This window comes from Polyergus mexicanus, unplaced genomic scaffold, assembly GCF_030449975.1.
Source record: "Polyergus mexicanus isolate NDT 795.1 unplaced genomic scaffold, iyPolMexi1.0 SCAF_17, whole genome shotgun sequence".
Lineage (NCBI taxonomy): Eukaryota > Metazoa > Arthropoda > Insecta > Hymenoptera > Formicidae > Polyergus > Polyergus mexicanus.
Window position 1 is genome coordinate 4,544,071 of NW_027223337.1, and position 60,314 is coordinate 4,604,384.

At 31.6% G+C, this 60,314-nt stretch overlaps 6 protein-coding genes across 10 annotated transcripts; 4 read left to right on the forward strand and 2 right to left on the reverse strand.

Moving 5' to 3' along the window:
• The first annotated feature begins 2,232 nt into the window (after positions 1-2,232).
• On the forward strand, positions 2,233-10,123 carry LOC138940706 (wee1-like protein kinase). Of its 2 annotated transcripts, none has more exons than XM_070309828.1 (4): positions 2,233-2,819; positions 4,583-4,913; positions 5,568-6,456; positions 6,560-10,123. In XM_070309828.1, exons 1-4 carry the CDS (start codon positions 2,579-2,581, stop codon positions 6,842-6,844), a joined length of 1,746 nt encoding a protein of 581 aa, XP_070165929.1. In that variant the 5' UTR covers positions 2,233-2,578; the 3' UTR covers positions 6,845-10,123. The 2 variants fall into 2 exon arrangements, with proteins under 2 accessions (XP_070165929.1, XP_070165928.1); XM_070309827.1 differs by having other exon boundaries at positions 2,234-2,819; positions 5,565-6,456.
• Positions 10,124-12,182: 2,059 nt separating this feature from the next.
• LOC138940502 (sodium/bile acid cotransporter 7) lies at positions 12,183-15,171 on the forward strand. Of its 3 annotated transcripts, XM_070309467.1 has the most exons (7): positions 12,183-12,398; positions 12,761-13,163; positions 13,293-13,450; positions 13,595-13,821; positions 13,992-14,135; positions 14,354-14,600; positions 14,687-15,171. In XM_070309467.1, the coding sequence occupies exons 2-7, from the start codon at positions 13,078-13,080 to the stop codon at positions 14,929-14,931; spliced, it is 1,107 nt and encodes a 368-aa protein (XP_070165568.1). In that variant the 5' UTR covers positions 12,183-12,398; positions 12,761-13,077; the 3' UTR covers positions 14,932-15,171. The 3 variants fall into 3 exon arrangements, with proteins under 3 accessions (XP_070165568.1, XP_070165567.1, XP_070165569.1); XM_070309466.1 differs by having other exon boundaries at positions 12,183-13,163; XM_070309468.1 differs by lacking the exon at positions 12,761-13,163.
• A 407-nt stretch (positions 15,172-15,578) lies between these two features.
• On the reverse strand, positions 15,579-23,003 carry Swm (Zinc finger protein swm). Of its 2 annotated transcripts, none has more exons than XM_070309810.1 (10): positions 22,825-23,003; positions 21,747-21,865; positions 21,343-21,646; positions 21,012-21,176; positions 20,420-20,787; positions 19,969-20,214; positions 18,154-18,657; positions 17,276-18,063; positions 16,788-17,042; positions 15,579-16,414 (listed from the first exon to the last, which is right to left on the reverse strand). In XM_070309810.1, the coding sequence occupies exons 1-10, from the start codon at positions 22,881-22,883 to the stop codon at positions 16,328-16,330; spliced, it is 2,895 nt and encodes a 964-aa protein (XP_070165911.1). In that variant the 5' UTR covers positions 22,884-23,003; the 3' UTR covers positions 15,579-16,327. The 2 variants fall into 2 exon arrangements, with proteins under 2 accessions (XP_070165911.1, XP_070165910.1); XM_070309809.1 differs by having other exon boundaries at positions 18,154-18,669.
• Positions 23,004-23,969: 966 nt separating this feature from the next.
• Sgt1 (suppressor of G2 allele of skp1) lies at positions 23,970-26,403 on the forward strand. The gene is made up of 5 exons (XM_070309396.1): positions 23,970-24,132; positions 24,215-24,325; positions 24,675-24,876; positions 25,356-25,555; positions 25,982-26,403. The coding sequence occupies exons 1-5, from the start codon at positions 24,091-24,093 to the stop codon at positions 26,087-26,089; spliced, it is 663 nt and encodes a 220-aa protein (XP_070165497.1). The 5' UTR covers positions 23,970-24,090; the 3' UTR covers positions 26,090-26,403.
• A 115-nt stretch (positions 26,404-26,518) lies between these two features.
• LOC138940471 (mitochondrial potassium channel) lies at positions 26,519-28,458 on the reverse strand. The gene is made up of 2 exons (XM_070309395.1): positions 28,084-28,458; positions 26,519-27,555 (listed from the first exon to the last, which is right to left on the reverse strand). The coding sequence occupies exons 1-2, from the start codon at positions 28,249-28,251 to the stop codon at positions 26,758-26,760; spliced, it is 966 nt and encodes a 321-aa protein (XP_070165496.1). The 5' UTR covers positions 28,252-28,458; the 3' UTR covers positions 26,519-26,757.
• A 2,895-nt stretch (positions 28,459-31,353) lies between these two features.
• On the forward strand, positions 31,354-35,081 carry LOC138940497 (S1 RNA-binding domain-containing protein 1). Its single transcript, XM_070309460.1, has 3 exons — positions 31,354-31,676; positions 32,018-33,916; positions 34,145-35,081. The coding sequence occupies exons 2-3, from the start codon at positions 32,036-32,038 to the stop codon at positions 34,913-34,915; spliced, it is 2,652 nt and encodes an 883-aa protein (XP_070165561.1). The 5' UTR covers positions 31,354-31,676; positions 32,018-32,035; the 3' UTR covers positions 34,916-35,081.
• The last annotated feature ends 25,233 nt before the right edge of the window (positions 35,082-60,314 follow it).

Below are 60,314 nucleotides of genomic sequence, written 5' to 3' on the forward strand. Positions count from 1 at the left end.
GCAATATGGAGTAATTAAAGAGCGATCGTTTCATGCTGGATATAGTTGCAGAAAATTATTGGAAATATATTTTTGAGTAAAAATGATAAATTTTACGTTTTTTGTAAATATTTCAAAAACTATTAAGGGAGCAATTGTGGATTCTGACGGAGCAATTAAGGAGTATAAAAAAATATAATTGTTTTTAAGAAAATTATTTACACAATATATTTTTCAAAAGAAAATTTTTTTTTTTTTTTTTTTTTTGGCACTAATTGATTTGTCTCATTATTCTGTACATAAAAGTATTACGATAAGATTATCGAAAACTGAATATTTTACGAAATATTTTATTTTTTATATCAAAAAATACGTCATATATATTATAATATAAAATAACTCAAAAAGTACTTAATGAAAAAATACTTTATTATAGTGTTTTGGAAAGCTCTCGAGGTAAATTATAAGAATATGTAATGAAAAATAGAGGGTTCCATTTAAAAAATTTAAAGTGATTTTTATATGATCTTGACGATGCTATTCAAGATCATACTAATATTATTATATAATACGCCATTTCCTATATACAGCACAGAACATTGCAGCAACATTTGCAATATTGCCACAATGTTGCTACAATGTTGCAATGTTGCTGCAATGTTGTTACAACGTTCTCTGCTGTATGGGTTAGAGCTCTACAACTTTTACATGAAACATTTTTCACGAAAATGCGTTGTTTCCTCAAAAAAACTGCTGATACGGACGCTCTGTTGCACCCTGTATATATAATGACGCAAAATGATATTTCGATGATTTTCATACCCATACAGCACAGAACATTGCAGCAACATTGCAGCAATATTGCAACATTATAGCAACATTGCGGCAATGTTGCAATGTTGCTGCAATATTGCTGCAATGTTCTGTGTTGTATGAGTATATATTGCACATATACAGAAATAAAATGTATATTAAATATTGGTTTATGTATTATAGGGTTCATCTTCACAACGTATCTCTTACGTATTTCTGTTTCTACCAGAGAGAAAGAGATAGATAAATACAAAGAGAGAGAGAGAGAGAGAGAGAGAGAGAGAGAGAGAGAGAGAGAGAGAGAGAGAAGGGACGACAAAAGAGAGATATCTTCATCGCTCGACCCTGCCTTCGGCCTTTTTCGGCTCGCGCTCGCACTCGCATGCTGGCCAGATTGCAGCTGTTGGAAGAAAGTTCCTTACGCAGTGTAAAACACAAGAACGCGTTCTTTGTTCGGGAAAAGGAAAACGGCTCCCACGTGCGAACCGTATACGGGGTATATATCGGAGTACATATACCGTAAATACAATATATCCATCGTCGTATTCTTTTTTCTTACCTGGCAAAATTATTCGCCCATCGTAGCCACAGCCTTCGTCCGACTTGAGACAGACGAATGCAAAGAGATGAAATAGTCAGCGGCAGATGTTCGTTCTCGTCTTAAACACAGCTGCCGCGATATTGCACAAATATATATATACTTGTCATCGATGATATTCGGGAAATAATGGCTATTCCGCGTTTTTATCGCTATTATCCTGTATCAATAATCGATAAATCGTATTTAACATATTTAAAAATATTTATAGAGAATTAAAATATATACACGCACACACATTTCGTTAGCGATAAAATTATTATTAGTAGCGCATTATCGAGCAGATGATAACAAATCAGATTTTACTCTTTTACGAGATCCGGATTTAGTTTCGTCTCGTTTACAAAATAATATTTGCCTGAATATGTTTTTGTATATCCTTTATGCGCATTAGTTTTTATAAACAATATTTTATAAAAGTAATTTTAATAATAATATCACGTATTACAAAATATATATATATATATATATATATATATATATATAAAAACAAAGAAAATATTATTGCATGTCAAAACAAGTGCGTAGTAATATCTCAATATATAAGTATTGTCTTATATGAGTAAATACAATTTAAATACCAAATGCAATGAATTTTTCGACATTTTATTTGATGCACGTTGTGCATATTCGAGAAACAATCGACGGAGAGTTCAAGATGTAGTCTCGATATACATATTCGGAATAAATTGACTGTTAGAGAAACGAAGGAACGGAGAGAAAAATAATTTTTGTTTGTTTTTATTTTTTTATATTTTTTTTTCAATCTCGCCAGAATTTACGTGAAAGTGTGAATTTTCGAAATATACGCACACAATGTGCGGCCGGTAGCGGCGTTAGTAGGAGCAGATGACGGTAATCGCGATCATTGTGCGAGAGCACCGGAACCAATGGGCGCACGCGTTACAGCGGCAGTGGGCGGTCCGTTTTGTAAGCCGCGAGCGGATTGGTCGCCTTTGCCGTGCTCCGCCACCGGCTATACCATAACGAACCTGAGGAGCGTGTAGAATGATCGCAGTTTGAATGAATGCGGTCGCGTGATGAGATTCTGACAACGTGGTGAATCATCTTTATTTTTTCTTTCTTTCTTTCTTTCTTTTTTTTTTCGTCCTGCGACAATTTTTTTACGGTTAACGTTGCACCGCGCGAGACTTTTCACCCCTTCATCCGCGTGTGCGCGATTTCGCGATGATACCGCGCGTCGCGATGAAGGCCATGCAGAAGCTGCATTACGAGGCGTGCGACATGCAGAACGAGGAGCTGAGCTGGAGCTGCCGCGTTGACAATAACTCCGACTGCGACATCGGCAACACTTCCGCGGATGACTTTGGCACGCCGCCCCCGCTGCAGCCGCGGAAGCTCTTCGAGACGATGGATTGCATCGATGAGAGTCAGTCGACCAATAATAACAGGATTTCTCCTTCAGAAGGTTAGAATCGTTCCCCCTTTATGCTACTTCCTTAGCGTCCCTATTCCCCACGTCGAATGTTACCTTGTGCATCGTTGTCTGATATTTGTTTACAAATTAAATTTTTACGCGTCTTATGTGAAATTACGCTTTCTGTAATTTTAAGACTGAGAAATTGCAAATTTTTCCATACAACTCACATTCTCTATTTTAATAAAGAGAAAGAAAATAAAGAAGAAAAAAAATCCAAATAAATGAGCTAAAAACTTACACTTTCTATTCACTTCGCTTCAAAAGCATAAATTTGATTTTATTATCTACAACAAGGATTTTTTTCTTCGTATCGATTGTACAACAAATATTTCTTATCGAAATAGTCTTGTTGTTTTAAATATTGTAGCGTAGTGCATACGCATTTTGTTGTTGACGAAGAAGTTTTATTTGATCGTGATTTTAGATGATTTGATATTTTATATTCTCTTGTATATTTTTTACTTTATATATCTGTTTCAGCACATCTTCCGTTATTGATATTTCATATACATTTGTAACGCTTATTTGAATATATATATTTGTATAATAATATACGATAGGATCGCATTGTGTTCTATTGTGTTTGCAATATTTCTTAGAATCTATGCCAAAATATAAACATTTTGTGTTGATATCTATACGTACGTTATAAGTTTCAATGAACTTGTATTGCTGTAATGTTTTCCCGCGAATTACATCTACATTTTTGTCGCATTTATTTTTAATATAAATGACACAATTCGAGAAAAATTACAATCGATCCATTATGCTTGTTGGAATTTACTTACCAATTCATGATCTTTATATACATCAATATAAGATGTTTATATTTTGCATAGATTCTGAAGAACATTGCATATACAAAGACGTCATAACACTTAATGCATGGTGTAAAATAATTGATATCAGTATATTTTTAGACAATTTTTTTGCATCATACATTGTTCTTTTTTATAAGACTATTTTATAAAAAAAATTTATATATAAGCTTCTCTTTGTTCATAAATTATATTACATTATTACAATTATTTTTTAAATTAGGACTGTAACATCAGTAATTATAAAGCCTCTATGTACTGGTGATTACGCAATTATAAATATATAATGTTTTTTATTTAAAAAATGTATATATATATATTTATATTTATGTATTAATTTTAATATGGCTAACACACACACACATACACACACACAGAACAAAAATTTTCATTAATCATATTTAAATAATTATGCCTTTTTAAAAAAGGAGACAAGTAATTGATATCTATATATGGTATATCTGTATTTTGTTAAACAAAATTTTTGATATTCAATGTTGAATATTTGTATATCTTAATTTCTTAAAATATAAATATAATATACCTACAGATATATTATATTTTGTTATTGAATATGTATAATATACTTCTTGTATTATCTAACAAGCAAATTAGTTATTACGTTGCAAATTACATGCATACACACACATACAAAATAAATAATGTAAGTCATGTTATGAAAATATAATTGTATAATCTATATATTTTTATTAGATAGCTATTTTGATTCATTAAATTTTAAATTTATTTTACAGAATGTTATGTTCTACTCAAAAATTATCTTTCAAGCATATTATTTTTTTTCTTCATTGCTTCTTTTAACCATTTGTAAAATGATTACTTATAAGAAAATTATTTCCAATTTTTATTCAGTTATATATGAAACATTTTCATGACTTTGAAGACTTATCCTAGATAAATGTTTGATTATAGGTACTCCAGCCGTCAAGATTCCTGTCATCAGTCATAAAGATGATAATCCTGAGAAGACGTGTAGTCCACCTTACAAATGTGTTAGGGCCTTACGTTTATTTGATTCGCCTACTACTCCTAAAACTATGATAGAGAAGAATATAGTGATGCAGACTCCATTTCCATCTAAATGTACCAGACTTTTTTTCCTAGACAAACCTAGACCTTCTAAGATAAGTCCCAGTTACCAAAATAAGTCCGACAAACCTGTAGCAAATTTAAATCCATTTACACCTACTGGCATGTTAATAACAGCGAAGAAAAGAAGCAGATCCAAACGTAGTCTCAATGGGTAAGTATTGTGAATGTATATCTCGTTTTATTTTTAAATTTCCATGTTATATAATTTCTAATAAAATATATAAAGAATATTAACTGGGAATATAATAATCTAGATTACAAATTTCTATATTATTAAGCAGAGATTAAAGCTTGTATCAGATTACATATTGGCTAATGAAGATCGAAGATTAAAGATTAGAATTTGACTAATTAGAACAAAAGGAATTAAAATTTCTTTGTCCTGATTGGTCAAATTTCAAGTTTTAATCTTCAATCTCGATCTTCAATGTGTAATCTGATATAGGCTTTAGAGAACTATTTAGAGAAATCTTTTTGACTTTGTTATATAATAATCATTTATGTATTTCTTTATTAATCATTATATCTAACAACAAGGCAAAATTAAAAGAATACAATTATAAGAATTTGCATTTACTATTCACAGAAACGAATATTATGCCACCATATTATATATGATTATACATCTATGAAGATGAAATTTGAGATTTGAAAGTGAAAATTATTAAAAATTTTAAAATATATAAGTCTATTATAACTTTTGTTATAAAGAAAAATCAATTACGAATTTGTTAAAGTATCTCAAATAAATGAAAACATAATAACGCGTATATACATCACTTCTCTTTCTCTTTTTAAATAGTAGTAGTGGTAGCTCACCGGACATGCAAAAACCAAAGTTTGATCTCGCCGATTCTGAGGATTCGGACAACGAATACGAACACGCGACAAAACGCGTGGCACTGCAAGATTCAAATATATCGCGATACCACAAAGAATTCCACGAACTCGATTTGATCGGGAGCGGCTCGTTCGGCTCCGTATACAAGTGCATCAATCGGCTGGACGGCTGTACATATGCTGTCAAGAGGAGCCGGAAGCCGATCGCGGGTATTGTCAGTGAATCCAGCGCACTAAATGAAGTATATGCCCACGCCGTGCTCGGCAAGCATCAACACGTAGTCCGCTATTATTCCGCTTGGGCGGAGGACAGTCATATGATCATCCAGAACGAATACTGCAACGGCGGCAGTCTCGCGGACGCGATCACCAATCTTCAGAAAGAGAAAAAGCAGTTTAGCAAAGCGGAGATGCGTCAGTTGCTGCTACATGTGGCCGAGGGGCTAAAATACATACACAGTATGCAACTGGTGCATATGGATATCAAACCCGCGAATATATTCATCTCCAGGGAGGGAAAATTACCATCGAGCAATTATGATTCCACCGATGACGGTTTCGAGGAGGACGAAACTGTCGACGAGATCACATACAAGATTGGTGACCTCGGCCATGTCACTTCCATCAATAATCCACATGTGGAGGAGGGCGATTGCAGGTATCTGCCGTTGGAGGTCCTACAAGATGAATATAGTCATCTACCAAAGGCTGACATCTTCGCTTTAGGATTGACTGTTTATGAAGCGGGTGGCGCGGGACCCATGCCGAAGAACGGGCTTGAATGGCATAGATTGAGAGAAGGAAATGTACCAGATTTACCGCATTATGGTCGCGATCTCAACAGCTTATTGAAGGTACAATTTTATTTCTAAAGTTTTATAGATTTAACAAAGAGAATATAATTGTATTTTTTTTAAATATGTTTCATTGATGATTGTTGTTTTGCGTTATTTGCAGCTGATGACTCACCCCGATCCGCAGATGAGACCATCGGCAACTTGTTTGACACAGCACAGAGTTTTACTTCCGCTCGGGAATAAAACTAAAGCGCAATTGCGGAGGGAATTAAGTTTGGAGAAATTAAAAAATGAGATTTTAACTAAGCGATTAAAGGATGCGGCGATATTTCTGAAGAATATCGCGCCAAATGTCACTGATAATATCGACAAACAATTGCGATCGGTCACTATGCGACCTCGTGTCATAGGCAAAAAGATCAATCGTAGTAACAGCATTATATAGTGCTGTTATATTGTATAGTGCTATAACGGACAGCACTTGTATATAGCGGAAGAGTATCAATGCGTAGAGCTTCTACGTTGCTTAAGTGGTAAAAAATTTTCGCATGTAAAAAGCGAAAAATGCCGGCTTTGATTTTCGGTTCATCGTTATCGCACACTTGATACTTTTCTTCTCGCTCATACAATAATGTTAAACAAACGTCTATGATACCATCATATGTAGCTGTAGGTCGCAATCATCAGTGACATTCGAAAATGTCGCGTCGTCTAACCGTTTAGTTATAATCATGTTTATTATTGCGGTAGTTCCATTAGATTTCCTCATGGATGTCGCAGAAACGATATAAACTGTAGTCTTCTTCTCGGAATTGTAGTCGGTTGAATTTTAATTGATCGAAAGCAACTTTTTCTTTGCATATAAAAATGGTTTTATATTTTATAGATATATAGTGCATCAATTGTATACTATCAGCATGTACTTTCAGTATTCAGCATGTTTCAAAATTATATTTAATTTCATTTTGCATGTGCTCAGAGAAAAGAGAAAAAAAAGCGCCATTGGTTAAAACTTATTCTGGAAAAAAAAAAGCAATAATATCGACAAAAAGAGAGAGGGAGGGAGGGAGGGAGAAACATATTGCCTCTCGATATTATTGATTTTTTGTCTTGTATTGCCAAAAAATCTATCTATTCTTTATCTTTTTAAGATGTAACTTAAGCATATCTATAGCGCGAAATCTCAGGTTGACAAATATATTTTTCTATTATAACGTAACATTTTATACAATATGATGTTTATTGCTTAATAGTTAATTATCAATGCCTTTTATTATCATCATTTATAAATGATTGCATTATGACATTATTTAAACTATTATATTCTGATTGTATAAAAATTATAACATACAGAGAAAACCATTTCTACATTAATGCGATTCATAGTTTTCTATTACAAACAAAGACAATTAATTATAAAAAGTTATGTAAAACATATTTAGACTATTATTTGCTACTGTGCCGTTATACTTATGCTATAATAAAAAATTAATGTTCATTACTTTTATCAGCATTTCAAACGATATACAATAATTAACTATTTTTACTGATTGCGACTGCAAAATGATTTTATCAAATAATTTTGCTTGTATTTAATATTAATATTTGATTCCAAAACGGTATTATCTCTAATTCTGCTAATAATTCAGTAGAATAATAATTGGTTTATAAGATCACAAGCATGACATTTGATACTCCCTAGTATGACATTTCCATTAATAACAAAAAAATATAAAATTAGAAACTTAAATTTTACTTTGATACCATTTTATCATAAGCTTATTATCTTCCACAACATATACTCTCAAAAATTTGTATTTCTGGTCATATATTATACATTTTTAGAATAATCATTGATGTGTGTATGTGTGTATATACATACATCTATACACACGTGCATGTAACAATCTATGTTTGTTTCTTAATAATCTATGTTTGTCTAGTGTTATTAGCAGATAGGTGCTATAGTTATTACAAATAACAAAACAAAAAGATAAAATAAAAAAAATTGATTTTTTTAGTTTTTGACTGATACTTGTCACAAAATTTTTACAAGGTTTTTGAAATGTGCTGTGGCACACACATACAAATATTATTTACGTATAAATTATATTTTTCTAATTATGAATGGAAAATTAATCGTTTTTCTACATTCATTATATTTTTTACATGTCATATTTTGCGCATTTAACTCTTTCATTAAAGTCTTTATTCTCGTAATGAGAACACTCACAAATAATAGATATAACAAATATTTATGTTGCTCGAGTGATACATTGAAACTCATTTTGCAGAATTTCACGATTTCCCAAAGAAAATGTTACCCTTACAGTTTATTACAGATTGATTTGTAAACATTATTGTAAAATTTTACTTTGTCATTTGCTAAGTTGTGCTAAGATGTGCTGAAATGTTATTCTTTCTAATTTCTTTGGTATTAAGAAGAAATGCGACTTGTCGACTATTTCTGTCTCTTGCGAGCGAAAACGATTAATCATACAATTATATTATATATAATTAACTATACGGGAGACAATATCTTTTTAAGAATGGGTCCTTAAATCGGATATTTGTTAAGGATAATCGTCATTGTGCTAAGCACTGTAGATCAATATATAAGTTTTTGCTTTTTAATTGTAAAATTATAATAAGATAATAGTCTTTGCATCAATGTATCTTTTTCTTTCATATTCTTTATATGGATATTAATCGAAAATAAGCATTTATCACACTTTAAAATGTTTTTATAAAATGATGCAAATTAATAATATGATGAATATCGAATCAATTAATTGATTTAACAGTTTGATTGATCAAATTAATTGATGAGATAACACTAGTTAACATATTGAAATTTGTATTATTTTATACTTTATTATTTGTATTGGTATATTCTTACTGTAATATTTTGTATAATTCTGAATGTAAATTTATGTGAATTGTTTTATGCTCGCAAAAGATTTAAAAAAAAAGAAACCGATAAGTCGCGTATCGTAAATTCGCTTTATAAAATCTTGTGATTTTTACTGACTCTACTGAGCATAACATGCAAATCAATTTGTATTTTATACATTACTGATTATAATGAATAGATCTGTCCACATATTTTTGTATGAGATATCTCCCATTAGTTTGTAATACGTTTTTTGTTCTTTTTTTGACGTGATGACAAGATTCGCTGAATCTTGCGCTCATTTATCGCGCGCGCGCGCGCGCGAGTGTGATTAACACATGTGACAAGAAACTTTGTGAGAGTAATCGCATTTAGACATTTATAGTCTAATTTTGTGTCTAATTTTATAAGCTATTACAATTATTTAAAATAGTTATGTATAGCGTGTTATGTAAATTATGTATAGCATTATGTAAGTTATATATAGCATTATGTCATTTATGTATAACATTATGTAAGGATATGTGAATATCTTTCTAAACAAAACAGAAAGCAAGTGCCGAAATAGATACGTGTCAGCAATAGGGTGAACCTTAAACTATAGATATATGCTTGTTTACCATGCTTAAACGTAAATTGTTTGAAACATTTAATATCATTAATTATAAATTATATTATTTATATTATTTCTTTGGTCTTTTTGTGCGTATCAGGTTCACCCTGTGACCTCTGATCCCACAGGATGGGCATGCGTATAATACCTTTATAATTCTTATTATTGTTATTATTATTATGATAATAAACAGGCTGTTATACTTTCCACTCTTAAAATTTCTATCATATAATCACAAACCAAGGATAATACTTTGTACTTTCAGATAATCTAAATAGTTATTTGGATAGTTTCAAAAAGCATTGCTAAAAGTGCTATCTCGTATATAAATTAATGGAGTTAATTTGTAGAAATTTATATAAATGTCTAGAAGGCTTAGGGTGATTCATTTAATTTCAATAATATTACATTAGCATACCCTGACTTTTGAAAATAATTGTTAATATTATATGGTTTGCATTTTTTTGCTTGTTGAATTTTTTCATATTCTCTCTTTTTTTATCTTTGAATTTGAGATGTTATTTTAAAATTAATAAAAAAAAAGCATGTATTTTAAAGCTGCATACATCTGATATGAATTTAGGTGTATATTCTATTATAAAATAAGGAAAAAAATCTATTATTAAGAAATTCTTTTACAAAATATATTTTGTAATAACATGTACAATCGTGAAAAAGAATTCAGAATAAAGTCTTTCCAGTAAGACAAATATTTTACATATGTATATCGCTTATAAGATATCATATAATAAAATATATAAATTCTGATTGAGAGAGTTTCTTTCTCTATTAGAAAATCTATAAAAAATATCATTATATCTATAAAAATTTATAGATACATTAGATACAAAAAATGCATTTTGTAAGGCATAGCCTTTATCCTTCCTCAATACGGCGTTACACATAATAACTATTCTTGATAAAAAATTGATAAAAGAATATTTTTTTAAAATTAAGAAAGTTAAAGGATATTTATTTTTTATCTACAATTAAATTTAATATATATGTAATAATGTTTGAAATTAGATAATAATAAACGTTTTTCTAATTAATTAATCGCGTTAAAAAGCAGTGATATTATTTTTCAAAATTTTGTGCCAATTGTATAATTGGTCGAAACCATAGACATAGTATATCTAGACCGAACGTTTGCCTTTATTTAAGGAGTGGGAGTAAAGATGCACGTAGAAAAGGACATACTCTGTTTCGTGCCCTTGCGTTCTCTCTCGCTCGCACAGAGCAAAGCGCTGTCATGCTACGTGCGAGCGAGAGAGAACGCAAGGGCACGAAACAGAGTATGTCCTTTTTTACGCGTTTTATCTCTGCTCTCACTCCTCACACTCGGTCTAGATATACTATGTCTATATATAGGACTCTAGCTATAACTAGAGGGGGCGATGCGTGGCGCCGGGCGTAGAGTCGCAGGCTGGTAATCGAAAGATCCCAGGTTCGATTCCGCTCGGGTCCCATCCTCCCATATGACCCAAAAAGAGGTTTTCACACATTATCCTATATAATGCCTATATTGGTTTATCATATATTATCCTATCCAATACCTATATTAGTTTATCATATATTAACTTATCTAATACCTATACCTAGTTAATGGTGTATAGACAATTCCTTTCGGAAAGTCTCCCAGCCATATCAGAGAAGAAGAAAAAGAAGAAGCTATAGCTAGAGAGCCTCTAGAAGAGAAGAGGCGCCAACCATTTCGTGATTGGCTGACATAATATGTCTTCTTCTTCTTCTATGGCTGTTTGGGCATTAGGGAAGTCACCCATACACCATTGTTTCTCGTGACATAATATGTGCCGATTTGGTCATTGCGACGCCAATGCAGAGCAGATGGGATACCATGGGATACGAATTTTCGGACCGACGAATGTTTAAGGTTATATTACAAAATATAATGCGTAATATAACTCCAAACATTTGATATTTTCGGTTCGAGAATTCATATCCCATTTGCTCAACATTGACGTCGCAATGACCAAATATATTATGCCAGCCAATCACGAAAAGGCTGGTTGGGTTGGCGTCTCTCTCTCTCTCTCTCTCTCTCTCTCTCTCCTAGAGGCTTGTTACGTCACTACACGTGACGTCATCGGGCGCAATGGTACACCTTTAAGCCTATTGCACAATGCAAAGGAACAGGGAATAGAAATTATCCACCAATAGAAGCGGGAATAGATATTATTCCCTGTTTCTATTGGTGGATAATCTCTATTTCCTGTTTCTATTACCTGTACTTTTGTATTGTGCAATAGGCTTGTATATTTACATCATACGTACCCATGGAAATATTTCATGATATTTCATTGATAGAAAAGATTGTGGCTTGTGGCTCATAATAGACGATATTGTTTGGTGTAGCTTATTAAACGTGGGAGAAAAATGAGAAAGCTTTTAAATTAAAAGAGGAATAATAATTTAATTCTCTTGTGCGAATCCTGTAATACACACAATCAACTAATAATACTCTTCAACGTCGTAAATAATTTTTTGCATGTTATTAAATTTATATATGAAAATTCTTTTATAGAGAGAGAATAAAATCAAGTGTTTGTTTCTCGCATAGATTTACGATAGTGCCTGTCACAATATCTTCTATTCTATTTTGTCGTATAGATAGTAATACATGATATAGCACACATATGGGGAGGGAGATGCACGTGTAACAAAATGATATATAATATAGTTATTAAATAAATAATAATTTTGTACATAAAAAGATCTCTCTCTTATTCGATCAGCACCATTTCAATTCCTTAAATGTATTGCAGAAAAAGTACTCCTTATTTTACAAATATTTACATAATATTTCTCTTTATATTTGTTTATTACTTTTGCAGATATTTGCATAATGTTCTCGCATAGCACAATGAGATGATAGAGATGTGATAGATAGTTGCACAAAAGTTAACGCTTTTGCTCCTGGAGTTTATAATTTTCATAAAAAATTTTTTTATTTACAATGATTATTGATCATTTTCTTTCACCGTATATATTAATTTTCCTTTCTAGAATAAAATTTAAATAATTCAATATCACAGATGTCTATATTTGTTCAATATATATCTTTCAAAGTTTATACTGAAATTATTTCTAATCATTGCTAATAATTTAATTTAATTTTAGAACACATTTAAGCATATAAGTTTTATTTCTGATGAAATTTTTAGTTCAGATTTTTCATATAACAATATTTTATACATTTTGCTTCCAAAGATTTAGCTTTCACGCATGTTTCTTTAGGTAAGATTATCAATAATAATAACTATAATTAATAAACTTCTAAATATATGTACATTTTATAGGAGCAAATAATTTTTTTATGCTATAAAATGCTGTATAACAAAATTATATCCATTTTTTTTTATTCAGGTATATCCCGAAATATTTAAAAATGTATATAAAATCTACTCGTATTAATCTACAATCGAGAAGGAAAACTAATCTTCTCTATCGATATGGATACGTCCTATTAATGCTCGTATGCATGATATTTGCATCTATTCAACCACATATTGGTGGAACAAATGGTAATTAATTCTACAAAACAATATAATAAAGAAAAAGAAACATGTGTATACATTCAGGGGGAAAGAGCATTCATAAAATATTTTTACTTATATTAAAGAGTAACAGTATTTATTAATATTATAATATTGCATTTTTTATTACAGGTATAATCAATGGTAATTTTATCATTTACTATTTTGCTGTGCCTTTAACATATTTAGAAGCTGGATTATTATGCAATCCTAAATCTCTTTATTCAACATTAAGGGATGGCTATCTTTTGACATTTGTCATGACTTTCATATACATATTGATGCCTTTTTTAGCACGCATTGGGACATATCTGTTGACCTATGCAAAAGTTAATGTATGGTTACTCAAAGGAATGGAGGTGATTAATAGGAACATATTTGTAACTTATTAATTAATTCTTGTCAATACAATGTGTGTGCGTATGTGTATGGTGTGTGAACTGAATAGATATTATTATTGAATGACTATGTATGATACACAAATGTATTATAGCTGCAAATTTTATATAATTATTGTTATCTGTTTCAGGTGCTTTACTGCATGCCACCACCATTCAGTACAGGACTTGCTTTATGTCGTTTGGCACAAGCTGATTTGCCTACAAGTGTAATTATTACACTGGTATCATATTTTGGAGGACTATTTTTATCTCCTATTTTACTATATCTTATGGTAAATACTCTTATACATAGAGATATATTTCTTAAGTATTTTTAAATATCTTTTTCTCAGAGAGAATATACTATATTCAATATTTTATGTTATCATTTATATTTACTTGGTTTCGTATTTATATTTTGTCTTAGCTTAATATATATATTTCAAGTTAAATTAACAAGTTTATTTTTTAAGTAGCTATTCTAAAAAGTTATATAATTTTTCAATAACAGTTAGGAATGTTTACTCCACCACTGGTTGGGATCAACTTTAAGGAGACTATATACAGCACGCTTATTCCATTGGGCATGGGTATCATGCTACGATCATTTATTTTGAAAGATAAATATTTGAATATTAACACAGGGTGGTTTTCCCAAGGGTTATTGTTGACAATAGCGTACCACTGGTTTTGCGATGCTATTTTAGCAGACGCTTCATCATTACAAGCAGTAGATATACTGTTCTGTGTACTTATAAGTAAGTTATATTTACTTTGTATTTAATTTGCATATTTAAGAATAGATTTCTCGTCCTATATATTCAGCGGTATACGTCTTTTGAAGCATGTGTAGCTCAGCTCCTTCTTAGCAGTTTATGTTGGATCTTGTGCTCTCAATGGTTGCCGCGGAATATTTTGTTAGCCGCGCTATTCACCAGCACTCACAAATCCGTTGGTCTTGGTGGTTGGATTTTGCGAGGAGCGTACCATGGTTCAGCTCATGGACCAGCAGTGAATTTACCATTAACGATATTACCTGCTGCACAATTATTGTTAGGTAGTTTGTTAGCCAGTTGGTTAGCTCCATGAAAAAAAATCTAATGTGATATTATTTTGCGTCCATATTTTAATTTACAGAGATATTGGTTTATCTTCCAAGCTAGTCTCATATGTACTAGGATATTTTATATCCTAAAAATGATGTATAAAACAGCTCCTAAAAATTATTGCAAATAAATTTTAGAAATAATACATTTAAATAGATTGAGGCTATATATATATTATAATATATACATATATGAAAAGTTTACATTGTAAATAAACCTGGCAAAAAATAAAAAAAAATAAATTGCATAAATATTAAATTAATTATCAATACATTGTATTTATATAAAAGTTTTAAAGGATGTTAATTATATATACTAGGTAAATCTAAGGCAAAAAATTATTTTTACATTTCATCAAGTAATTTTATTCATTCATTAATGAATTATTTGGAATAATTATATTTTAGAACAAGCAATTTTTTTATTGAATATGAATATTTATATATATTATTTACATCGTTATTGTGTAATTTGATACTTACCTTGAAACTGGCTGGAATGTTTCATGTGTAAGAATTATATGTTATTGCTTTACAGTCTGGATTGAAAGAATTTATGTAAATGATGCGCGAAGTATCACATTGTATGATTTTCAGTAATCTAATTCATTGACATTTTTTAAAAAGAAACAATAAGAATGATACATTATACTTTGCATTATTACAAGAACCGTTTTAAATAGATACAATAGAGATAAAAGTCAATAGCCAATCGAATGAAGTGTGTCATGACTTATCATTGAGTAATACAATATAGTATAATCGCGAGTACCTATCGTACCTTCATATCGTACAAGTTACAAATATAGTTTACTCATTCTTCGAGTGAAAAAAACCTGAATATTCTCGAAATTACAAGCTCCTACTTATCCTAATGTTTATCTAACGAGCCTTTAAAACAACAAGAGTTAGGAAACGCACGGTTTGAGTTTCTACATATAGAAGAAGAGGACTTAAAAGTTAGAATAAGGTGTTTCTTATTTTCCCATATAAAACATAGCGATTTTATTCTACAAATGATGGGGATAAATTTCGATTATTACTCTTGTTTTGGAAAGTTCTGCAGTTTTTCTTTTTCTTTTTTTTTTCTCTATTCGTGACGCTCCATATTTAATATGGTACAATATCGTACCATTGTCGGTGCGCATGTATAGTATATTCAATAATATTAACAAATAGTATAACATTCATGATAACGCTGATGAGCACGACATAATCCGATTTCTTCGTGAAAATCATCATGGCAATGAATGCATCAAACGGCGGTGCAATGTAGGCGTAAGTGCCGGGACGCATACGGCCGGCCCGGATGATCACGCTGTCGTTATGTTTGACACCAAGCTCCTGTCACAAGCGGCTTCTATCCTGACGCTGACGCTGCTATCGCCGCCAACTACGCGACTCCCCATCCTCATCCTCCTCTTCTTCGTTCTCGTTTTCCTCTAGAAGTAGCGTCTCTACCGTACCCTGGAAAGGTAAATCTTGTTAATACTTACAGATTAGACTAGCACAAAATATTGAAGATATTCTTATTAGAAGAGAGATATTCCTATTCTTTATTACTATTATCACAGTCATTTGCATCAAATAAATCTTTCCTATATAAAAAATAATGCATGTTGCATTTTACATAATTTCGTATAAAGCTCAAAGAATAAACTTTCTGTCTATTAAATATATCTTCTTACGAAATCTAAATAGAAGTCGAAAAGTCTTTAATCAATGAAATCTAAAACAACTTGAATATATATATATCACAATTTTCTTAATAGTAATCCATATAAATAATATATAGATTATTAAAAAAATCGCAGTATATAAGTATTTTGTTAAAACTTACTTCCAAATCGATATCTTCGTCTGTGGCAGGAGCAGTCTGTTCAGAACGTGACGAGAGTTGTACAGATGTGTTTGAGTTACTAGTAGCTCCTCCACGATGCAAATGGTGACCGGACACCCAAGTTATTGACAACAATCTGTCTTGAAATGTGCGTCCTTTCACTAGGGCAACCTCAGCCTCTTTTCTCGATTTAAAATTGATCACGATCGAAGGAGTTGCATCGTCTACTATTTGATTCATTATTTCACCAAATTGCTAAAGCACAAGAGAAATTTGCAAAATTAATTGTATGTATCGCGCGCTTGAGACTAAAATATGTGAAGCTTTAGTTGCATATTTATAATTAATATACACATGTAAATATTGAATCTCTTTGTTTCTCATTTTTTGTTCAACAATTTTCGAGTGACAAAGTGATTATTGTATTGAAATGCTGTTACGTATAAATATATAATAATAATAATAATAATTATTACAATAAATCTTACTTGAAAATGCGCCAAAACCTCCGCCTTTTCCTCGGTTTCGTAACCGGAGACTAGAAGACTCGTTGGCCGATGATCTACCGAGACATGGGCAAAACTTCCTCTGCCACGGCCTCTGTAAGATAACGTGTGGGTCCCGCGCGTAACTCGATTAGAAGTTCTCGCGCCTCTACTGACAGTGGGGTTAGCGTTTAAACCCAACGCGGCCGCTTGAGCTCGAAGCTCATTTAATCTCTTTTGTAATTCGCCGGCATCTTGACCCTCTTGTTGCGCGGTCATTAAATCTAACTCAGCGTCCAGTATCTCCTTTTGAGTCTGTTCTCGAGATTTTACCTGCGACTTATTACCGATTTGACCGTTCGCAGCTAGGTCTTTGCGTATATTATCAATCGATTGCTGCATAGCCTTTATTGTTGGCATTATGGAATCTTTCTGTTCTGGATTCTTTTCGGCCTTGTCGATCAAGGCGCGCAACTCAATCAGATGCTTGTCTAATAACTCTTGTTTCCTTTTGCGTAAATCGGCGGTCAATTTGATTGCCTCCTTTCGCTTCTCTTCTTGCTTCTTCTTTAATGTTTCCTTCGCCGCTAACATCTCTTGCGTTTTCTTTATCGCGAGTACTTTGTCTTCTCGAGTAGGAACGACGACGACAGCTTTAGGCGAAGTTGGAACTAAGGTCTGCGTGACTTGTTCCTCGGTCGAACGACGCGTGGGAACATATTCGTTATCTTCAGCCTTTGCCGGTAATGTTACAGCGGCTCCTAATCTTTCTTTCACAGAAGGGCGGCATCCTAGAGATAACAAAGTTTATTACATATTACATCATATAGAGAATATTTATTTGTATTATATAGTAATAAAAACGTATAATCGTCTCTTACCTGGGGGCACATTTTCGATAGCTCCAGCAGCTGCGTTATTATTAACGTTATTGTGCCAAAATACTTTAATAAATCTATTATTCAATACAGCCTCTGTACTTCTGTAAGCGGCCTTTGCTTCAGATGGCAGCAGGAAAGTAACCAATGCTGCCTCAGGATCACCACCAAAATTAACTTGGATATTTACAATTTTACCAAATTTGGAAAAATGATTATTCAATTGAGTTATATTGTTCAAGGTTCGTGGAACCTTTTTCAGTTCGAGAGAACAATTGGCCGGGTTATGCACCACTCTCTGTTTCGGTCCCAGACGATTAAAATCAAACGATTGTTTACGTTTTAGCGGATTGCTTTGGGTATGAGTTATTTCTGACGAATTTGTATGGGGAATAACTGGTACACTGATCAGTTCTCTTTGTCCCCTACCATAAATCCCGGGTGCGGGTTGCGGGTGTCTACCCCACGGCATGCGTGGCTCCATGCTGGGCGCATCTGGATTATATTCTGCAAAAGCGTCTGACACATTTAACTTATTATATTTCAGAGAATATGGAATATTGCACTTGTTATAAACTATAATATTACAATACAAAATTGTAATGTAACTCTATGTATTCACTCTCTTTCTCATCTAATTTATTAAATATTTTACTTTATCGATATTCTAATTCTAGTTAGAATCATAAAATTTTATATAAACACAAACATCTTTCAATTTGAACAAAATTTCAAATTAATTATAATTGAAAATTGTCAATATAAAAATTTTTATGATGCCTCAGGGTATTCTCTCTCGTCATTATAACCGGCGGGACAATCAATATCTAAGAGTGTATACATATATAAACACAGGATTGGAAACGTTACTCTATAAAAGTAACGCGTTACCGTTACCGTTTTTTTTTTTGTAAAAAGTAACTCGTTACCGTTACTCGTTACTAATTTTAAAAAGTAACGCGTTACCGTTACCGTTACTTGGAAAGTAACAATTCGTTACTTTTTCGTTATGTTTTTGTTTTTTGTAATGCTAAAATAAGCTATTAGATTATAAAATTATTTAATAATCAATATTAAATGTAATAATCTATGTTATAATTAAAAACTCTAAATTAGTCTCTATATAGCAAGCGTTTTTTATATTAAACTTATTTAATGATTCTAATTTTTTATGTTAATATCTTTACTTTTTAATACACTTATCTTTATAGGAATTTAAATTGTAATTTACAAATTTCAAATTTGTCGAAAATTTTTATCAAACATTGTTTTTAAATATTGATAAGAGAAATATTGATATTATTAAGAGTATGTTCCAATATTCACTATCAGTAAAATCTATAATTTATATACGTTATTATAGATTTTTAGTACTGGTAGTGACTATCAGAATGCAGCTTATGATAGAAGGCTACTAAAATATTTTTCAAAAAATACATCTATTGAATAGATATAAGATAATAAAGAACCAAAAAATAACGAAGAGAAGTAACGGCTAATTCATTACCGTTACTGTAAAAATGTAACGACGTTACCGTTACCGTTACAAATAGAAAAAAGTAACGATCGTTACCGAAAAAAGATAACTGTAACGGTAACAACATTACAAGTAACGCGTTACTTCCCAACCCTGTATAAACAATACATATATTTAGACAATGTTTAGACTGCCAATATTGCAATACTGGCTAAACATTGTCATAATATGGTATATAATAAATAATTTTTTTTTCCAATTATTATTTTTGGGTCATTGTTTTACAACATTGCATTAAATAATTAAAATTATTATTTTAGATTTTATATAAAAATACATACCCATATTAGAATGATGATTTCTTAAGTGAGGTGGTGGTAAACTGGCAAGAGGAAGATGCGGTGGTGGTGGATTACCATTAGGACCCTGTGGTGGTTCTGGTACTGTAGCCACTGGGACTGTTCCTGGAGCTTGAGGGCCATGTGGTGCAAAAGTCAAAACTCCACTTAATCCCACATCTTCCAACACAACTGGGTCTGTCCCATGATCATAAGGACAAAGATCTCCTCTCATGCAATATCCTTTTTCTATATTAAAATATAAGAGAAATAACTGATTAACTCAAATATTATTTAAATATTATTTAAATATTATTATTAAAGCAAAATGAAATAATTGCAATTTAGTATTAGTCTTGTGATATCGAGAATAACTATTCTCGCTATCGGTTGAAGTGTTTAAAAGAGCGGCAATATGATTGCTTTCTATTTTTTAATGTGTCAACGTACATACCGTCGAAATCTCTGCAACGTCTTTTTGTTTGTTGTTGAAAAGAACCTGTTTGGTTATTTGGAATATTACTCGCAACAGAGACAACACTTTGTATTGATTGACTAGTTGTAGATAGCCTCATATCTACATCTCCGTGATTACTATCTTGAGTCGGAGTACCACCACCAGGACTTGCCTCGATTCGATCCGTTCTATCTATCTCCATTCTCTCGAAACGATCCATTTTTTTCCGCTCTATTGATCTAGAACGTGATCGAGATCGAAGCGGAGTTGGAGATCTGTTCCTGAACCTTGCTCGATGATCGCGACTGTCTGGACCGTCGCGTATCCTAGGTCGTATCGGTGATGTACTGCGACTTCTAGTACGTCTAAAAAATAAAATAGTAATATATCTGAGAATTATTTAAAAACTTGAAGAAAGTATGGAGGTTTAATATAATCAATTAAAAAAAATAAAAAAGATTTTTTTACTAAAATAATATGATTTCATTTATTTAAATATACTATTGCTTAAAATAATTAAAAGATAAAACATTTTTCAGTAAGGTTTCTAAAGCATTAAGAATAAACAAAAATTGCTGCAATAATGCACCTGCGGTCATGTCTTCTAGTATTAATAGGTGGGGATTCATTTCTCCATGGTCGACTTCTATCTCTTTCTCTATCGCGCCGAAGGTGTTCTCTACTCCTGGATCTGCGTCTGTCTCTTTCCCAGGATCGTGAGCGTGATCGTGTCCTTGATCTCATTCTGCCACTTCTAAATTGCACATAATATTAGAATTAAAATCCTAATATACTAAACTAAATTATATTAAAATCTAATGTGTGAAAAAGAAAAAAATATAGAGTTTTTGTTAGCTTTTCTTGTCATAATCTGTATTGTTTTTTTTTCATTATTTTTCAAAAATAAGATTACTAAATACCTGCTTCGAGAACGTTTTCCTTTCTCTTTATCTTTGTCTGAATCAGATTTTTTAGTCTCGCGTTTATTAACTACAGCAGGCGCGGATCCATTGATTTGAAGTGGAACAGGTGGATTTGTAATTATAGATACTAATGGAATTGTTGTCTCCAGTATTTTCTCTGTTGAGGGTGGATTTACAACTGGTGCTGGTGGGTTTACGCCAGGCGGTGTCCCACCACCATCTGGATCATTCTTGGAGAGTGGAAGTATATACTCTTGAGTCTCCAATGTTTTAAAGAGCAATTCCACAAAGCTTTTGGTTTCTAAAAACATCAATTTTAATGTATCCTTAATATCGTAAAGACAATGGATAATTAAATTTCTAATTTATATTATAGATAAAATGTTATAGATAAAACACACCTTGCTGTAGAAATACGTCCAATTGCTCAACCATACCGCCACGTAATTCTTCCAAAGTCTTGTCTTTCTTAACCAATGCATAGACATATTTAGCCAAAGCAGCAGGATCTGCGTCGCACCTAATAAAGAAAAATAAATTGCTTGATAGTGTATAAAGAAAGTTGATTAAAAAATGTATTTAATAAACTTTTGAATATATATTACCTTTTTAATTCAAATATAATTTAATCACTATTAAATATTACAGTGAAAAGTATTTTAAACATTATAAGCCATCATAGCATTGCAATATAAATAAGATGTTTAATAAATACTTGTGTTTAGATGTTTTATATTACAGGAATAAAACATGAATTATAATAATTTTTTAATCTTCAAATGCACTATTCAGAGCAATAATTAGAGAATTGTTTGTTTCAACAACTTTGTAGAATAAATCAAATATCAGTGATTTATGTAAAATTATGATATTACATTTAATATAAAGTCTGTTCATGATCAAGATTGTGTATTGAAATAAAATTTCACAAAATACAATATCTATTTAAGAGATATAATCATTCGATAAAGTAATCTCTTAATTATCTTGATCAATGTAGAATATAATAAGCTACAGTCATCAAAAGATAGAAATATCAAAATTTTCATTCGTGTAATACAATAATACAACACACATTGCCATTGTACGTTATGTACTACGTATTAAAGAAGGGATCAGCAAAGGTTATTGCATTCCAGTCCCAAGATTTAATGCTTGCATGTAATTGATATGGATCAGTAAAATAGAAGATACACGTTACTATAAGATTAGTTAATCGTTAGATTTATAGAAATAGTTTGGACGCGGTGCTCAAGTAGAGATGAACACACGAGTATTGGAAAGGTTTCATCCTGTTCGTCGTGTCACAGACAGAGGATAATAATCTCTGGTAGTCCTACTAGTCTCTGGTACCTCTTCTAAATACCATGCCACACACGAAGAACGTAGCGCATCATGTACGGCCATTTACAACATCAAATGAGTACAGATACACATACGCGTAAAGATACACTCTATCGGGCAAGCTGGCCTACTTACAGCGGCTCCAGAACAGCGGTGAGCCACGCCTTGAATTGATCAGGATTGTCGATTATCATTTTCAGCGTTTTACCGTGTTAAGGGCGCATAGATAACTTCATAAAAGCTCGTCAATTACACGACTTTTAAGAGCGACTTAATAAGTACTCTCTCTTAAGTAAAGACGGTCGCCATTCTGGAAATCAGTCGCTGTTATACATGTAACAGTTACAAGCAACTAGAAGTCGTCGAACGTCTAGAAAACAGCTGCTGCCCCCTCGTGGAGTTAGCATGCGTTCGCTTTGAATACTCATGCGCTTTAGCGTTCGCGCTTATAAGCGCTATTTTCGATCGTTTCCTTTCGATTTTGAGCGCTTACGTGAAAACAACGAAACCGTTTAGTTTGGCATTACAAGCAATTGTAATTGTGAGCATAAAAATGGAGGATAAAGAGAAAATAATTTAATATATTTGTAATATAATAATTTAATATATTTGTAATATAATGTAATATATTTGCACAAGCATTAATTTTATTAGATTTTCTCGATAATAATGAAGAATATCACGATTAAAAAATTAGAAAATTACTATATATTTTTTGTTCATCGTTTCAGTAAAAAAACAAATATCCCCAGACAGCACAAAACATCCTCAGGATCATCTTGAATATGTCCAGGATGGTTCAGGACATTTGTAGGATGTTTTAAGATATTATTATAAATATATTTATAAAAATTTAATATGCATACATAATTATTTTTAGTTGTGTCGGCTATTTAATATAATTTAGAAATTTTAAGTATTATAATAAGTATCAATGTCCTATAAATGTCCACTGGATAACCCCTGGATGTCTGTAGGATATATCTGTCCTGTCTATTCCCATACAGCACCGCAAGATTGCAATAACATTGCAGCAACATTTTTCTACAAGATTGCAATATTGCAGAAACATTGCGAAATGTTGCTGCAACGTTGTTATGATATTGCAGCAACAGTAAAATGTCCGCCTACAGAAATATTGCAATATAATATTGCAGCAACATAGCAATATAATATATATTATGAACAATATTCATTATACGACACACAGCTTGTACAACTAGCGACTCCAACTTATTGTAGAACGGGCCTTAAACGTCAGTGCGACAGTTGCCTGGATTGTTTTGCAGCATCCTTCGGTTACTTGACAGTAGGAAGATTCTAGAAAGATAACAATCCTATATTTTATATTATATTTTACCGTTTCATAAAGAGAGTATAATTGTGAATGATAAGGATATAATGGATGCTGACAATGTTATCACCAAAATGGAAAATAATGTAGTAAGTTTATATACACAAATATAATATGATGTGAATATATAATCTCGAAATATTTAGATACAATAATGTTCAATTTTCGCAGATGCCCGTTCCAAAAATAAAATACGATTGGTATCAAACAGAGACACACGTTATCGTAACGATACTTGCAAAAAATACAGAAAATGTGAAAGTTGCGTATGAAGAAAATACAGTACGTATTTGGAAGCTTACCTATCTGCTAAAGTATCACGAGTTAATTTGTTTATTAGAGCAAATAAAAAATATCTTAAACAAAAGCGTTACATCTTACGATAATTTTGTGTGTGATATAATAGTTTTATATTATTTTCTATGCAACGCTTTAATATACAGATATCTTTTGGTAATGCTCGAAATACTTGGGTATCTAAATATTGGCAGTTGTAATTTGAATTGTCTATAATTTCTATATTATAGATTGTTACGTGCGATATAAAAAAAAGCTGAAATTTTTAATGATTTGAATTAAGATTTATAATATATTTATTTAAACTGTTCAATTTTCACAAATTATTTTTCAGCTAAGTGTATCTGCAAAGTTGCCATCTGGTAATGAATATAGTTTAGAATTAGATTTGGCTCACCCGGTAGTAGTCGAACAATGTACGCACAAAGTATGGCCATCTAAGATAGAAATCAAACTGAAAAAACAGGATGATCTTAGATGGACGATATTAGAGGGAAATCCAGTTGAACAGAATAAAGTAAAACCTATACCAAATGGTAAATTACAAATCTGTCATTATTTCATAGAGGAATGTAATTGGGATGTAAAATATAAATATGTCAAATATTAAATTTTATGAAATGACATAATGTCTGCTAATAGGCAATATTTGGCAAATATATATCCAACATAATCTTGAATTTTATTAGGTATTTTAGACTAATAATAATATTTATAATCTGATAATGTAATAAAACTTCAAACTTTCATGATATATTATGAACATATCTTCTATGATACTAATATGATTGATATTAAAGAGAATTGTGAAAATATAATAATAGCATCATACTCAAAAAAATGTCATCCAAGATCACAATATAATATACATATGAGAAATATTAATATATATATAATATAGTTTTTAAAACTTTATTCTACTATAAAAAATTAATATATATTTATTATATTTTTGATTAAAAAATTGTAGATAATGAATAATAACATTTTTCTAAACTTGTTTATATTATTTAAGAAATACTCCAAGCTAGCCAACAAACATCTAAATATCCAAGTTCTTGTAAAATATACAGAGATTGGGATAAAGTAGAAAAAGAAATAGAAAAACAAGAAGCAGCTGAACAACCAGAGGGTGATGCAGCGATAAATGCTCTCTTCCAACAAATATATGGTAAAGGATCTGATGAAGTAAGACGTGCGATGAACAAGTCCTTTGTAAGTAAAATATTCGTATTCGATAAATTGAATAGTAACAAGAGAGATATTGTAGTTTGTTTATAATGCTACACATTGCAGATTTTATGCAAATTCTATTGATAACATGTATTTAAAAGAATTTGTCTTTTCTACTAAATATAAATCTTTAGTACATGGCAATTTAATTTTGTATAAATGAAATCAATTCTATTTATTTCTAGCTATTCTTACCTATTTTTATACAATAAATATGTTGAGAATTATTTATTGCATACAGTGATATTTTTGAATTTTTCATAACAAATCCTAAAAATAATAATTGATTAAAATTAACTTATCATATAAATACATATGCATACAAATTTTCAATACTTTTACTAATATAAATATAATATAATAACCTCTGCCATAAGAATCATATTAAAAAAAAATTTTTTATTTTAGTCAGAATCTGGCGGCACTGTTCTGAGCACTAATTGGGAAGAAGTAGGACATGGAACAGTTGAAAGAAAACCACCCGATGGGATGGAATGGAAATCTTGGAATTCATAATTTGTGACAAATTTCTAAACATCAGTTTTTCAATGTTTTATGCATGTAATAATTGCATTCTCTCTCTCTCAATTATATATATATCATACATATGATTATTCAGTATAAGATATATATTAAGAAGTAGGCAGCATTGTGTGGTACTTCATACTTTGTAATATTTCTCTTTCTATATGATAGTGATTCAATAATATAATAAACTAATTTCCGTGTTAAAAATTTTCTTTTGTGTAATTATAAAATATATAAAATCATTAACACATTTACTTGATTTTTATATTATGTTTACTTAACAGATTATATCTACAATTACAATATGGTGTTACAATATTTTGAAGGAAATTGATAATCATAAATCAATGATTATAAAATATATCCAATAATATGGATTATGCAAAATATGAAGCATTTTGTCTAGCAAATGTAGAATATAACTTTCTTTTCTTATCTTATAGAAAAAAACTTCATATTTTAACATATATTAAATATTAATATTTTTGTTCTATATTTCTTATTTTTAAGTTTTATGACATATACTGTACATATATCTCTCTCCTCTTTATAAACATTTAATAAAAAGTATACATCATTATACATTAGGAAGAAAATAAGATTTATATAAATTTAGTTGTATTGTTGAGTAGTTGTATATTTTTGGTAAATATTTATTATTTGTAAAAGATATATGACCCGCATGCATAGATACCTTTCTTAATGTAACTTGCTCCTGAAATTAACAAATATGCTGAATATTTGGTAGAAGCCATAAAAATATTAGACGAATTATTGTTATTCTCCTTTTCGTTTGTGTATTGTTTGGAAAACTTGGTATCAAATGATAGCAATATTTTTTTAAGATCAGACAATTCATTTGTATTTGTTTTATGTAACGATTCATTTCTTTCTTGCACTGTCTGTATAGTATTTCTTACATCTAGTATCCTCCTGTTATTAAGTATAATTGAACCAACTAACGATATAATTGCTATTATGGCAGATGTGAGAATAGATAAATATTTATATTTCTGTGCATTTAAATTTTGACTGTCGTGATATTCTTTGATAGCAGTAGCTAACTGTGTGAAATTATCCCTCTCTTCTTTTTCTGATAAAGAGAGTTGATTAAGAATTTTAGTTTGTTCTTGCAAACATTTATTTTCCATTATCGTTAAATGTACAAATTTAGGATCATCTCGTTTTGTTTGAACTAATTCAGCATATAATTCTTGCAATTTATGAGTAATGTCTGTCAATTCTTTGTTCAAGATCCTTCTATTGGCCTGACATAGAAATAATTTATCTTGAAGGACAATTACTTGTCTTTTTGCTGCTTCAACATCATTCAATCCTGTCAATTGATTGTACCATTGCCACCATTTAACAATTTTTCCTGATAATTCTTCTTCGGTTGGCTTCAATGCCTTGGCATTTAAATCTTGTATAATGATAGCCTGGTCACTAAGTTTCTATAACATAAAAGTTAATGAGTATATATAATTATTGCCCTACATTGTATAATCTTCTACGATTATAGATTGCCATTTTCAATACAGATTGTTCAGCCAATTCGAAATTAATTCTTTCTTCAATAAAAATATTCACACACTTTTTTATAGGATTGCAGTACTTAATAATAAAAACATTAAAGAAATCTCAAGTATAATTGAATCAGAATCAAAAAGATAATCTCTCTCTCTCTCTCTCTCTCTCTCGAAGAGAGAGACTTATTTTATTGCATAATTATAACCACTTTTAATCCTTATTAAAAATATGAAAAATTTCTTGAGTAACTTACTAATAAATATAGTTAAAATTTTACATAAATACATAATTCAATGCATAAGAAACATCGAATATTCCAAAATGTGCTCCTTAAAAAGACTAAATTGATTGCTATTGTTCAGAATACATTTGTTTCACTAATGTACAAAAAAATGGTAAAACAAGATTAAAAACTTTTGTCTAACTTTTTATATTATATATTTAATGCTTACTTTTGCAATAATATTATATTTCTCAGCCGCGAGGTTTTGTGCATTGGATAACTTGTTCTGCGTTTTCTCTGTGGCATTTTCTGCAATTTTCTTTGCGTGATGAAACACCGCATATTTTTTCATTTGTTTGTTTATTAGGTTAACCAATTGTCGATAGCGTTCTATCATTTTATAAACTAGAAAACTCAAATAAATAAAATTATATCAGAATCACGCATACCGACATATGCCGACATATGAATATAATGCAAAGAGCTAACCTAACCCCAATTCCAACCGAAAAATATAATTATTCGATTGAAGGTTATTAAATGTTAAATACCCTCTTATAAAAAAATTCTAATCCTAACTTAACGTGATTTAATCTGTAATCATAAATATCATCGAGATAATATTAAAAATCTTATATCGAAAATTGTATATAATTGTTTAATGAATATTATCGGGCGCATTCAGAAAACACAACTGTTGAGCATCGTCTTGTCAACACTCGACGTTGATTTGTTGGTTCTAGAAGTAAGAACCAATCATGTTCGATTGCTACTCGACGGTTGTGTCTCCTGATTGGGCGCGTTCAGAAAACACAACTGTTGAGCATCGTCTTGTCAACACTCGACGTTAATTTGTTGGTTCTAGAAGTAAGAACCAATCATGTTCGATTGCTACTCGACGGTTGTGTCTCCTGATTGGGCGCGTTTAGAAAACACAACTGTTGAGCATCGTCTTGTCAACACTCGACGTTGATTTGTTGATTCTAGAAGTAAGAACCAATCATGTTCGATTGCTACTCGACGGTTGTGTCTCCTGATTGGGCGCGTTCAGAAAACACAACTGTTGAGCATCGTCTTGTCAACACTCGACGTTGATTTGTTGATTCTAGAAGTAAGAACCAATCACGTTCGATTGTTACTCAACGGTTGTGTCTTCTGAACGCACTCAACGCATCCATTGCTATTGGGCGCATTCGGCAGAGAAAGCGTTCAGTTATTGTCTTGTCAACACTCGACGTTGATTTGTTGGCTCTAAAAGTGAGAGCCAATCACGTTTGATTACTACTGAGTGGTTTTCTTTGCTGAACACGCCCATTAATTCGCTATTCGGTGTTGCTTCGACCGCTATTTTTGAAAATTAAAATGTCCGAATCTAGCTATCGCGATTGGTTCATTTCGATGCTTCGAGAATCGCGATAAAATGTTTTTGAAAATTTCAAATCACAGTAAATTATAAAAGACGTGGTAACGGATCGATTACGAATTGGTCTATATTTTTTGCAACTTTGATTGTCTAAAGTGAAACGCGCATCGCGCGGAATTATCGAAAGTTCCTCATAAAGTGCTTGCAATTACGATATTCACCTCTGTAATCGGGATGTCGATCGAAATCGTCCAATTGATCAACAGTTATCACCACAGGTATATTATTTTGTAATTAGCTGTAATTATTACCATGGTAATTTATTACATTTCTTGGAAATTTGTCTTATTTTAATTATTGTATTATGTACATTCGTCCCAGACAGCACAGAAAGACCAAAAGAAATCTTAAAAATGTCTAAAGGATGATAAGACATCTTTTAAGTCGTTTTTTAGGGACATGTGCTATCTGGGATATTATTTTAATTATTTTTAATATTAAAATATTATGTATTTTATTTATGCATTAAAAATGGCTTTATTTGCTTTAATTACATTTTCTGTTCTTATTTTTTCTTTGAAATTTTGCCGCCATTTATTTATTCCTAGAGGAAAGTTACTGAACGCAAGAAGTGCAACTAAAATACAGTTGGTACATATTGATATATCTCTTCGATACTATCGAAAAGCGATATTGCGATTCTCGAATTTTGAATCGCGAGAGTCACAAAGTACATCGTGACCGATCTTGAAGTTGCATTTATAAATTGCTGCATATTTTTCGTAATTAGTTTTGTCTAAAAAAGTGAATTTTGTACACGAAAAGTTGTCGTGAGTGTTTCGTAAAATGTTTATCGTAACATGAACACTTTGTACCAATCATTATTATTAGCCAATATCGTTATTTCGACATCGATGATCTCTGTGCACTGGAATCAACGGACTTTCCTTTTCCTAGATATATCACATCGTTATTTTCTGATTTTCTCGCCGGAATAATATAGTGGAATCGCAACTGTGACGTATAGTCATCACTAAGTATGTGTAACTGCGCGACGATATTATTTTTGCTGGTAAGAAATCTCTTTATGTTCTCTATATGCGTATATACAGGGTGTCCTAGACCATCCGTACACCTCTTTTCTTTCAAAAACTAAGCATTTTAAAGAAAAACGTTTTGAACAAAAATTGTATGATTTTGAGGGGAACATAAGATGGTGTCATTGGTTTGACCTTGGATGGCATCGTTAAGGTCAAGTCAAGGACACCTTCAATTTCTTAAATGGAACCTCCTATTTTTCATTACATATATTCTTATAGCTTATGTCGAGAGCTTTCCCAAACACTATAATAAAGTATTTTTTCATTAAGTACTTTTTTCATTAAGTACTATTTTATATTTTAATCTGACATATTTTGATATAAAAAATAAAATATCCTTACCGTAATACTTTTATGTACAGAATAATGAGACAAATCAATATTAGTATAAAAAATAATTGTTTTTAAGAAAATTATTTACAATGTATTTTTTTTAAACATTTTTTTTTTTTTTTGCGCTAATTGATTTGTCTCATTATTCTGTACATAAAAGTATTACGGTAAGATTATCGAAAACTGAATATTTTATTTTTTATATCAAAATATGTCAGATTAAAATATAAAATAACTCAAAAAGTACTTTATGAAAAATTACTTTATTCTAGTTTTTGGAAAGCTCTCGACATAAGCTATAAGAATATGCAATAAAAAATAGGGTATTCCATTTAAGAAATTAAAGGTGTCCTTGACTTGACCTTAACGATGCCATCCAAGGTCAAACCAATGACACCATCTTATGTTCCCCTCAAAACCATACAATTTTTGTTCAAAACGTTTTTCTTTAAAATGCTTAGTTTTTTGAAAGAAAAGGGGTGTACGGGTGGTCTAGGACACCTTGTATATATATACAATATATATAATGTGTGTGTGTGTGTGTGTGTGTGTCATACACATACGTACGTACATGTGTGTGTGTTGTACGAAATTATTAATTTTTTGTCTGAAAATATATATAATCTATTTTCCGCAGAATCACTTGTTACTCTATTATGATTATTCCAATAATCATAATAAATGAAATTAATATATTAAATAAAAGAAAGTATGTATAATTTGTCAAGATTCTTGAATTATCCGCGAACCGGCTCTGCTTGTCAATCGCAAAACTTTGTTCAGGATGACGAATCGAATAGATAATAATACTTTATCGATGTCACCACATCAAAAAAAAGCCTAAGAGACGTCACGGTCCTGATGACAAATGTAAAATAGCAGAACTCTGTTGATGAAACGGAATTTTTAAATACCAATATAGTGTGTACAATCTTCTTTAAAGTCACACTGTTTGACTGTTAGGTTAATGATTATCATCGATGTAAAGTTCATGTTTACATTTTGTCTTAGTTTGCATCTATTTAGGTAATCCATTCAATTATTATAACAAAATATTGCTTAATTCTTTTTTATTTTAAATTAATTTAAGTTTTTTTATCCTATACAAGATGTTGATTTCTATAAGAATATAAAGTAGAGAAATTTTATAATGGAATTGCTAGAAAAGACATACCATTATTTATATATAATAAAAAATGTTTTTTTTGCGTGTAATAGTTGAGCATTTTAGTATAGAAAATTTTTGGTTGAAATGTAGTTTATACAATTTATTAGAAAAAAAAAGCATTTGTATATATACATGATGCTGATAATATCATACAAACCACAAATATATACTTTTATGAGGAAACTAATTTATTTAACAGACACAAGAAAACTTTAAAATGAAGAGAAGCTTACGAAGCAAGCGTAATCAACCAATAATTGAATTATCAGATTCAGATGATGAGAAACATAAAACTAATTATCAACTACTAACAATATCTGACGATGAAGACTATATAATGGAAGATGGTAAAACAAAAAAGAAAATTATAGAGAATAATAAGGAGTCAACGAAGAAGAAGATAAAGAAAAGTATGCAGAATGTTGTTAAATCTAGAAAAAGAAGAAGTCAAGAAGAAAATTTAGAAACATTTAGTAATAAGAAGCCAAAACTAGAAGAATCGTCATTTGATGATTACTCAGATGCAGTAGTATTGCAACAAAATCAGAAAGATTTTATCAAAACTGATATGAAGCAAGATACCAAAATTAAAGAAAAATTAAATTCCAGTTTTTTACAATGCATGGAATGGACAATTGTTGATTACATAAGCGAAATCAATAAAGTAGATAAATATATTGTGAGCAATGTAGTAAAGCTTTTCGAACAGGACAACACTATACCTTTTATTGCCAGATATAGAAAAAATAAAACTAGATGTATGGAGGCCGATCAGTTGAGAGCACTTAAAGAGAGTTTTGAGGAAGCCAGAATTATTAAACAACGTGCTGCAACAATCTTAAAAACCATTGATAAATCAGGGAAATGGTCACCAGAAATTCACTCTATTATCACATCTGCAAAATCTCTTGCTGATCTGGAAGATATTTATGCCTTATATAAGCCAACATCAAAACGACTTCTGGCAGAGAGAGCGAGAGAGTTGGGCTTGGAAAGTATTAGCAATGCTGTTTTACATGGACAGGAAATAACTCTATTAACGTCTCTGATAAATGAAGAGAAAGAAGGCTTGCGAAATGAGCAACAAGTGAGAAATGGTATTATACACATAATAGCGGATGTTATTACCAAGGATAAAAAGGTTTTTAATGCAGTGACATTTTTCCGGAGAACATCTATCATTTATATACAGACGTCGCAGTGTAAAGCAGCAGAAGATTCGAACAATGCAAATGAGCAGAAGTATAAACTATATTTTAATTTTAAATCAAGTCAGAATACTATTAAACCATATCACATATTGGCCATTAATCGAGCCGAATCGCAAAAGATTATCAGTGTGAAAATTATAGTTCCGGATACTTTTGAACATTCATTCAAGGAGTTTTGTCTATCACAATATACATCTCAGCAACAGCTTACAGGAAGTATAACAAAGTTGCATCAGGATTTACTCAGCGATAGTATAGATTACGCTTATAAGAAAGTGATTAAACCTCAGGTGATACGTCGAATACGGAGTGAGATGAAGGAAAGAGCGGAAAAGGCATCTATACAGGTATTTGCGACTAATGTTAAGCAATTGTTACTCGTTCCTCCTGTACGAGGTAAGATTATTCTCGGCATAGACCCAGGTTACTATCACGGGTGTAAACTCGCTGTTATATCGGAACATGGTAATGTTCTGGAGACAAGTGTGATATATCCTCACAAAAATGACTCTTCATTTCCCATTGCGGCTAATAGTTTGGCAAAGTTAGTGAACAAGTATAAATGCACTGTATTAGCTCTGGGAAACGCAACAGCATGCAGAAAAACTGAATTTTTTTTAACAAAAATGATTAAATCGGAGATGTTCGGTTTATTAGACGTGACATATACCATCGTTGACGAATCTGGAGCATCGATTTACAGTTGTAATTCTGAAGCGAAATCAGAATTCCCGGATCTTGATCCAAATCTGGTGTCGGCTATCTCAATAGCCAGACGCTTGCAAGATCCACTTGCGGAATTAGTTAAAATAGAACCGAAGCATTTAGGAGTCGGGATGTATCAGCATGATCTTCCTGAAAAACAATTGATGAATGCGTTGGATGAAGTTAGTATAAAAATTTGTTATTTAATAATAATTACATAAAGAAATATTGATATATATATATATCAATATTTGCTATTAGACAAAGGATAATTTTTAAGAACTTTTTTTTTTTTATAAATGTGCAAAATTGATCTTTCTTTTAGCGATAATTTTAAAATAGATTTGAATAAATAATAGTGCAATAAATCATTATATATCATATTTTTGCTAAAAACGAAACTATTGCAGGTTATCACAGAGGTTGTGAGTTTTGTAGGAGTCGATGTCAATACAGCATCCCAATGCCTTCTACGAAGAGTAGCTGGTCTAACAAATTCTAGAGCTGCAAACATCATAGAATGGCGAATTAAACATGGATCATTCAGGAATAGAGAACAATTGTTAGACGTGAAGGGTATCGGCAAGAAAACGTTTGAACAGTGCGCGGGATTCATAAGAATTCGACCGGAAACAGCAATGATTAATGAAACCACGACAAAAGAGAATAAAAAATCGAAGAGTGATCTTAATCTCTTGGACCAAACGTGGATCCATCCGGAATCGTACGTGATAGCGAATAAATTCCTAAAACACTGCCAATGCAAGTTGGACAATCTTGGTACTCCGGCATTTATCGAACAAATAAATTCACACGCGAAAGCAGGATGTGCCAAATTAGCTGCGCAATTCGGTACCGACGAGACTACTATGGAGATTATAATTAAAGCTCTGACCATGAAAAAAGATGAGGATATACGATTAAAGTCGAATTATCCGCTGTTTCGCGTCGGCGTGCGATGTATCAATGATTTGAGCGTCGGTACCATATTAACCGGTATCGTGCGAAATGTTACGCATTTTGGAACTTTTGTAGACGTAGGCATTGAAAGGGAAGGATTGATACATATTACACGTATGAAAAATGAGACTCTGCATGTAGGCCAACATGTAGAAGTAAAGGTAATCAATGTCGAAGTGGCATCCAACAGAATCGGTCTTGAATTAATAAGGACATTATAAATAATCGAATTATTCTTTTCGGAATTACGGTAAGGACTTTTCGTTACATTGGTGTAAAAATGTTTATATCAGAAATAAAACACATTGTATCTCTGATATATATATACACACATATATATAGGTTGCTTTATGTATATTTGTATTAAAATTATAAAAAAGAAATGATAAAAACTGCTATACTTTTGCATCGATCTAATATTCGAGATAATAACATCGTCTAACAAAATGTTTATGATATAACGCATGATAAAGCGTTTGTAACAACATTAAACTATTAGCCACGTGATATTTATATTAAGTGAAAAAAAGTATCAGCATTGCATTGGTGATAAATATATATATATATATTTCTATAAATAATATTTATGTTCCAGATTTAATTAAAAATATCTGACTTCATATATTAAACTAAATATAAGTACTGTAATGTAACAATAATAAATATGTATAATTTCGTATTAAAAAATAGTATATGCATTTTATGTATATGTGTGTATATAATACAGGGTGAGTTTTTTAACCTGAAACTTTGAAATATCTCGAAAAATAAGTACTGAACGAAAAAAATGTTGATAATCAAAATTTAATCCGTACATAGAAGTATTACGGTAAGATCATCAAAAACTAAATATTTTACGAGATATTTAATTTTTTATATCAAAATATGTCAGATTAAAATATAAAATAACTCAAAAAGTACTTAATAAAAAAATACTTTATTATAGTGTTTTGGAAAACTCTCGATGTCAGCTACAAGAATACTAAATAAAAAATGAGGGTTTCCATTTAAGATTTTAAAGTTGCCCCCCCCCCCCCTCCCCCCCAGCAGGTGGGGAGTGGGGAACGAATTTTAACACTAATGTATTTCCCCCGCGGAAGGATTAAATTTTGATTATCAACATTTTTTTCGTTCAGTGCTTATTTTTCGAGATATTTCAAAGTTTCAAGTTAAAAAACTCACCCTGTATATATATATTATACATATGTATGTATAATATACGCATTTTACGCATACATTTCACAATTTCATTATCTTATATTGCTAATGTTATTCTTTTACTTAAATACTTGGGATTTGTGTCTGCCTTTTATTCTTGTTACATTACAACAAGAGCTTCTCGTGGGGATAGTTTATCCTAGAAAAATGGATTCCGCTCTCTTTATATCGTGTAATGCGACCGTCCAAAACGGGAACTCTATATGCGCGGTTGCAGAGAGTTCGCGAAACGAATTCCAGTCACGTGCTAACGTGCCTTTTCCCCTGTTGCTAGCAAAAGTACGGTCTGCAACGATCTACAAGGGAATTGAGGGGAGGGTGTATACCGCATTGGATGCTGCAGGAAGAAGATCGCAATTGCGACAGACCGACAATCGTGGTTAAACCTCTTATTTTTCAACCCGGATTTTCCTCTTCTCGATGTTTTATAAAAGATTAATATATATTAATTAATCTTAATTCCTGTTTATCGATAACAATAAAAGTTAAAGATCGCGCTATTAAAGTTTTACTTAAATATTACTATTACTCGATAAAACTTACCATTTTATTACCATTTTTCCCATTTTTTTTAAACTGAATTTCTTGAAAGTTTTATATAAAAAAATAATGTATATATTTTTATATTTTTTTATGTTGAATCACTTCTTCATTTGGACCATAACATTAATAACAGGATATCGTTCTGTACACGGTAGAGCGCAATTGGCAAGCGGTGGCGATATGACGACGGTTTTATTTCGTTATTGTATTCTCATACTTGATTATTCCCGTAACACACACTCCTTCGTTTCGCTTTGCCTGAAAGTTTTAGCATGCAATCTGCGAATTCTATCCCGCTATCGGGAAAGTTCAGGCGCATACCATTCAGCTCTGTCCACTGTTGTCTCGAACCACGAACATTTTATATGAGAAATACACCGTGTATATACCAAATAGCTTGCTTTAGATCGAATTTAAGAATACGCTCGTGCTTCTTGCGGTAAATCTATATTCTGCATTATTTTCGCGATCGAAGCAAAAATCTTTTGGATTTTCTAATCACAATCTCGATTAAATATGTATTAGTTAATCCTTTCATGCACGATGTATCAAATATGATGTATAAAGGTGTCAAAATTAAAAAAAAAAGAGATTGATATTTTTAGGGAGAAGGATAATAGTTTTTTCTTAAAGAATATTTATATGTAATAAATCAAAATTATATATGTACAAGATTACAGAGATTATTTAAAATAAAATAATATACAGGCTGCTCTAAATTAAAAATAAATTGAAGTAAACAATTTTCTTAAATGTGTGTATGTACAAAACAGTTTACATTATGACTATAATAATTATAATGTTTCTACACATTTTGAAAAATAATGTGAAAGATTATTTGAGGATTAACATGTAATTAAATTAAGATTAGCATTTTCATATTTCACATTTTAGTAAATATTACCGAATATTTATTAAAATGTGTAATATGACAGAGTTTACATTCTCATTCATTCAGTATCAAGTAGAGTCTATCAATGTCATTCATGGAATAATGCACACAATTTTTGTCATTTAATCGGATAGATCATAATCGAAGCTATAAATAAAATGCAAACAGTAAAACGTGTATTCCGTAGAGAGGATATATAATCCAGAAATATACGTATATAAGCGTATGTGTGTATATATATGTCGAACGAAGGGAAAACGAAATGTTCACTATACGAAACGAGTTGGAAAATGAGAACCATATAGGATAAAATCTATTGTTCTCTCGCGATTTTATCTTGGATTCGCGTATGAATCGGATTGACAACTCGTATAAAAAAATAGATTTATGATAATTTTTTATTAGAAACATACATACAAGATCTTAAATTAAAATAAAAAGTTATATGTCGTACTTTCTTATATTTTTAATATTTTAATCATTTTAATTTCTTTTGCAAATTGACGATTTGTACAATATATAATTTCCGGAAGACTAAATAAAATATATTTATATGAAATCTCTCATCTCTATTTTGTTTATCTTCGAGAAAATTTGAGAATTTGTTTTTTCAATAAATTCTCCACGATTTTTTACCGAATTATATGATCGCGCGTACAAATGCAAGTTAGATATAACCGATTATCTCCGAAAGAGAGAAAGAGAGAGAGAGAGAGAGAGAGAGAGAAATCAGCTGTGAAATTGAAAATATCATTTATAAAATATAATATGATAAATTCTGTATACAAAAAAATGTTTCAGTATTGGTTCGTATATTGAATATTGAACATCGATTTAACTTTGTACATATACCAAAACCTTGGCATTGAATTCTCCGGATCTTCCGTGTGCTTTTTCCACCCGTATCTACCCTTTATTTTCCGGGATGCTTTTCATACCCGTCGTTTTTCTCCCTCTTTTCATGCGTTCCATTGTTAGACTAGACGCTTTGAAACTACTTTTCACCCTCAGGGATCTGTCTATTCGCGTAACCGAGTAATAACCTCGGGTATTTTCTTGCTGTTAGGTGTCCAAGAGATTTTACATCTATATTATTTCTGTGAAAAGAATATTTAAGCTTTTCATTTGACCATTGCGATTTTTTACTGTCCTTAAATTTTATTTATGACTGGCAAATTGTATAAATGTTTTACATTTAATATTTTTGTGATTAATTTATAAATTATAGGTCTCTCTCTCTCTCTCTCTCTTTCTCTTTGTTTGAATAAAGATCATTTGAAATTAAGTAGGAGAAAAGGTTTTTTTATTCCTTTGCACTTTTCTAAAACTTTAATTTCCGAGAAGCTCAATTTCAATCATTTGTAATTTTGGAACTATCGGTTTTCGTTAAGGAATAATCAATTTCAAATTGGACAAAAAGATCCATACACGAAAAGTAGCTGCATGATGTCTTATGACTTTATATTATACAATTGATTATTCCTGTTGGAAAGTGATGATGTTATGAGTAATATATGAAACTTAAGCACACTGTACAAATTGCCTTTCTCGGGTGGCTTTTCCATGCTACAAGCTGCGATTTCACAAAGCACTTTCGTCGTACCGGAGAAGCTTTTTCCGCTTGCTTTCTTTACGGCCCTGCCATTCTAACAGCTTAAGTCCTTTCTTAGTCGAGTTCGCGTAACGCCAACGTATAACGAGATGTAATATTTATATTACCGGGAAAAATATTTTCGTCCTGATATATATGACACGCCGTTGGCTTATACTGGATGATTCTAGAAACTGAGACGGGCTATAACTCTTTGCTTTTTAAAGTGAAGATGAAAGAAAATGGTAGAGAGAAAAATTTTAGCATGGTTTAAAGAGCTTTATCTTTTTACGATCCACTACTATTACTTTCACGAATGTTATCTTTATCGCAGGGTTGGGAAGTAACGCGTTACTTGTAACGCCGTTACCGTTACAGTTACTTTTTTTTGGTAACGAATTGGTAACGACGTTACCTTTCGTCGTCTGTAACGGTAACGGTAACGCCGTTACATTTTTTTACTAACGAGTAACGATTTTAACAGTTACTTTTATCGTTACTTTGTTTTTGACTAATGGCTGTGGAACATAGAACGCGTCAACGCGTTACGCATGATAAGAATGCCGTGGGCAATCAATCATCTCCTTATATTAAAGCCGCAAAGATGTCATCTAAATGATGATACCGTGGAGCATCAACTTCTCTTAAAAATAAATAAAATATTTTGGTAAAATTTATTTGATAAAGGAAAGATTGTGATTTACCTTAAGAGATTAAGAATTTATATTATTAATTAATAATTTATATTATTATATAGTTTATGGTTTATATGTATTATAAATTAATAAAAAGAAGTATAAAAATGTATATAAACTTGGTATTTCTATATTAATATTAAGAATTCATGTATTATATAAGTACCCATACAGGACAGAACATTGCAATTACATGCAAAGACAGTTTTTGATCATCGCTACTTTGTTCGTTTACCACTATGCGGCGCGCGTTGCGTTATCTCCCATACAGCACAGAACATTGCAATTACATTGCAGCAATGTTACAATCTTGCAAGTTGCAATGAAATATTGTTGAGACATTATTGGAATATGGAATTGTAATATTTTATGAGAATGTTACAGCAACATTTCAAAAACATTACAAAAGACAGTTTTTGATAATCGCTACTTCGTTCGATTACCACTATGCGGTGCGCGTTGCGTTATCTATCCCGTATTTAAGTTTTAATCACGATGGTTATATAAAGCTTGCCAAAAGCGGTTAGTAATATTAAAGGTATAATAACTATTCTTATCAGATTAATTTGTCTGATACAATTTCAACACAGGAAATTCAGATATTGAATTCAGAAATCGGACAAATAATTATCCGAAAAAAGTTAAAATTATCCGTTTATTGTCTACTTAAGATATGGAGCTTAATATTTATATAAATAAAATTTTAATTTTTATGAATTAAATTATTTAATCATTATCAATTTCTTAAACTTGTAAATAATTTATAAAATAGCGATATTAATTAGATATTTGTAGCAATGTATTTAAATATTACAAATACATTGCATCGTAACATTACTGTAATCTTACATTGAAATATTTCTGAGGGCGGACATTTCAATGTTGCCACAGGCTTGCAGTAACATTGCAGAAACATTTCGCAACTTCTATGCAATATTACAATGTTTCAATGTAAGATCTATGCAACGTTTCTGCAATCTTTCGGTGCTGTATGGGTATTAATTATAATATACTAATTTAATATTAATATATTATATAGTATCGATTTAATATATTATAAACAAAGTAACGGGAATAGTAACGATTCGTTAGTTTTTGAGTAATGGTAACGGTAACGAGTTACTTTTTAAAATCGGTAACGGTAACGCGCTACTTTTCAGACAAAGTAACGGTAACAGTAACGAGCTACTTTTATAAAATAACGTTCCCAACTCTGCTTTATTGATGAAATATCATGTACGATATTTTTATACATAATTTAACGTTTTTCATCTTGCGTATGTAAAAGTATTTTAACATATTTGACACAAATTATGTGATACAATACTATTTAATATACACAATGACATTTTATTATAGACGATTTGTTATTCCATAGGTTGCTATCTTCATACTTGAATAAAACATGTCAATTTTGTTGTATACTGTATTCTCGACTGCTTCATTTTCGCGTACTAACATTATTTCCCAGTGTTGGGCGAGTTTTTCAGGATGTTTCCGACGAAATCGTCAACCCGTCGCCAGGAATACGCGCGTACCACGTCGGAGGTTACTTAATTTCAGTCGCGACTCATAGGGGTGAGTTGATCCAATTATCGTGGTTCATCACGAGCATCAAGGTGACGGTTTCTATTCTCTCTGCGCCCCTTTGTCTCCAGTCAAAAAAGAGATAATTCCGGTAGTGGTACAGGTGCTCGTAATGATTCTGAAAAGAAGCAAAACCGATTGCTACCGAACGAAAGGGACGGGTCAACCTGGAAGATTGAAATTGACAAACTCCGGTAACCGGCAAACATATATCAATCCGTTTCAACGTTTCAGTTAGTATCCTAATCCTCAGTCGGGCTTAATTTATATGAGTGAGATAGGGAAGGAGGGAAGACTACAGCGAACAATACGGAGATTACAACGAATAATTGAAATGCGTTTGACGTGTTTAAGTAAAATATTAATATTACAAATTTTTTATATATTATTGATAAATATTGACAAAAAGGGACCCAGTCCCGATAATCTTGACATATGTTGTCAAGGACATGCTCCTGAGTAAAAGTTTTAGCCGTCGCTCGTTGTTTATTAAAAAGTTATTAACAAAATAAGTTTAACGAATCGAGCGTAATTTTCTGACATTAATATTAAGAAATATACACATACACACGATATATATGCCATGTATGTGTATTATGAAGTGAAATGATGGGCGGAAGATGTTTCTTAAATGTACATGGTGTCAAAAAATTATAAGATATTAACAAAATAAGTTTAATGGAACGTAATTATCTGACACCGCGTACAAGAAGAAGTGTTTAAGAATCAGAAATCATAGAAATAGGTTTGGGTTGGGTTATATCTTCCGAAAGTAAAACCACCCCGTAGAGGGGGGGAGGGTGAACCCACTGAATCCACGCATACATTTTTCCATCCACACAACAATTGTAGGGCGAACCTCGCTTCGCTTTGTAAAATATATGCGTGGGCACAGTGGGTTCCGCCCCCCCCCCCTCCATACGGGAGGGAGGCTCCATTTTCGGAAGATATAACCTAACCCAAACCAAATTTTAGTTTTAAATCAGAAATAGATTTGGGTTAGATTGGTTTTTTTCAGGGAGGGGCTCCGCTCCTTCCCCTGCCTATGCGTTCGATTTATTACACATGAATAAATGATTCTGCTAAGATACGCTCTATTAAATGTACATAATGTCAGAAAAAATATGTTTTATTTAGTAAACTTTTTTTATTAATAACTTTTTAATGAATAACGAGCGACGGCTAAAACCTTTTGAGAGTTACTCAGGGCGATAACCTTGACAACATATGTCAAGGTCAAGGTCATTGGGGCTGGGTCCCCTTCTGTCAATATTTATCTTATTATTATTAGAATAGATTTAAAAAAAAATGAATATTCAGTACAATTATGCGGATAAATAAATTAAGAATATGTAATATTCTCTTGTTTTATTATTTATATAATTTTTAAGAAAAATAAATGAATATATATATATATACGTGTAAATAAATTTTTATAGGTACATACACATAACACACATAAATATCTTTCTAAATCTAAATAATATACACATCCACAGATATTAAAATAAACATAATATACATCAGATAGATATATCACTCCCATATTGAAAATCTTTTTTTCCAAAACTACGCGACTAATAAAAATATTATTCTATATTTTAAAGAATTATTTCTTAGTACTACGCGATTTATTGAACACTATATGTATGAAACGATATGTAGCAGTAACTGATTATATATTCGCAAGACGACTACACGGACGATGTCAGCGACGTAACGAGAAGCGTAAAAACATTAACATTCCATCCTAATGGTCCTGATTTCGTCACAAGTACCATCCGAGGCATAATGCGAGTATGCGAGACAGCCTATGTAAGGGTTGGCTCACGACTCGCTCCCCGGTGTAAGGGTCTCTCTGCACCCTCTCGATCAATATTCTGTCCAGTGGCGTAGCAGACGGGTGACTCAATTTCTTTTCGTGTAACTACATTACGATTTTGTTGTTTGCTTTTAGAGATGTAATTTTATGATTATTAAGGGCAACATGAGCGCGAAATAGCGTTTTACTTTAAAAAATTGACACTAGATAATAATAAGATAATAAAAACATTAATAGAAAATATATTAATTGATAATAATGAATATTAGATAGATTAGATTGTTTCTAAATGTTCTGAATAAATTTATAATAAAGTGTTTTATCGCGAATTATTCCGCAATTGGGGACTAAAAATTTTTCTCGACATTATACAATATATATGATGGTAGATTACGTATTATATTACTATTGTATACAAATACTATTAATTTGTACCACGATATAAGCATTAAAATGTCATAATGCATATAAAATATGTTTGTATCATATATTAAAATCTTTTACTCTATTTAAAATATCTAAAAAGTTCTCCTTTAATATTTTTAATTTGAATTTACATATAAATATTTGCAAATACAATAAAAAAAATTTATCAGATAAATATATCAGATAAAAGCGATTTAAAAATATGCCAAAAATAGTAATATTTAGAGATATATTTTTAATATCTCTGTTGAAAATTTTTAATAAAAAGAGGCTAAGAGGTTGCTGGATTTTCGAAGAATTTCTTGTATTTACATTCGACACGATTTGAGTGAGTTCCGATATTTTCGATCGAAATTACAATTTGCATAAACCACAGTTGAGCAAATTTGCTGCTGCCAGTCAGGATATTTAATTGAAGAACCGTCACGCAACGCAACTGTCAATGGGAAAATTTCTCCCAATAACGCGATTAAATTTCGCGGACAATTACCATGACGCAAATTGGTGCACGACATATGGCTAAACAAGGATTCATGATGATTACAATCCACCATATATTATCAAGCGCATACACACTTTACACTTTCGCAAATGTAACGTTGTACAGTCATGATTAAAGTAATACATTATTTTATTATTAATATAATTTGTGTAACAGTTATTAGTTAAATTACGGCGCGTGTAATATACAGGGTGTCCTAGACCATCCGTACACCCCTTTTCTTTCAAAAACTAAGCATTTTAGAGAAAAACGTTTTGAACAAAAATTGTATGGTTTTGAGGGGAACATAAGTTGGTGTCATTGGTTTGACCTTGGATGGCATCGTTAAGGTCAAGTCAAGGATACCTTTAATCTCTTAAATGGAACCCTCTATTTTTTATTGCATATTCTTATAGCTTATGTCGAGAGCTTTCCAAAACACTATAATAAAGTATTTTTTCATTAAGTATTTTTTGAGTTATTTTGTATTTTAATCTGACATATTTTGATATAAAAAATAAAATATTTCGTAAAATATTTAGTTTTCAATAATCTTACCGTAATACTTTTATGTACAGAATAATGAGACAAATCAATTAGTGCAAAAAAAACCAAATAATTGTTTAAAAAAATACATTGTAAATAATTTTTTTAAAAACAATTATTTTTTATACTAATTGATTAGATAGATATACTAATTGATTAGATAGACAATTGTATATCACGTGGACTAATATGCAAAGCGTCGTATTGCCTTGTCATTGTTGTTTGGATTTATTTTGAAATAACGTGCCGAAAATTATTCTTTTTGTGTATTTTTCATGTTTCATTATTTTTATTTAGAGATAATTTATTGAACAATTTGTATACAGATTAGTTATTGTTTACTTATATTTATAATCGCGTAATATGAATGTGTAGATATCTTGTGTCTACTGTAATTCATTATAAATAATAATCAATACATCTCTTTAGTAAAACTAAATATTGATGCGTTAAATATTAATATTTAAAATTTCTCGTTATATACTTCTCTGGATTTTTTTTCTCTCTTTGCTATAAAATTATTTTTATTAATAAATTATAGTGTTTATCTCAATAAATTTTTTTTTTAGTTGGGGGCAATAAGAATAAACATACATACATACACATAGATAATTAATTATGCGTTTGATTTTAAAAGTATATGCATATAAATTACGAACATTTTTCATTTTTCTTTTGATCTTTTCGGATACAATTATACTCAAATATTGCAGATAGTAAATTTTATGTTGTTTTTTTTATAGATAAAATTAGTTAAAAAAATATCATGTAATATGTTAGCTATTGCTAATATCTGTGTTTTCATTTTGTTACAATATTTTTTTTTTTCATTCGATAAACTTTGCATTTGGATCTTCTAGATATTTCATCGCTTCCAGTCTTTCACCACTGGGTGAATAAAAAAATTAGATGCATCATAAAATAAAGATGAGATTAGATTGGCAAAGACGTTTCATATTCAACGAGAATTAAAGGAGATAATTGAAAATCATAAATTATCTTTTTAAAATTATTCAATTCAATATTATCGAATTTCTTTTAATTGCTATACACAAATGTTTTTGCTGAAATAATTTTCATACAATCTCCTATTTATGCATAATGTTGCGCAACAAATTTTAATTAAAAGATAACGAAGTTTCTCTACTAAAGAGAAGCTCTTTATTTCGTTCACGTTCAATCGTTTATAAATTAAAAATTATGGATTTCTCAATATTTTTGTCCAAAATCGTTTTTGATTAAACAATAAAAGTTAAAAATAATAACTCATAAAGTTCGGGAAATTCTATGATTAATAAAATTGATTGATATTATTTATTGTAATACGCGCATTAATGTTTATTTCGATGTAATGTTTCATGTTCATCAGGGTTGATTTCGGTCCATGTCCTTTATCGGAAACTTCATTCGTGGAAGACGGTAGCGCGGTAGGGTTATCGACGTGCACACGTGCCTCACCCTCTGACATTTTAACTCTTGACATGCTCGTTATGGAAAGTGGGCCGCGCCAGCGACGAACGCGGCGCAGTTAATTGCTAATTATCTTACGGTTTTAATCAATCAATCCAAACGGCAACATTGTGCAGTCACATGGCAGATGTTGCGCAACTGGTATAGTCCTTTTGCCGTAATCAAGTCCAGGTCGTTCGTATAATTGGTCGGTTACGTGATCCCGTAGGTACACACCCGCGTCGATTACTCTCGTCGCACGCTTGTTACAGTATTACGTGAACTTCATTATTCCGCGTTCGTTCCCATACAGCACCGCAAGATTGCAACAACGTTGCAGCAACATTTTTCTGCAAGATTGCAACATTGCAGAAACATTACGAAATGTTGCTGCAACGTTGTTATGATATTGCAGCAACAGTAAAATGTCCGCCTACAGAAATATTGCAATATAATATTGCAGCAACATAGCAATATAATATATATGTAATAATGCCTTATGTATATTTATCGACATAATATCTTTAACATATGAAAAAAATAATAAGAAATTAGGCATATAAGAATCAGGATTTAGTGTGTATATAGATTTTCTGTATTATAATAATAACGAAATTATAAAATGTAAATTTTTCAGTACACATTCGACTTCCTTCAATGACAGAGAATATCTAAGAGAAATAAGAAAAAACTCAATTTGCAATTATGTAAATTCACAATTTCTTTGTATCCGACATATTCAGATATCCGGATGCAAAAAAATTGTGGTGAATTTACGCATACAAGTTTTTTCACATCTCTCTTGTCTTTATATAACATCAAAATTTATTTATTAAAATCTGAAGTATCTTTTACATATTAGAAAATTATTATCAAATTTTTGATTTTATATAAGAATGGGAACTATTAAAAGAATTCTTAGTCCAATGTCTGAGCCCCTGTATTGGGGTCATATCATACGACTTAAATTAACAAAAATAGTTATTATATCTTTTTAATCTTATTAGCCGCTCTTTGTAAACTTTGTATAATCATCGTGACTAAAAATTAAATGCGGAATAGATAGCGCAATATGCGCCGCATAACGGTAAACGAATGAACTAGCGATTATTGAATACTTTTTTTGTAATATTTTCGGAATGTTGCTGTAACATTGCTAAAGTTATATTGTAAAATAATGTCTTTGCAATATTTCTGCAACATTAAACTGCAATATGCAATATTGCAATGTTGCAGCAATGTTGTTGCAAGCTTTACTGCTGTATGGGTTGTAATTCAGCGGATACGAGGGTGGAATCTGTGCGCACGAGATCGGTGCGAGAAAGCAGTTCTCGTTGTTGTGGGCGTCGCGCGTCTCTCTCTCTCTCTCTTTCGGCGACGAAATTGCAACCTGACGTTCTGGAAGATATATTTCACGCCTTGTTGCGAGTAAGTGGCTTCTTCCACGCAGGATTAATGCTGTAAGGCGCGCTACGTTATGCATAGCGCATAATATTCGCTCTGCTAATTTATTTTTCACAAAATATTACTAGAGACGCGCGCGCATAAAGTAGAACATATTATTATTAAGAGAAAACAAACATGTACAAGAGGGATGTTGCAAATAAATTGCAAAAACATTTCTAATTATTCAGATATTTTTAAATGCTTTCGACGTTGTTTAAATTTTTCTTTCCGTGCGTATTATGCGTAAAATACAGAAAAGGAACCTTTCATTAATTATAGCAAATATTACGCAATCGCACGTGGCTAAAATATAGTATAAAAAGTGTTTCAACGATGTCCGAAAGAGATATTTTTTCAACGTCTCCTTACGATGTTTGGATATTTATGGACATTTATTTATTTGCCTGAAGGTGTACTTAACGTACAACACGATCGCGTTGGAGGGATGTAAAAAAGTGATGACGCTCATAAATCTGTTACTTTCTTCGGCTTGTATACAAATTCGAAAGATATATACATCTAAAAATTCAAAGTACTTCATCTATATCACGCAGCACTTTTTTTTTTATTTAAATACTTGCGTTAATTACCGATCTATGAATACTCTAAAATTTGTCTTAAAATAAGAAACTATTTTTGGGGAAAACACAATTAATTTTATAAAAAAGTTTTAACATGAGCGTGTTTCGGGAAAAATACAAGCGGGTATTAACGGATATTATCGGCTGTTTGATCTGTTTTAGTTCAAAAGCTATATTGGTTTAAGTTTTAAACCATACCGAGTTACGATATTCGCATACTCACCAAGGATTATTTTATAACCTTCTGGCTCGCTTTCGACAATGCAAAAAGCGGAAATTACTTTCGTTAAACCCATTTCGTTAAACAAAACAAAATTTTTTGGTTGTCGATTGAACATGTAATTTGATTTCATTTAATAAAAATTATGTTACTGAAAAGAAGTTAAATGTTACACTAACAAACTATTATGTTTGCATAGAGTTGTTTACCTGAATAAAATTTTATTGTTGCGATAACAAACTCATCCATCTCATCGCGTTTTAAATAATTGTATTTGTTGCTTGAACTAAATCGTTTACTTGAATGTCATAAGCTATTTTGCGCATTCATGTGTCACTGCGCAGTCAATTGTTATGCAGTGTAGTATGATGTGCAGTAGCATCTTCAATCATGGCGGATTCATCTGTTCGGGAAATACTGATTAATCTCTCGTTAACGACGAGAGAATTGAAAAGATGGAGAATATAATCTATATATCTTTTTCTTATCGTATCACAAGAGACAACTATCAAGTAAATTTCTTGTTGAATATGGATAAACTTTGATTGATGTAACAAAAGCAAATGTAACTGCAGTTGGAAAATTTGGTAATACGCACACACAAATGTGATTCAGTGAACAAAATTAAGATAAATAACAACGAAAAATTTACTTTTATACAATTAATAATTTTGTTCACTGAACCAAATTTGTGTGTTAGTATTACTAAATTTTCCAACTAAACTTTTTTGTTGTATTAACTAAAGGATTTGTTTGCCCATGTCCAAACAAGAGATTTAGTTGATTCAAATAAATTTTAGCGAGCCTCGTAAGATTATTGTTAGACGCTAGTCACATGTGGATTATCTAGCGGGTGTACAAGTTCACATATGTCTGATTAGACAATTAAATTAATTTATTTATTTAAAAAATCTTTTAATTATATTTTATGAACTACCATTAGTGTTGATGGTTTTGAAATATCTTGAATAAATGCAGACGTAAATCTAAAAAGAGACTCGAATAACTTAGAGGAATATATGTATATATTTATAAAAGTCGGCAATATACAATAATAACAGATTTGCGAATCAGATAGAGCAATTTGCTTTATTTGTGAAAACCAATTGTATGCAAATTATATTTGATCAATCATGATGATCAATGGGATCGGTAGTATTTAATTATCTTATCAATATTCGTGCGTTATCAGTGACAATCGCGTATCGTCGTATAATTTTGCTTCCACAAATAAATTGTTTGCAATTTTGCTCTGTCAAAATTGATACGCAAATCTGTTTAATTCGATATGTTAATTGTATAATTTATTCTTTACCTTAGATCATCTTTCTTCGACATTATCTCTTGTCGAGAATCAGAGTTTGGAACATTACTTTATAAAAGTAACTCGTTACCGTTACCGTTACTGTCTCTGAAAAGTAACTCGTTACCGTTACCGTTACTCAAAAACTAACGAATCGTTACTATTTCCGTTATTTTGTTTATAATATATTAATTCGATACTATATAATATATTAATATTAAATTAGTATATTATAATTAATACTAATATAATACATGAATTTTTAATATTAATATAGAAATACCAAGTTTACATTTTTATACTTCTTTATTAATTTATAATATATATAAACCATAAACTATATAATAATATAAATTGTTAATTAATAATATAAATTCTTAATCTCTTAAAGTAAATCACAATCTTTCCTTTATCAAATAAATTTTACCAAAATATCTTATTTATTTTTAAGAGAAGTTGATGCTCCACGATATCATCATTTAGATGACATCTTTGCGGCTTTAATATAAGGAGATAATTGATTGGCCACGGCATTCTTATCATGCGTAACGCATTGATGCATTCTATGTTCCAGAGCCATTAGTCAAAAACAAAGTAACGATAAAAGTAACTGTTAAAATCGTTACTCGTTAGTGAAAAAATGTAACGGCGTTACCGTTACTGTTACAGACGGCGAAAATGTAACGTCGTTACCAAAAAAAAGTAAGTGTAACGGTAACGGCGTTACAAGTAACGCGTTACTTCCCAACCCTGTCGAGAATCAAAATAATCCGTCATTAATTATTACTACGATAATATTAGGGTTGCACGAGACCCAAGACAAGACAATATTCGCAAAAATATTGTATCGGTCTTGAAAATTTTAATCTTGTCTTGGTCTTGAGAGGATTTTTGTATCAAAGATCTTGTCTTGTCTTGTCTTGATTTTTATTAACAGTTTTTATTTAAGACGAAATTATTTGTCAGCTTGATAAAAAACAGAAAATAGTAAGTATATCTTATTTCTTCCGTTATCCGAAGCGCCGAGCACGATTCTCGTTTGTTCTTTACTGCGTATGCTCACGTCTCGATTATGCGGACGCAGTCTAAAAACTAAACCAAGTTCTTCCGCTGAACATGCAAACATTTCCGAAAGTGATAATGAAAGTTCGGAAGTAAGTGCAGTTAAACAATGCATAACATAGAAAACTTATTTTAAGTATGAAACAAGAAACAATGAAAAAATCGGTGTACGTTTATTATGTCAAAAAGAAAATGTGACTAAAGAAATGAAAATGAAAAATAGTAACACTACTGGATTAAAAAAACATTTGGAGAAAGATCATAAAAAAGCGTATGAAGATTTATTTGGATTAAAAGCAATGAAAAATAAAATATTGTCAGAAAAACAAAAAACGATAGATATATTTTTAAACGTAAGTATTGAAATTAAACTTTATAAATTAAGTAATATAAAGTAATTAATTTGCGCTATTTTTACGTCACATTAAAGTGTGTAATGATAATGATGCGCAGGCTCTTTAAATTTAAATTTTTTAAAGTTTTTAAATTTATAAATGTTTTTATTTACTAACAATAAATAAAATTTTTTGTCTTTCTCGCCTATTTCCATATTAATTAAAATCTCCGTTCAGAGATGGGGAACAATTAGATAACTTTTTTTAAAAACCAAGACTTCTCGACAAGATCAAGAATCTTGATAATTTGTTTTGGTATTGTCTTGATAATTAATTTAAAATCATGTCTTGATCTTGTCTTGAAATTCAAGACAAGATCGAGACAAGACCAAAATTAGTCTTGGTATCTCGTGCAACCCTAGATAGTATTACGTGGTGCTTTTCTTCCCACGTGTCAAATACGAGAATGAGAAAGAGAATCCCCACTAATTATCGTTTATGATTCCCGTGACGAATTATATTCATTGTTACGCACGCGCTGTCGAGATTGTGCAAATATATTTTCGCAAACATGCGAGATTGTTGGTTAAACAAAGGCTCGCGCGGTCCATTGTTTGCGATTGCACGCGGCTTTACGGCTTGATTTCGCGCATACTCTTCGACCCGTGTCGCGGTACTCGGGGTCGCTTGTTATTTTTTTCTGCCTCAATGAATATTCGAATATCTTCGCGCGAGAGGGTTTGTTTCTCGCCGCAAAAGTAGGATACGCCAGGGCGGATCGGGGTGGAATAACCCCGTTGGTTGCGAACTGATTCCGTCGACGGGGCGTCTAGACGCCGCGGCGCCTGTTTTCAAGCATCAAATGCTTGCGGAAGTGCGGTCGATGCTTCGAGCTTTCTTGCCCCGAGCTTTTGCCGCAAAAATTTCGCTCGCGTCGCATCGTTCGTCGATTTACGTTGCTCTACTGGCTGGCAATTTCTCAGACGGAAAACAGTTTCGTGTTGCGGTGACTACGGGAAATTCGACCGGAGAAAAAATAACACGGGAAGCGCGATGGAGATAAAGATATGTCTTTTAATTAAAAGAATATGTTACTTTGTTAGATAAATATTTATTCAATTTCTGATGGCGTGTTCTTCTTGAATTCACGTCTACCTTCCATGTAACGGGATTATTTGTATTAATTTGAAAAAGTACGTTTTTTTTTTAATATTAAAATTCTGATGAAATATTACTGATATCTTACGTGAGCGCGATAATAAGGGAAAACGTCGTCGCGTTAGCGCGATATCAATTCATTACTGGGGGTGCCCCTTACGTATGCGCTAAAGAACGACCAGGCAACCGAGATAACGCGCCCTCGTTTTCCTTTTCTTCACATTTCGAGATTTTTTGCAATCATCTTTTATCTTGCAGAATTTCATTTTGCCCGATTAAATCGACAAAAGAACTGTCGTGCGAATCGCTCCGTACGTGACACTCACGGAGTAGAGAGAGGACGGACATTTTTTTTTTTTTTTTTTTAATCAGACGATGGTTCTCGCGACATTGTGCGCTAAGGGCGTCCATTTACGGATCGATTTTAATCTCTGTAAGAGACTCGAGGGAAACGCGCTTATATTCAGATTGGAATTGTTACGTCGCGTCGTGCGCGCGCGTTACACGCGCTGCAGTTGAAATGCATTTAATGGACGACGGCGCTGCGTTTGAAGGCAGGCCGGTTATAACCCAAGTCAAATGTTTTATACCACCATCACCTTCTCGGCGTGCGTGCGCGCGATCGATCAGGCCCGGTTTATGACAGTCGGATCGCCACGGATGATAAGTCCGGGTACCCGAATAAGATGACGTTGTCTGAAATATGAATAAAATCGAGGAAAGAGAACTAGAGCATGAGAAGGAAGAATGAAAATAAAGAGAGCTTAATTATTCGAATAGATATTATTATTGTATTATTACTGATGTCTCTTTTCTCTCTTTCGTGAAAATTTTGATTATTATGAATGAAATTAGGGAAGAAAGGAGGAGAATGAGGAAAAAAGATGAATGATTATTATGAGCGCTGATGTCTTCTCTCTCTCTCTCTCTCTCGCTCTTTTATGAAAATTCTGACTGCCACACTGAGAGACCCATTTTGTCGAATGAAATAAAATTTGTTTGAATAAACTAAATCTCTTGTTTGGATATGGGCAAACAAATCCTTTAGTTAATACAAGAAAAAAATTTAGTTGGAAAATTTGGTAATACTAACACGCAAATTTCGTTCAGTGAACAAAATTATTAATTGTATAAAATTAAATTTTTCGTTGTTTTTTGATTTTAATTTTGTTCACTGACACATATTCAACAAGAAATTTACTTGATAGTTGTCTCTTGTGATACGATAAGAAAAAGATATATAGATTATATTTTCCATCTTTTCAATTCTCTCGTCGTTAACGAGAGATAGCCCATACAGCACCGCAAGATTGCAATAACATTGCAGCAACATTTTTCTGCAAGATTGCAACATTGCAGAAACATTACGAAATGTTGCTGCAACGTTGTTATGATATTGCAGCAACAGTAAAATGTCCGCCTACAGAAATATTGCAATATAATATTGCAGCAACATAGCAATATAATATATATGCAATAATGCCTTATGTATATTTATCGACATAATATCTTTAACATATGAAAAAAATAATAAGAAATTAGGCATATAAGAATCAGGATTTAGTGTGTATATAGTTTTTCTGTATTATAATAATAACGAAATTATAAAATGTAAATTTTTCAATACACATTCGACTTCCTTCAGTGACAGAGAATATCTAAGAGAAATAAGAAAAAACTCAATTTGCAATTGTGTAAATTCACAATTTCTTTGTATCCGAAATATTCAGATGCCCGGATGCAAAAAGATTGTGGTGAATTTACGCATACGAGTTTTTTCACATCTCTCTTGTCTTTATATAACCTCAAAATTTATTTATTAAAATCTGAAGAATCTTGCATATTAGAAAATTATTATCAAATTTTTGATTTTATATAAGAATGGAAACTATTAAAAGAATTCTTAGTCCAATGTCTGAGCCCCTGTATTGAGGTCATATCATACGACTTAAATTAACAAAAATAGTTATTATATCTTTTTAATCTTACTAGCCGCTCTTTGTAAATTTTATATAATCACCATGACTAAAAATTAAATGCGGAATAGATAGCGCAACATGCGCCGCATAGTGGTAAACGAATGAACTAGCGATTATTGAATACCTTTTTGTAATATTTTCGGAATGTTGCTGTAACATTGCTAAAGTTATATTGTAAAATAATGTCTTTGCAATATTTCTGCAACATTAAACTGCAATATTGCAATGTTGCAGCAATGTTGTTGCAAGCTTCAGTGCTGTATGGGAGTATTTCCCGAACAGATGAATTCGCCATGATTGAAGATGCACTGCGTACTGCACATCACACTACACTGCATAACAATTGACCGCGCAGCGACACATGAATGCACAAAATAGCTTATGATATTCAACTCGTTCAATCGACAAAATGGTTCAACCAAATAATATTTGTTTTATTTAACGAAATGGATCTTTCAGTGCATGAATTCATATGCGTCTAAATTTTTTGGCAGCGTTTATCATTTAAAGTTTCCTCGTCCTAAATGAATGTAATATTCCGCGAGTGCGCAGCGTCGAAGTTAAAACGATCCTCGAGAAGAACGTCGCACAGATTAAAGAACATAAAACTTGGTCGAGGTGTGTAATAAAGCACCTCCTATTCCATTTTTTTTTTCTTATCTCTGGAAAGCTCGTCTTACGTCTAACGGGCAGTTTTGCGCCATCGTTGCCGCTCGCCAACATCTCGTTGGTCTCTCCGCCGGCCCTTGAATTACAGTGAATTTTCCGCCTTACTGTCTATTTACTGCGTGCTCGCGTGCCACAGGTAATACCATCGGGGAAAACCGCGTGGAAAAGGTTCGCGCAATGAATTTCCGGATACTTTCAGCAGTATTTATGGTGTCCGCCCCGTACAATTTATTTAATTACCGCGCAAGAGAAGTGTGGCACTGCTTTATTATAGTTTATTCCAATTTTCGCACCAAGCGAAACCGCAATACCGATATCAATTGGTCACGCAAGGCAGAATCAACGCTGTTATTGGAATTTTCGGCGCTATAGTCGCGGTTTAATCAAAGTGTTAAAGTATTGTAAAAAAAAATTTTTTTTTTTACAAACATTCGCGCGATAAATTGTAATTTAATGTACAATATAAAAGTGGCATTTTATTTATATTGTTCTAAACGATTATTATTGATCTTATTATTGATTTTTAATCCTTTTTTTATTTGGATAATGTAAAGTGCAACACGAGTCTCCATTATGTTAGCCAACACCATGGAAGAAGATTCTAGAAAATACTCGGATGGTATGTGTGACTCTCTATATAGTTATGAATTATATCACCTTATACAACAATGGACTTTGAATAGCATTGTTATATATAAAAATTATTCACAGCGATGTATAAGATTTGAATAAAAAAAATAGATAGAAGCTGCCCATACAGCACAGAACATTGCAATTACATTGCAGCAATGTTACAATCTTGCAAGTTGCAAGGAAATATTGTTGAGACATTATTGGAATATGGAATTGTCATATTTTATGAGAATGTTATAGCAACATTTCAAAAACATTACAAAAGACAGTTTTTGATAATCGCTACTTTGTTCGTTTACCACTATGCGGCGCGCGTTGCGTTATCTCCCATACAGCACAGAACATTGCAATTACATTGCAGCAATGTTACAATCTTGCAAGTTGCAATGAAATATTGTTGAGACATTATTGGAATATGGAATTGTAATATTTTATGAGAATGTTATAGCAACATTTCAAAAACATTACAAAAGACAGTTTTTGATAATCGCTACTTCGTTCGTTTACCACTATGCGGCGCGCGTTCGTTATCTATCCCGTATTTAAGTTTTAATCACGATGGTTATATAAAGCTTGCCAAAAGCGGTTAGTAATATTAAAAGTATAATAACTATTCTTATCAGATTAATTTGTCTGATACAATTTCAACACAGGAAATTCAGATATTGAATTCAGAAATCGGACAAATAATTATCCGAAAAAAGTTAAAATTATCCGTTTATTGTCTACTTAAGATATGGAGTTTAATATTTATATAAATAAAATTTTAATTTTTATGAATTAAATTATTTAATCATTATCAATTTCTTAAACTTGTAAATAATTTATAAAATAGCGATGTTAATTTGATAACAGAAAATTGTTTAATAGTTCCCATTTTTATATAAAAGCAAAAATTTGATAATAATTTTTTAATATGCAAAATGCTTCAAATTTAATAGATAAACTTGGAGAATATATATAGACATCCATGAGAGACGAGACAAAACTCGTTGTAATTGCGTAAATTCACAATCTTGTTTCTTATCTCTCTTGGATGTTTTTATACGTTCTCAAAGTTTATGTATTAAATTTGAAGCGTTTTGCATATTTGTAGCAATGTATTTAAATATTGCAAATACATTGCACCGTAACATTACTGTAGTCTTACATTGAAATATTTCTGAGGGCGGACATTTCAACGTTGCCGCAGGCTTGCAGTAACATTGCAGAAACATTTCTATGCAATATTACAATGTTTCAATGTAAGATCTATGCAACGTTTTTGCAATCTTTCGGTGCTGTATGGGTGTAAACGCGTTCGTTTTACTCGATACAAAAGTTTATATGGACGTGATATTAAAACATAAAACGACATTGTCATCTGAAAAAAACGTACATTCTTGGCAAATAATTTTCTGAAGGGAATAAATGGCATCATCAATGGCGAGATATTTAACGGAGTATAGTTTCGCGATGTAGGAGTTCTTGACCTTTAACGTCCACGCGCGTTTCAATCGCGAGAAAGAATATCAATGAGTTATATTTATTGTTACTATCTTGCTATGTAGGCGAATTTAATTAAACCAGCTGTACACGACGTGAAATTATTAAAAATAATTTTTTTCTCGAAAATTACGCAGTCAATTGAAAACAATTTATTTTTATAAAAAATAATTTTTCATTAATTTTAGGATAATTAATAACGCGATAAAATTTGATTATTATTTTAAAGCATTATAATTTTCATTCCGATTGAAGAAAATAAAATCAAAAGCGCGCGCGTGTACATATACTTGGTGCCTGAAATATTTTTTACACTGTATATATGCATTCACAGATTAATATTATTGATGAGCAAGCGAGCGTCATGTTTGGATATTGATTATTGTATTTTTTTTTTTTTATCCAATACACGCAACATAAAGTTGATAAATCACAATTCTAACATATATCGATGATGAATTCGTTTTATAACCGTTATAGATTTATTCTGAATAGCTGATATTTGTCAAAAGTAATAAAGTTATATCGATATGTCGAGTTTTAGATTCAATAAAAATTAAAATAATCTTTTTATATTAATTCGTTTGATATATAAAATATTAATTATCATTTAATCTTACGCTCGAGATACTATGTATACGTATAAATGCTAATTATTGTTAACACAAATCAGCTTTCACATTCTTTAATATGAAAATTCACCGAGTATCTAGGCATGATCTTTTTTCTTTTTAATATTGAAATTTCGAAAAGATCTAATGAAAGAGTTCGTGTATCATATTAAAGATATAAAATTGTAATCTCGCTATTTCTTACGTTATGTCATTTATATGTTAGTATCCTTTGCTTACGAAAGATTTAACGAAAATGTTGGTATTTAGAGTGAGTGTGTAAAGAGGTTGCGCGTTCTCGCGGATTCCGTGAAACCGAAGATGGGCTAAGGGCTCTCGTCGTAAAGACGACAGCAAGCCGGGAATATCACGTGCGAAGCTAACATGTCCTCGGGGAACCAGAGGGTGTGTATTCTTTCTCCTATGTGTATATAACCGACGTGTGTATATATATATGTATATGTAGCTTACACGCATTTCTTTCCTCTCTTATGCTCTGTATGATACTACATATGTATAAGATAGCACGCACGCGTGTGCACACGCTTGTAAGCTCTCGTGAGTAGCTTCTCGTCGAATTCTTCCCGCTATAAAATGCCGGTTTATTTGTAGATACAAAAGGCTGCTTTAACCTTTTTGAAAGCTCGAAATCTACAGAGCGAAATGTATAAAAAGCGTGATTAAATTAATATCTCGAAATGCATCAATTTTACACAAAAAATTTTAAGCAACGATTGTAGAGTTTCGAGAAACATGTTTAATGATTCTTTTGGCTATAAATATTTTCGAAAAATATCAATGCCACGATCAATCTATTAAATAAAAATGTTCTTTTTTTTAAATAAAATTTATAGTAAAAATTTAAATGTATGCAACAAACGTATAAGTATATACGCTCCAAACATATGCGCTTTTATAACGTTGTATTAATAAAAGTGTAGCCGTGAATGTTTCTATGATATATTATGTTTATACATGATATAGAGAGTTGTCGTGTATATATTATACTTAGGAAAACAGCTGAGGTAACACCGGGGTAAGCGGATCAAGTGGGATATTCGCTTATTTCGCGACAGGTAGGGGAAACTCAATAAAAACATCGGATAAAATTGAGTGTCTAATCCGTGACGTATTTTCGACAAAATGCATGTCATGCATGTTTTGCACGTAAAATATTTAACTGATCTTTTATTTAAAAATATGAAAATTTAATCTGAAAGTTGTGAATTTTTCTCTTGTGAGGAATTTTTTTTTTTCTTACGACGGAGGGAGAAGATTAAGTGGTTTAAAGTCTATTATCTAATATTTATTAGGTGTACAACTTTGCTTCCGCCGTTTTCCTATAGATGGCTTTAGCGGTAAATAGTGGTCGAAATAAATAGATCATAGACGTCATGCGATAAACTTGGGCATCTGTCAACATAACCCCATAGAAACATTAGTCGATTTGTGTCTGCGTCATAAAGTTATTCTCGATTGAAAATGTCGGTTTACGAGCCAAATTCTCGTCATTCGCGGGAGGTTTTAATTTTCTGCTTCAATATGAAGAAATCTGCGGCTGAGGCTCATCGAATGCTCTCAAATACTTATGGTGAAGCCGCTATTAGTGAAAGAACGTGTCGTGAGTGGTTTCAACGCTTCAAGAACGGTGATTTTCACGTCGAAGACCGGCATAGCGGTGGAAGAGAGAAGGTTAGGTTAGGTTTTCGAAGATGCAGAATTGGAGGCATTACTTAATGAAGACTCGAGTCAAAGTCAAAAAGAATTGGCACGATCATTGGGAGTGACTCAACAAGCAATTTCAAAATATATAACCAGTTTTTTACAATAAAGCCTCGAATTTCGGAAAAAAAACGGCGGAAGCAAAGTTATTACACCTAATAATATTATCGAAAATTTTTGAGACGTATTTAAAATTTGTTTTCATTCGGTTATGTGCGGATCGGGCGGAAGAAATTATCGCCTTTATGACAATTGGTTAAGTCTCTTGTGTGCATTGAATGTTGAATGACGACTTAAAACCATTCGAGACTCGAATTTATTTACTTTCATGTAATCACTGTTTATACAGAGGAAGCGACGAGCTAATCTCAACGTTAAAGGAAACGTATGACGGTGGTCTCCATTTCGACGGAGATCGAATGTAATTCGATTCGAGCGATTCGACCCTCTATCAGAGTAACGAAGCTCTTTCGATTCCGTTCACATCTCCGCCGTACCCGTAAAGAGTATCCCGTGCTGTGCGCGTTTGGTACAGCGTTTCAGTTTGAACGTATACTGAATTTTCGATACGCTGAAAAAAAAAAGAAAGTGGTAACGAACAATCCATACTTCTCGTCATTTGAAAATGATATCGCCAGCGCGAAGTAAAATATTTTGCGAAACGTAAAGCTTCAGATCAATCGTAGGATTCATTTCCGTATTCATCGGAGGATAATCGAGTCACCAATATTTTATTCACGATACTATGTGTATACAGAGTGTCTGAATGCTATCAGAAATGACGTTCCCTAACAAGACCGTATAACAAGACCGTTTCCGTTCTCGTTTCACGCGTTGTACATTTTCTTTCACTGTCCCTTTCTCTCCTTTTGTCTCTTGTCTACTGCTAGTTGCTGTGTCATTAAATCTGCGACGCGTCGACTTCCACCACTTTCAAGCCATTTGAGAGTTCGCGTATTGTGCATTCCGCCCTGCATGCATATCTGCATGCAGAATTATATCCCGAGCTTGCTACCCGACCTTTCTCCACGAGATCCTTTTCAACCCCTCTCTCACGTACCTTAGAATGAATGAACGAGCTTAGCAACCTACCGAGGGCGAAAGGCGCATCGTCACCGTAATGCTTGCTCGGCGAAATTTAGTACTCTGCGTTGATACCACTGCTT

Coding starts and splice junctions, on each gene's coding strand:
- LOC138940706 (XM_070309827.1), top strand. CDS start 2,579: ATGATACCGCGCGTCGCGATGAAGGCCATGCAGAAGCTGCATTACGAG. Junction 4,914..5,564: donor TCCAAACGTAGTCTCAATGG/GTAAGTATTGTG, acceptor CTTTTTAAATAG/TAGTAGTGGTAGCTCACCGG. Junction 6,457..6,559: donor ATCTCAACAGCTTATTGAAG/GTACAATTTTAT, acceptor CGTTATTTGCAG/CTGATGACTCACCCCGATCC.
- LOC138940502 (XM_070309466.1), top strand. CDS start 13,078: ATGAAATTTTTAGTTCAGATTTTTCATATAACAATATTTTATACATTT. Junction 13,164..13,292: donor TTTCACGCATGTTTCTTTAG/GTAAGATTATCA, acceptor TTTTTTATTCAG/GTATATCCCGAAATATTTAA. Junction 14,601..14,686: donor ACTGTTCTGTGTACTTATAA/GTAAGTTATATT, acceptor CGTCTTTTGAAG/CATGTGTAGCTCAGCTCCTT.
- Swm (XM_070309809.1), bottom strand. CDS start 22,883: ATGATAATCGACAATCCTGATCAATTCAAGGCGTGGCTCACCGCTGTT. Junction 20,215..20,419: donor ACGTTGCAGAGATTTCGACG/GTATGTACGTTG, acceptor ATTTTAATATAG/AAAAAGGATATTGCATGAGA. Junction 18,670..19,968: donor AAATCATCATTCTAATATGG/GTATGTATTTTT, acceptor TAAATGTGTCAG/ACGCTTTTGCAGAATATAAT.
- Sgt1 (XM_070309396.1), top strand. CDS start 24,091: ATGGATGCTGACAATGTTATCACCAAAATGGAAAATAATGTA. Junction 24,326..24,674: donor TTGCGTATGAAGAAAATACA/GTACGTATTTGG, acceptor ATTATTTTTCAG/CTAAGTGTATCTGCAAAGTT. Junction 24,877..25,355: donor AGTAAAACCTATACCAAATG/GTAAATTACAAA, acceptor ATATTATTTAAG/AAATACTCCAAGCTAGCCAA.
- LOC138940471 (XM_070309395.1), bottom strand. CDS start 28,251: ATGATAGAACGCTATCGACAATTGGTTAACCTAATAAACAAACAAATG. Junction 27,556..28,083: donor AATATAATATTATTGCAAAA/GTAAGCATTAAA, acceptor TTTATGTTATAG/AAACTTAGTGACCAGGCTAT.
- LOC138940497 (XM_070309460.1), top strand. CDS start 32,036: ATGAAGAGAAGCTTACGAAGCAAGCGTAATCAACCAATAATTGAATTA. Junction 33,917..34,144: donor TGATGAATGCGTTGGATGAA/GTTAGTATAAAA, acceptor AAACTATTGCAG/GTTATCACAGAGGTTGTGAG.